Genomic DNA, 71,686 nt, shown 5'->3' with positions numbered 1-71,686 from the left:
ATAAATTATAATTATGTTATAATAGTTCACCTCCACAAAAACATGACATGGGTAGGTAAAGTGTTCTAATTTTAGCTACCTATTCTGCGAACGGTTATTCATAAAAATAACTTGAAAAACATAACACATCCCAGGTTTTCGTAAGACAACCAACCTGTTTAAAGCAATGATAATTTTCAAATATACTGTCAAAGATAAGAAAAAGTACTGCAAAGAAATGTTAAAGGAAAAAGTATTCAAAATTAGATAAAATATTTACAAAAGGCTGATAGACTGTATCAGCCAAAAATCCAAATGTTCATTATAAATTCACTTTTTTATGGCAAGAATTGCACTAAACGGGAAGACTGTATGCAAGAGTTTACAGGATTTATCAGTTCAGCAAAACCCAATCAAGAATATTTTAGATGTAACCCCCTTGTTCTGTGCACAAATATTAAGGACTGTATTTTAACATATTTCTGTTAAAAAAACAACAAAAAACCCCCGACCACTAGAATCATGAGATATCAACTGAATTGCAAAAACATCATCATATTACTTACTACAGTGGACCTCTTGGGAAGACTAAGACCTTGCGCTTTGTGTATTATATCACAGAGGACACCAGGGTCATATTCTAAAATCCTGGAATACTGTGCAGTTATGGTTTGCTAAGATGACAAGAGATATTCAGACTCCAATGCACCTTTGACCAAGGTAAGACTCACCTTCTTTCAGTGCTTTATCCATATTGTGAGAAATAACCACTCTCCTTGATTGGATTGAATCATGGGAGCTTCCAGACCAATTACTCTGAAATTCAAACATAACATTCATCACAAGAGAAAGGAATAAACCAAAAATTTCAGAAGGAATAAAACTGGAATTCAAGGCAATAGTACTGTATCATTTGGTCTTTATACAAACATTGTCACTCCACACAGTTAACACAGAGGAGTGTCAATTATCTCTGAGATTATTATACATAGTTCATTAAGCCCATATTAACACTCACTGTTGTGTACAACTTGCCAAATTATCTTAATAAGGTTTTTTTGGTAGAAGGGAGCTGTATTTAGTTGCAGTTCAATGTACTGACAATAGGACATGCATGTAACAGAACAACTGCAACTCCTCCATTCGGTATTTTCACAGCAGATATAACATAGTCATAGCCTACTGTGACAATAGACTTCATCTAGCCTCACAAACTACTTTTAAACCAAAGAGAAGCCTTCAGATCTCCCACACTAATTTTGGTTCACATCCTTTTGGGTTTCTTCCTTCAAAGATACTTCCAGCTGCTGCATTTTAAGCTGCTGTCCTACACAAACATCTGTCTGTATTGGAGTACTCACTCTTACGGTGTCCAAACAGGTGGGCAGATGGAGAAACATTTTTCAGAGTGTAGACAAAGAGAGTGATTCATGCTGTATTTACATAGAAAGGAGTGTAATTCAGAACAAATAGAAATGGTCCCTGCTGTTGCCCAGCTTACTTTGCTCCCCTTGTTGGGAGCCCAGATTTTCTTTGGTAAGGAGATAACACTTCAGAAGCATCTCCATCTCTCCAACATTCACCAAACAGAGAATAAGAAAGCAGTATAAACTTTAAGTAAAAGCGCTGTTTAATGTTCTTAAAGGTAATACACCATTATTTTAGCCAATTTGCAGGCTAATTCTCAGTGTATTTTGGTAAATATGTTTTTCTCCACTGCAGAACAAAGCTCAGCTAATGGGATCCAAATAAAGGAGTCTCAGCACTACTTTTAATGACAAAACAAAGCTTTTCAGACTCACTCACATTTGACACACAGCATTATGATGGATCCTTTCCAGGCCTTGAGTGCCCTCCTTCTGCCCACAGTTGATTTGTTCCAGCTTTTGAGTGAGTGCAGCAATACTCCCTAGACTTCTTCCAGTCACCATTCTGAGACTACAACTGCGGTCTTTCACCTGATTTCTTCCCTCCTTGGCAACACTATCAGCACACTTGCCTCCATTTGCAGTCCCTCCTTACTACCAAAACTATAGTTAAAGAGGGGTAAGAACAGAGTATTTAGTGAACCATGACAGATTTTCAAGCCCTTTTTTACCTGAATACAACTCTGGTAAAAGCAGAAGCCATATCCATCTAAACAGCTGCAGAAAGTATTTTTGCTCTTTGTAAGAACACCTAACAGTATTTGTAAGGCTCCAAGACATAACCTCTAGCTGCTAATGTTGTCACACTTCCGCAACACAAAGTTGTGTTAATGCCAGTCACACAATTACTTCAGGATTTTTCTGCTTTATTTGCAGCAGGAAATCACATGATTCATAACCACTCCAATTTAAAAAGAGAAGAAACAGACTCACAGAGACATTAAACACCCCAAATAAATTAGGGGAGCGGGAAGGGATTCAGAAAGCCCAATTAAGCAAACTCAGGTTTTTCTGTGAAGAAAGAGTTCCCAAACATGAGGCCACAATTCTGACCGAAGTTCTGTGCTCAACACACTCCATCTTCCTTAGCACTCACGCTAGTTTCGGTATCCCACGAACTAAATCCTTCTGCTAAAATGCATCACACCTGCATAGAGGTCGGTCACCTCAAACAGCTAACTTAGGCATCAACAGTTCTCATTTGTAAATATGTTGCAGGGAGTGGGTTTTTTACAGCCTAAAGCATCAGTAAGTGCTCCGATGAAGCACTTGTCAATTTACTCCTTTCAAAACTAGTTTAAATACAAGCTAAAAAAAAAAAAAAAAGCCCTTCAGAGGGGATCTGGGGATCTATGGTTGCAAGCAGCTTGCTCCACATCCCTACACTATGATCCAATCTACACATTTCCACAAAGCAGGAACTGATCATTTTATGCTTCAAACTTGAACACTCATTTTGAGGACAAGGCAAACTACTACTGCCTCAGCAAAATGCTCACATCTCAGCTTGCAAAAACACATTCCATTGAGAGTGTCCTCTGTGGTTCGTATGTTTGACTTCTAAAAGGCATGGACTATTCATTTAAAAAGAGTTGTTCAAGACATGATCAAAGAGAATGTAAAAGGTAAAAAGTGAATACCACAACTAGCAATGGTGATTTTGCTGCTGCACGAATGTAATTACTGAAGGGCAAAGGGAGATGCATAGTATATCGGACTTTCTGAGAACTTCCCATAGGTATTGCATACAGTCATGAACTGCTGAAGAGAAAAGCACAGAACAATAAAAAAACCCTTTTTTTAAAACAAGGTTTCAGCTTCATTAAAAAATAAATTTTCAAGAAAAAAGAAGAATGTTCAAATACATTGGAGTGATCATAGAATTGTTTAGGTTGGAAAAGACCTATAAGATCATCGAGTCCAACCATTAACCTATGATATTGGTTGGGTTAGTTCAGGCTTAAGAAAAAAAAAACCAGTTCAGGGAGACCTTACCACTGACTCCAATTGCTGAATGAGAGGGTACAGAGATGAGAGAGCCAGAGTCTTCTGGCAGATGCACAGGACATTAGGAAACATTGCAACACAGGAAATTCCCATCACAAGGCAAAACTATTTTAATCATGAGGTTTGTCAAGTATCAGAATGGGTGTGCTGAGGCTGTAGAGTCTCCATCTCTCCATTCTTCTCAACAGGAGAAAATCCTGAGCAACATTACCCAGTTGGACTCGCTCTAAGCAGGAGGGTGGACTGGGTGCCCTCCAGACATTCCTTTCAACCTGAACATATCATGATCCCTGATGGCCCTTCAGAGAACCGTAAATTTAATTTCATGACTGATAACGCATCAGATCTTAAGCTGCCTTGTCTAAAAACAGCTTATCAAACTCATTTTTCCTTCCCATTTTATGAACTTGCATTTAGCAAAACCAAGTCTCAAGTCTTGTTAGTTTAGATTTGGTTTCAAAAAAGTTCTGTTTCTGTGGCAATAATAATGATGAATTAATTAAATAAGCAGGCATCCCTGAGTTAGATAATATGTATGGCAACAAACATCTTAAAACAACCTGGTAACACAGATAATCAACATCCGTGATAACAGAAGGATTCCAGAAAATTCATAGTCCAAACTCAGCTCCAACAGCTGAGAGAATGAAAAACTCAACAGATTTCACTGGAAGACTTTCTTCCCACCCCTGCCTCAAGTCTGATGGAGGGCATATGCAGAGAATAGGTTTAGCTAGAAAACCTGGATGTGAATGTTTTCACATTTTTCTTCACATCACTCATCTAAAGGAAAATGGTGCTAGATTTCATGAAGTAATTGGCATAACCCTGACTGAGCCAAAAATGTTTGTAAATGGATTTAATACAGTCAAAGCTCTAGCTTAGATGCTCTTTTACACTGATTAAAACCTGGCATGTTCCTCTAAGTTCTGCCTTGCATTATCACAGCCTCCAAAAATTAAAAAAAAATATATATTTTTTTTTTTTTTAAAATTTGGGCTCTACTCTGTAGACTTCATTGTTGATTGGCAAAAACCTGGCTGAAACTTAAACAACGTTTAACAAAAGGCTTGCAGGAATAGGGGTGGAGCACATTTGGTACATGCTAAGAATGAGGTTGCTAACAAACATGGAGGCCTATTTCCTGGAGCAGCACAAGTTTCTTTGACTTTGTTTACAGGCTGAAAAAAGGATGTGTGCATTTCCTGTAGACTTCTGAATAACACTCATTGTTTGATACTTTTGAGAATAATTTAAGATGCAGAAAACAACAGTCTCAATGGGCCAAGAATAAAAGCCAAAAACACCAAGGCTGGCATTAATCATGAAATTTTGTCTTAGGTTCAGTCTCCTACTAATGCAAAAATTAAGTTAATATCATAATGTCAATGTTTAAACACTTTAAGTAATTTAAAATTAGTTCTGAGGAAAACAATAAATGTTAAATAATAAAGAATTAAGAAGATATTTCAACAAGTACACTCAATAAATGGCAAAGCACTGAGAGCACAGGAGTACCTTCCACTATCAAGAAATCCATCTGCAACACCTGGTCATCAAATGCAATGTTTAAAACAGAGCAGCAGAAAGCCAGACAGCTGCTACAGGCATGCCACATGCAGCCTTACTCTGCCGTGGAATTAAGGCAAGAAGCAGAGAAAAATTTACAGTTATTTCTACTACATTAACTCAATTACAATAAAACTAGAACAGAGCTCAGGACAGATCCCACAGTACAAATGGGCATTATGCATGAGATTCTCAGTCTAACCACCGATGTAAAAGGCAAAGACTGCGTCTAATTCAGCATATACGAACCATCCAGTTACCCATAGCTACTTGCTCCACCCACTGTTGCCCCACTAACTTCCCTCTTATCTTTGTAAAACATACATTAACATCAGACTGGACCTTGATGACAGTGTCACAGCTTCAAACAATACTTCACTGAACTCTCCACAAATTAGTCTTTAATTGATGTGGATAGACATGTTCTTAGAGTAGCAAATATTACTTCAACTTATGATGAAAAAATAAATTTTCTATTCACAAGACAATATTTTTAATTAATGCTTCCAGTTCTATTTAAGATTACAAGGCAAGTATGTATGTGTCACATTAAGCACTAATCTACATATATTAAGGGATACCATAACTACCAATTTAAAAACCAACATACTTAAAGCATATTAATCCTATTATCTTAAGAATCATTATCTCAATAATCATGTTATGATATCATTGCAACTTATTTCCACTAACAGTAGCTTCTGGAACATGCAGATTGTGGTTATTAGATGGCAATGTTCTATCTCCACTGTACTGTGTTCAAAACTGGTAAAACTGTAGCAGTGTAAAAACTTTATAATTAGGGCAGAACTCTCTTCCTCTGAGATTTCATATAATACCAGACAGATAAGAATAAGAAAATGAAACATTTCTCAGGTAATACTTTCACTCTTATCAGTACAGCTAAGAAATAATTGGTAAGTTAGCATTCAAATTTCTGCTCAGCAAAAAATACAGCATTATTCTTTGCTCGGATCTTTAATATTGCCATCAAAATAAATTCCAACATGAATTCTCAGGGTACATGCATAGCCTCAGTCTGCTGAAGATTTCCACACCCTACTCCTCTGTAAAAGACAACAAGAACCTATGGTCTATACTTCAAGGCCAAAAGAGCCATATGGCATGAAAACTGAATTGCTGGCAAGGCAGAAAAACCTGCACACTCTTGCCTGAGCTCCAGAGTCTCAGCTGACAATCAGAAAGAAACTCCTGCGTTGTCTATTGCTGTACCCTCCCTCCACTTGACTTTTCACCCTACAAAGGTAGGGTGTTCTGCCTTTTCAACAGAGCATCACAAAACCTGCTGAGTGAACCGTCATCATTAATTTTACTAACATTAACTTGTTCTCTTTCACTGTGCATATTTAATAGGGGAAAAAATGGTACAGAATGACTGGTCACAAAAACTTCCCATGGACACAATACAAACATGTTCCCCTTATGACTACATAATTATTTTTTTTTAACCATTTAACAAAGTAACAGCTTGGGAAAAGATACAGAGTTCTACATAACTGGCTCTTTCCTTGGGTAAATTTTGCTGCTCATCTTTACAGAGAACAAGGAACCAAGACTCAGCAGTAAGAGGGAACTTGATCAGATTTTATTTTCAGAATGTTTCTGATATACGTGTCCAGTATTTTCAATGCCAAAACTACCCTGAGTGCAGGACGCTTTCACTCTTGACCTTATTACAGAGGGTTTGTATCCACCTCCCCTACAAGAGACTTGGACAGCAATATCTCAATGAGCCCACCACCTGCCCCTAGTGACTCAGCATGGCTTGGTTAACAGGAGAAATTAACTAACTCCCAAGTTATATTTTCAGTCGTAAAACATCATTCAAGTGAGACGCAGTCCTTACAAAGGTAAAAACAGCCTGATTCACAGAAAAATATGAAATGTCAATCTAACACAACACTGAGAAAATAAAATGTCAAGCATAATACAGCGCAGAGCTGAAGGTGACATGGGATACAGTGACAGGAATCAGAAAGGATTGCATGGCAAGATAAGAAATCTTTAAATATACATGATGAATAAAAGGCTGTGCGGAAAACTAAGTCTGCTCACTGCTAGGGAGTTATGGGACAAACAAGTCAGAGACAGTGTCTGAAAAACATTTATTTCCCAAGGTCAGCCTCCTGTGAAAATAAAGTTATCACTTCAAAGTTATGCCTGCAGCTAATCAATGTATCCTGTCCTGACAAAGCTTCAATTCCGGAAAAGGTTATAAATCCCAAATTATAACAGATATTCCACAGATCCCTAAAAATAAACTACAGGTCCCTCCTGAACTATAACTGCATATTGGCAATTCATGCAACATTTTCTTAACATTTTAAAATATTCATGAAATTGGTAGAAAATGCTACAATACCTTTTCATTATTTTAATTCCAGGACTTTCCTAGTAGTAAATTAACCTGCATCATCAAAGGCTGACTGTTGACCTGCCTTTAAAAGAGATAGAACTAGGAATAAAAGTATGAGACTCTCAGTTTGTTAAAAACACATTGAAATTAAATATATTTTCTCCTTTCAACCCAGAAACAACTGATAGTAGATCAGAATATTTGGTTCCAAGCCCAAGAGGATCTAAAACTAGCATGACAAAAGAGCAGCCAGCAGAGACTATTACTTCTGCCAGGTATCACAAAAATCCTGCAATATCAGAGCACTGAATATTGCCTGTTGGGCCAGAGAACCAGACATACCATAGAACATGCTTGACTTTGGGTTGAGAAAAACTCATAAATACTTTTGAAGACTTACTAGGGCATAAAGATCAAAAGTGAAAGGAGTTAGGAAGTTTCTCTTCTCCCTCATAGCTCTTCCAAACTGCTTACCACATCAAGAACTGCTTTGCATCTCACTTGAAATTGATGCCCACAGATGGCAAACCTTCCCACAGCTGCTGAGGCTCCTGCAAGTTTACCTTTGCAAGCTTCATCTCATGGCAAAAGTCCAAGAGTGAAGGAAAATAAAACATTCTGTGTCCTTTTCCTCTGCTTCCCTTGTGTTCCTCACAAAAAGCAGAATGCTCAGCTTGGATACCATGGCAGATACTCAACCTAGGCTAAGCTGCCATCCCATTAGAATCACTCAGACAACTTCTGGTAATCTCACTGCCCATCCTCCTATGGCTTAAATAAAAAAACAGTACTGTGTTCCAGGATGAAGATATTTCATTGGCTACCTGATCCAATAAGAAAAGATTTACCTGTTAATGCCAGATCCACAAAAAAATTCACGTTCAAGGATGGAACAAGCGTTAAGGAACTTAAAACGTCATCACATATGTCTCCCTCAGGGATAGAATGCAAGAGTAAACTACTTCTGAAAATTAAGAGCTATTAAACACTAGTGAACAAGAGTGACCAAATATGTCAGGAGCAGAGCTTTAAAGGAATACTCAAAATCATTGGTAACTGTTAATTGTAGGAAACTAAAATCAGGGCATTAGAATCAGTGTACCTTTTCACTGGAAAAAATCACATTCATTACCATTCTGTTAGTGCTGCAGACAGACTGGGTGGATCATTCTCTATACAGAATATAATTTATTTAATCTGAATTTAAAATACAGCATTTAAATCTAATAAATAATCTTTAGCATTATTTAAATGAAGCTGATAACCTATTCCTCTATTACTCAGAGCCTTTGCTTTGAATTTGAGTCAAAACACTATGTAGAAAAGAAAAATCTGTCCTGCCAGGTTTTTTTGGCAGAGAAACAACTCATATTGGAAATGTGGGAAAAAGTCTTTTCCTTCCCCTTCCCACTAACTTGGTTAACATGGTTCTTCGCATGAGTCAAAGCCATCTCCTCTACAAACACATAAGTTAAAAGCAGCGTTGGGAGCAACCTTGCATTTAAAAAGGTGACACGTTCTAACCAGGGCTATCTTTGCTATGAGCAAGTCCACTGACACTTGAGAATTAAAAATGCCCTCTGAGACAGATGTTTTTACTAAAAGTGCAACTGGGTCATCATGCCTTTTTGCTGACTAGCATTTTGCTGTTCTCCTCCATCACAAATAATCTGGTCCTACAACAGCTCCTGAGAAGTGTTGAAATATACCTGACAAAAACGTCAAGGAATCCTTCAATTCCCACTATTTAAATATCAACAGAAACTATTTACCAATATTATTAATGCCTGCAAGTACTTAAAGTAGTAAGTAAAACACTCTTATGACTTGCCTGTACACCTCTCTTACCAATGAAATGTGGAAGCCAGGAGACTTGCCCAGACATCCTATGTAAACAGAGATGTCCCACACAGAAAAGCTACATTGAAAGCACACCTTATCATAGGGTTATAAATCACACAGCTTGCTTTGCAGTTCTCAGCAGATTTCAAATGTTCTTGCTGAGATACCTGACTTTAGCAGGAGGTCTTCACTTTTCAAGTCCCAAAGAGGTTACACAAACAATATTTAGGATAAAGCACAGCTTCACTTTCAAAAAGATGGCTTTTCTGGTAGCAAGTTCAAGCAAAATGAAGAAAAGGCATGTACCTTGTTCTTATGAAATCCAAACGTACAACACAGCACTTCCTCACCGAAGTTACTGGCATGAACAGGTCCAAGAAAATCCACTGAGCACTGAACTCACACATAGTAACTGAGAACATACAAAAAGCCTCCCTTTTTTCAGCACAGGATAAGGGAATGATCCAAGTCCCTTTGAAGTTGATCAAGAGTACTCCCACTCACTTTCCAAGAGCTGAGTCTGACTCCCACTAGAGTAAATATTTATTACTGAATATTTAGTGTTTCCTCATCTGTTAACCCCAATGTGAAAATCACTCAAAGAATGAGAAGTGAACCTATCTGCCTAGAGTTCATATATAGAACATATGCAGAGCTAGATGCCAGTCATAATAACGTTTTTTTTTAGCTTTTTCCTAACCATTAGGCCAACAGAGGGTTCTTCCCTATTCTGGAGGAAAAGGCACAAGGCTGAAGAAATTATACCTTTACGGTTATCCTACGACTGGCTCCCAGAAAAGATAACAGGATCATAAGGCTCTACGAAAAACGTGAGAGTAACAACTGAATTATAAGAAAGCAGTGTAAATGCAACAGGATGTAAAATAAAAAGATTAACCCGCAAATTTTTCAAAGATAAATGTATGCAGGAAACTTTGGAAGAAACATTTTAGTGAATGGCCTTCATTTCTACATGTTGCCTATCTACACAATTTTATTTTCTTCACCTACATGTTGCTGAAGCCCCAATTAGGAAATTTGCTACACATAATAAAAAACTGTGTTCAGAAAAAGTCTGCTAAGAAGCTGTGCAGTCCTGAAGCCACTCTGTATCAGAAAGAAATCAACAAAACTCTAAATTGAAGGCACGAAAAACCTAATGAAGATGCCTAGAATTACATCTTCTAAATAGAAAGGGTAAAATACCTCACTCCTTTTTTGGCTGTCCCTTTTAAACAACCAGGTTAAATTCTGAGAATAGTCCAAAGAGGGAGGAAAGAAAAATTTTAACTGAATCAGAGAGAGGGTAAAAAAACAATCCTGGGAAAAGGGTTGTAGCAGGTACTGCTGCTTTAGCAGTGATTTTTAAACGTCAGATTTCAATTCCTTTCTGAAACAACACATACCACAGAGCTATAATAAATCCAAACACAACAGATAAGACTAACAAAGCAACGGTGGATCTGCATTATTTACATATACAAATCCAATGGATGGACACAAGAGAACATCAAGACAAATGCACAGTAACATATCACAAAAAGAAGGTGCAGGTGGTATAGTAACTGAAGTGATTGTATTTGTCTCTGGACAGTTCTAGTTTCACTACTGTTCACTATGCTTATGTATTACATTTTTCACAAAAGGGGAGAGAAAGAACAATAAATCTTTTTTTTTTGTCTTCAAATCTTGGCTTCCCAAATTAAACGGATTTTTATTATTTGGCTGTTCATGAATCTGAAAGTTTCTTCTCATTGTGGCAGCAAGGAGATTTCAATTGCTAAGTTTACATATAGATTTTTTTTGGTACTACGTAAAAGTAAATTAATACACACGCACATGTTCAGATAACTGTACCAGTGCATAAATGTCACTGGAGCGATGGCATTAACACTGAAACATTTAATCTTATAAACCTAAAAGCAACAGGAATTGTTGTTTTGATGATCAACTGATGCATTTTTTTTTCATTTGGTTAAATGTTTTTTTTCATTTTGTTAAATACAAAAGCATATAGTCCTTTACTACAAGGTGTTTATGCACTTAACACACATTTGCTCCATAGCACTCCCATGACAAAAACCAGCCAAACAATCCCTACCTGTACGACATACAGAACAGGTACCTTCTGCTTATCACCTGTTTATTTTGTGCATTACATCTTCTCACTTCCCTATTTCCCACCTTTAATGCTCATACACATTATTTATTCTTCATTCCTTTCAAAAAGCTGACTATGATGTTGAGTCTTTAAAGGAAAAAAGATTCTTTAAAAAGTCAACCAAGTAGAGAAAATGAGTATCACACAGCCACAAATAGATTCTGAATGCACCTTTGCAAGTTATATTATTCACTGAAGTCACTGGTCAAATGATCCCTACTGACAATATCCTGCCAGATATCATTAAATGCAGGTCTGGAAATGCATATTCCTCCCAAACACAGGCTCTTTCTCTCCACAGGTCAAGGAATGAAAGAATAAACCACTACTGCAGGTTGTTAGCTGATTTGATTGAAAAAACAGAAAGACCAACAACCGTATCAGCAAATGATTTCTAACTGCCCTGACAGAACCCTCTGTTTTCTGCAAATTCATCTGCACCAAATGCAGCCCCAGAAACACATAAGTGACAGAATTATTTATTTGCTGATAAAAAGAGTACATGTACTAAATGTAACAAACTGGGTTATCAGAACAGCTAGGCTGTACACCCAGGTGGCATGAATTATGCTCCTCTCCTTTGTAGATTGCTCTCAGATATCCTGTGTGACACTACTGAATGGAAATAGCACTAACACAAGTACTGTCTACTGTGGCAGCATTTCACATGTTAACACACCTAAAACTCACCAATGAAGGGCCAAGGGCACCCTAACATAGTCACCAGCTGTGATATTAAATACCATGTCCCTGTGACCCACGGCAAAGCAGGAGTTGCAGGAGACCCTCATTTCCAGCAGTAATTTTTCAGGCTGTCTAGGATCAGCTCCCGAGCTTTGGATCACTTGATAGGGAACAGAGGCATGGATGGGAAGAAAGTTTCCAAATACTTTGTGCTACCAGTCCCATTCAAAAGAAACCAAAAAGTACTGAGCAATGAGCTACAAAGAGCTCATCAATTAGTACATTTTTATAGCATGTACAGAAAATAAAATTGTTTCCCTTTTGCACAGAGCTCTGCAATGGCTTGAGTATACACTGGCACTATGATAACACTATCTGAGCTGCCCAACTTCAGAGCACGCACTTAAGCAACGCTATGCTGCCTCTTTGAGCAAGTCGCTCTTTTACCAAAGACATTTCGACGGAAGGAGCAGAAAAGGATTTGAGATAGCCTACAGCGAACTGCCGTGCAAGCGTTCCCGCAATCCGGAGGTCTCCCTCAGAGCAAAGTCTAGATTTTTTCCCGTGCTAGCCTCCAGTACAACTTTTGCCATTTGAAGCCCCGTCGAGGGGCAGAATGTGAGCAGGCTCCTGCGGCCGCGGGAGGACAGCAGGACACCAGGTTTGGGTGGCGTGGCGCTCCGCGGTGGAGCGAGGGCCGCGCCACCTCCCTCCCCGCCGGCGGGCAGGGCGGCAGCCGCCTGCTCCGCTCCCCTCCCGCTACTCACCCCCGCGACCCGCCGGACCGGAGCGGCGGCGGCGAAGTCCGGCGGCGGCAGGGGGCGGCGGCCGCGGCACATCAGGACGATGAGGGTGCCCAGCGCGGCGGCCGCGGCGGCGCAGCCCGCGTAGAGGGCGAGGCGGAGCAGCAGCAGCGCCAAGCACGGCGGCCCGCCGCCCGCCGCCTCGGCCCGTTCCTGTCCCAGGTGGACGACAGACACGGCCAGCAGTCCCAGCCCCGCCGCCAGCAAGAAGCGGGACGAGCCGGGGTCCTCGTCCTCCTCGTCTTCCGCCGCCTCCTCTTCGCCGCCGCCGGCCACAGCGGCGGCCGCCGGGGCGCTGCGGCGGCGCGTCTCGCCGCCGGGGCCGTGCGAGCCCAGCGGGCCGGGGGCGGCAGCCCCCGCCGCCTCGGGCTGCCCGGCCGTGCTGCTAGCGCTGTCGGCACCGGGGAACATGCTGCTCCTGGCGCCGCTGGGAGCAAGCGCATCTCCCGCCGCGGCAGCCCCCTGCGAAGGTCGCCGCTCCCCGGGCCCCCACTCTCCTCCGCCGCCGCCGCCGCCTCCTCCGCCGCCCGCCGCCGCCGCCACTGGCACCGCTGCGGCCGCCGGGGGAGCCGGAGCTCATGCCCGGCCGCAGGCGGGTGCGCGGCGGCCGGGCCGCTTCCTGGCGGCAGCGCTGCCCGGCGCTGGGCGGCGGGAGCCGATGTCCGTGGCAGCAGCCCGGGAGGCCCCACCGCGGCGCTCCGAGTCCGGCCGGCGAGGGGGCGGGGGCGAGGGCGGTGCCTACCGGGCGGGCGGGCCGGGCACATGTGCGCTCGCCGCACCCCCTCACGGCCGGGCTGGCTGTTCTGGTGCGTGTCGTGGTGCGTTCTGCGGGGCTCCGCCGTGCTGGGGCTGGAGGCGGTCCCACGCACAGCCCAGGAAACGGGAACGGTCGGACGAACCTAGGAGCGTGAGGGCCTTCCCGCGGGGACCCCCGCCGGCTGCGGTGTGGAGCTGGGCCCCACGGAATGCTGCCGGGCGCCTCTCCGCCACGGGGGCTGCGGCACACAGAGGGCGCCTCGGCCCAGAGGGGCCTGAGTGACCAGACCGCAGCACCGAGGCCTGGCCAGAGCTCATGACGAAGCCGTGACCTGGGACGCCGCTGAGGTCCAGACCCTCTCCTGAGTGAGCGCAGTTCGCACAGCTCTGCCTGCACTCCTCTCATCAGCCAAAGGAGACCATATATAATGGGATTTCAGAAATAAAAGATTGATAGAACAGCGATCAAAATGGTACAACAGTGATTCTGCAGAACCCAGCCCCACTACCCCAACGGAAGCCTGTCACCACGCTCTTTCTGCTGGTCTGATGTTTTACAGGTGCTTGTGGCAGATTCTGAGAACAAATTCCAGGAACAGCATAAGCCTTGCTGTATTTCAGCTGTGCTCAGGACACGTGTACACCTTGCCATAGGCACGGCACAGTTACAGCTCCTTTGAATTCACAGGTTCGTAGCAGCTACCAACCACAGCCCAAGTGGGAGGCCTTGATCTCTTCAGAGGAGGAGTAAAGGACAATGCTTTCCTTACGGAAGCTAGACTGTGCAAAGGAGGATTTACAAGCATTTACTCATGGGCTTTATTTTAAGAGCAGGTACCTGTAAAGTCTGTAGAAGTGTTTACAGTTAAAAATGTTCTGGTAAGCAGTTTTCAGATTGCCACTGCTCTGTCACTTGTGAAGTGTAAAATAGTCCTGAATCTTACCTTTTAAACACAGCTATTGTTGCAGAGGTTGGAGTAGATTTATTTACGCTCTGTAAAAAAGTTGCTTCTGTCAAATGAACAATGCTAGCCTGATGAAGAAAGAAACCAATATGAAGGCTCTGATCTTGGGAATGGTTACATTTCTGTTTAACTTCAAGAGAGCAACTAGCACTGTCTATAACACCAGACTCCAAACTTCCCTGTGCTTCTACAATGCTCAGCAAGCCAAGGGCACTGAGCATGAATAGTGCAGGTGTGTCCAAAAGGCTCAGTTGCAGCCCAAGCATGGCACTTGTAACAGGGAAGTTGGGTATCAGCTCATGGTGCAGAACTATAATGGAAATGGGCACAGAAGAGGCATGCAGCTAGTCAGAATTCTGAGTTACAACTAATGTTTTACTCCATCACAGTATTTTCTAAGCTAGTTCTAACCTAACTCACCTAACTAACCAATGTGTGGTGGTCTGGTCTGGCTCAAAGCAAAATTGTCTCCATATATACCTGCTTGTGTGTAACAGAGGTTTGTATAACAATGTATTTCCTCTCAAAATCCCAAAGTAGTTATGAAGGGATTTTAGCTCCCCTCTTGGTCGCTGATCAAAAGATACACTTCTCCTTACTTTGACCCAAAGTCCTTACAGTAACTTAAATATAATTTTATTACAGTTTGTTCTATTTAGTGGATATTAAATTGCACAAAATCCTTTTAAATACTAGCTCAGACCATTCGTACTGTCCAAAATTGATTATTTAAGTAATATCTCTAATGTGGTTGAAGGTGAAAATCATCATAGCCTAAAAGTGAAAGTACTACTGCAATGGCAGTCCCTTCCCAGGCAAATTACCTTGTGGCAAAACATCCTGATGCTTCACTGAAGAGCTTTGGGAACAGGGTTCTTGCAATACATCTGATCATTAAGACCGACAGAGAGATTCTTGCAGAGTCTGAAAGCTTTTGGATAAGGTCCAACATGCTAGAAGGTTTCCTATAACATTATTTTATTCTCATCAGGTAGACAACAGAAAGCAAAGATCCATCTCCCAGCACATGCTTTATCCATCAAAGATTTCAGAATATACAGGGCTTTGGACTGAGTTCAAGGTCTATTCTGGGATCTTAATAAAGATCCACACAAGGAACTAGACAGAGACCTTCTACTGCAAATGCATTCAGGAAACTGCCAGGGCCTCTGTCAGAGCTACTTAAAGGAATTGAATTTTAAAATTAACCTGAAGCAGAGCATGTAATGTTGTTAGTCCTGTGTAAACAGAGATTATTTTCTTATTACAGTATTAATTCTCAGAAGTGGAGAGGAAAATAACAAAAAAAAAACACCCTACCTGCAATTACGGTTTAGCCCTGCAGTGCTTATGCACAAAACCAGTTCTTGTCTGAGTGAGTAATCCCACCAATTTTAGCTAGGATTTACACATCATACCCTGAATTAGATATGTCTAAATCAATTCAAGTGTGTATCCGTAGAGCTGGAAGAAGATTTGGTTCTTTTTCTTTTAGTTTTTAATAAGATTCTATGACTTTTCAACCTGAGCTACAGTTCCTAATATTTTAGATGACATCCTAGCTCCATTGAAGTTAATGGCAATTTTCAAGTTTACCTCTGTGTTATTTGAACTTCCCCTTTTGTACTTTAAAAATTAGTTTTCTATGCAAGACAGAAGGACTTCAGAGGTCAATTTTCTGAACTGGGGGTTATTGTATTGTCTTTCTGTAACTATTTAACCAGTCATGGAACCAGTTTATGAGAAAAGAGATTCAAACTCTACCTTATTCAAGCATTAGAGCAAATATCTTTCCTACGAAGATAAGGCAATTATAATCTTGTTTTAAAATGGAAATTATGTCTGGTTTGGGGGAAGAGTCAGCATCTTCACCTTTTTCCTCTGAACCAGGAGTATAATTTCTCTTTATAACGTACCCTAGACAAAGCCCCACTAATTTGAAGCCAATTTTACAGCTGCCTTTAGTGACAATTTTTCACCTTGCACCTTCACAATACTGCAAACTTTACACTTCAATAAATTTGCACCTTGAAAATGTTTGGGCAAGCTTAAAGTGACTACTTTCTTATAGACTTTTTCACATTTACTTTCTGTTTTATGAGCCTTTCTGGCTCAGATCCCATTGCTATAAACGTTAGCAAGTTACCACTTCTCAATTTAAATGGAAATTTACATTATAGGCAAAAAAGGTGCATAAAGTGCATACTTGGTTTGTATTTTTAGCATACTTACAACTTTGAATGAATTACATGCTTTTTTAATAACTGCTGTGGTGCTGCATTGCAGTTACAGTCATATTAATAGTGTATAGAAATTTCTAAGATTCTGGGTACAAAACCTACAAGGGCTCATGAACTTTTAAACCTGGTGGTAAAACAGGTAAACCTGGATAACCAACACTGTTAGAAGCAATCATAGGAATCCTAGCTAACAGAGAAAGAGAAATGGAGATGGTATGTTATACTTAGTTTCTTAAATGTACAAAATATGTGAGTTACATTAATATTAACTGATTTTATTTTTTGCTACATCTTTTTGAGACAGTGGTATTGTATTTTGAATATTTGCAGGCAGGGACTTGACACACAGGAAAAAAGGACGAAGGCACCCATATAGTGTCCTATGTGAGGTAACCCAAGACCTCACATGGTAAGATCAGGAAAGGCTCAGCATTTTGTAGCACAGTGTTTTCCAAATACAGCTTCCATTGATTTTAGATGCAGTGTCATTATTAAACATTTCAACAGTAAACTGAGTCAGGTGCCAGAAAAAGAAGAATGAAACACAGGACCAAGTATAAAAATTTAGTCTACATAATTTGCAGAACCTTCATGAAACACCATGTAGCACAAGCAGAACTTGACTCTGGTTAACATAGGCACGTTCAGTTGTTTTACTCAAGAGATTTCTTTCTTCTCTTGTAGTGTTCTGACACATTTGCTACATATATATGTTTAAAAATATGTGTGTATATACACACATACATATGTGCTTCTGTGTGTGTGTGTGTGTGTTCATGTGCCAAGTGAAATAGGGCAATATACATAACAGTTGACTTGCCTGCACAGCCTTGATTTAGCTCAAAATTTAGTATGCTCAGCAAAAAACGTGATTGTGTCATTAAATCTATTTCATGATGAACAACGGGGCCAAAGTAAAGTTGAATTTTGAGTTTTGAATATGTGGATCAATAATCTGGAAATATTTCTTTTCACAGAATTCTCTCCCACTTTGTTTAAAAGTAACATTGCTGTCATTAAAGAAATGCCAAGGTCTGCTATTGCAACTGAACCCTTTGAAAGAGCTGGAAGCATTCCCATCCTTACATAGGATGTTTCTCCTTCCCAGTGGGAGATCACTAGTAGGTACCCACCACTTACCTAGTCAGCGGCAGAAGTAAAGAAACTGCCTGAAGGTTCTATCCATGTTTCTACAACAATTATACTGAAATTCAAGGATGCTGAGATCAGGTTCACTTGGGGAAAGGTCCAGATCCAACGACAAATATTTGGATCAGATGTCCCTAGAAGCCCTTCAGATTAGTTTCCCCTCTCCATTTCCTCAGGATACATTGCCCAGTGCTGCAGCCCTGGCACTATAATGTAGGGCCCCATAACCTCAACCTGTGGTCCTGTTGTCTTAACATGGGGCACCATCACCTTAGGGTGGCTCACCTTAACCTGGGGAACCACCCCCTCAGCCTGGGTCACCATCCCCTCCATACAGGCTGCCAGCACATCAACCAAGAGTGCCATCATCCCAACCTGGGGCACCATCATCTAATCTGGAGCAGCATCACCTCAATATGGGGCACTGTCACCCCAATATGAAAAACTGTCATCTCAGCATGGGGCCTCATTGCCTTAACGTTGGGCACCATATCTCAGACTGTGATTCTGTCACCTCAACCTGCAGCCCCATTACCGCACTCTGTGGGCAATTATCTCAACTAGGGTCATTATCAGCTCTGCTTGGGGCTGGCCCCATTGCCTCAGTATGGGGGCAATCACCTCAACAAGGAGCACTATCACCCCAGCATACCATTGTCTCAGTGCAGAGCCCCATGGCCTCAGCTTGAGGCACAATCACCTCAGCAAGAAGATCTATCACCTCAACCAGGAGCAACACCATGTCAACCTGAGGCAGTGTTACCTCAACCTGTGGACCCATCACTTCAGCCTGAAGCCACACCACCACAACCCAGGGACCATCACCTCAATTTGGGGCACAATCACCTCAGCTTGGGGCCCCATGGCCTCAGCAAGAGTCCCAGCTCTCTGCCCCATTCCCACAAAGCTGAGAAGGGCGGGAAGGGACTGATGTCTGTATCAGAAATAGTGTGGCCAGAGGGACTAGGGAAGTGATTCTTCTGTATTTGACACTGGTGAGGCCACACCTCAAGTACTGCGTCCATTTCTGGACCTCTGAATTCAGGAAGGAGATTGAGGTGCTGGAGAAAGTCCAGGGAAACAAAGCTGATGAAGGATCTGGAACACAAGTGTTATGAGGAGTAGCTGAAGGAGCTGGAGTTGTTTAGCCTGGAGAGAAGGAGACTCAGGGAGACCTTATCGCTCTCTGTAACTACCTGAAGGGAGGGGATTGGCCTCTTCTCCCAGGCAACCAGTGACAAGAGGAGAGGGCATAGTCTTAAGTTGTGTCACGGGAGGTTTAGGTTGGACATTAGGAAGAATTTCTTCACAGAAAGGGTGATTAGACATTGAAATGGGCTGCCCAGGGAGGTGGTGGAGTCACCGTCCCTGAAGGAGTTTAAGAAAAGACTGCACGTGGCACTTAGTGCCATGGGATGGTTGACAAAGGTGGTGCTCGGTCACAGGTTGGACTCGATGATCTCAGAGCTCTCTTCCAACCAAACTGTTTCTGTGGTTCTGTGGGACAGCCCGTGCCTCAGGGGCACCTCCCACCACGAGGTCCCGGCGCCCCGCTCCCTCCCCGCCCCGCTCAGGCACCGCCTGTCCCCGCCCGGCGGGCGGGGCTGCGCAGGAGCCGAGCGGGAGCGCGGCGGCGGTGGCAGAGCTGCGCAGCTCCGGCTTTTCTCCTCCCCTCTATTTCTCCTCCCGTGCCTGTAAGTATCCGCCCCGGCTGCCTGCGCGGTTACCACAACAAAGCCGGGGGAAGGGGAGGGCGAGGGGGGAGACGGCAGTGGCTGCTACTGCTGCTGTTTCGTGCCGGGAGCTGCCGGCCCGGCGGTGGGGCCTCTGGTGCCTCCTCCCCACGGAAGGTGCCGGGAGGGCGGTTGGGGGCGGTTGGGGACGACGGGCGTGTTCCTCCCCCGTCTGCGGCAATTTTTTCCCGAAACAAGGTGGGAGACATGTTTTGTTCGTATGTACATATATATTATTTTAAACCAGTATATGTATATATATATATATATATATGCTTTTCCTTTTAACTTGCCGTCTTTCCACTCGGGCCCCTGCCTGAGTGATGCGCACGTAGGTGTCCCCGAGCGCGTCGTGCGCTCTGTCTTTGCAGAGCTGGGGCTGGCGTTGAGCTGCCAGAGTTGGTCATGCCGCCCTGAGACGTGTGGTACGCCCCACATCAATGCCATGCCTGCCCTCTTTGCTCCTCGGAGGGAATTGGAAAAGAGGTGAGAGATTCTCTTGTGAGGCACCGGCCCTCGCTGGTGTCGTAGCCGTCGGCTTTGACAGTGAGTTACAGTGTCGTGCGCGCCATCCTTCAAGTTACCGAACTGGAAGGGACACGTTGCAGTGATGCTGAAATAGTAGAGTGCTTTGGTTGGGTTTAATTAGTGGTATTTAAGTCAGCTGAAATGGTCATTGTAAACAGCTTGCCTCGAGCCAAGAGTCACTTCTCCACACTTTGCTCAGGACGAAAGTCTTTTAACTCCCCCTGCCCTGCAGAGTTCTACACTAACTGTTCTCCAGGTGAGACTGTAGTTTGGAAAAATAACCACCCACCAAATCTCTTGGCCCCTGTGGATTTGTATGGAAATCACTGAAGAGATAACTGTGAAACCTGGGCCGCTGCAGCAGAGCAGAGTAGGGAATACATTTGAAAGCGACTCAGCGAGATGGTACAACACAGTGGAGTGTATGTTGTGTTTGTTAAACTCCGGCTTTTTTTCTGGAGTTTTCACGGCATGTTATGGAAACTGGCATTTTAAAATATAGTTCAGCATGTCTTATGGCACAGTGTAATTTAAAATCATGTAACCTTTATGCTTGGCTGAAGTTTTTCCTTTACAATTGTGCTGAACAATTTTTCAGAAACTAGTATAATTATAGTATGCAAACACTTATGCTTGTTCATTCTTACTATAAAACATATATTAAAAAAGTGTCTAGTGTTTGCATTTGGACATGTATATATTTAAAAATTGTGTGGTTAAAATTCTTATACAACATTCATAAGAACACCAGGACAACAATGTGGGATGGAATGAATGTAACAGAAATAGCAGCGCTAAATTTATTTTGTATCCCTGCTTTTGTCTGTAGTGAGGTGCTCAATATAGAGCATAGAGTGCATTATGCACATTTTTGCCTCTGTGAAAAAATAGTTAATCTATCTTTGTCGGATAGAAGGTGATTGCTGGAGTTGTCAGTGGAGAGAGAACAAAGTTCCACAAAGTTAAATTCTTCAGAGAAGTTACTTGAAGACTAAAATGAAGTCGTCATTGCTAGAAAATAAGTAGGCATAGGAATGGGTTTGTGAAATAACTGGCATTTAGAAATATAGTTGTCAGAACTTTGGACTCTGCTTTTGAAATGCCTCAAGCTTTCCCACCACTTTTTCCTGGTTTGGTTTTTTTGTTTGTTTGGTTGGTTTTGTTTTGTTTTTGGGTTTTTTTGGGTTTTTTTTGTTTGGTTGGTTGGTTGGTTGGTTGGTTTTTTGTTTTGTTTTGTTTTTGTTTTGTTTTTTGTTGTTGTTGTTTTTTCCCTGCAGTGCATATGTTGTTCCTTTGATTTTTCTCAACCTAGATAATACTTGTAATGGTTTAGAATAGAAACCAAAGGAAAAGACAAGTAATTTAGGGATGTTCTATTCTTTTTCTTGGAACTTAAAACTTTTCTGACCTACTGGGATTTTTGTTTTGGTTTCATGCTTGCCCACGTTCAGTAGGGCATTCAGAGGATCCTGTGTTTCTTCATAAGCCTTATATGGGCTTAGAGGGCCGTCAGGACTGCAGAGCCTGTTGAGGCTTGGAAAGTACAATTGGCCAATACCTTTAAAGATTCAACCCAGGAACACATAAAAGCGCAAAATTTGTAGGGTAGGTGGCGTATGGTTGTGTGTGGCATAGGGGACAGGAGCATCTACAAGCTTTTTGAAATCTGTCCTTTTGAATGACATAATATTGTACCTGAAGCTTTGATGTAAGAGTCTGAAAGTGAGCTGGATCCTAGATGAACCTAGGTATCTCCCTAAATTCTTGGGAGATTGGTAAACTTACTGTGATGGCTGTACCTAATTGATTTCACCATAGCTGTTTCTTAAAGCTGTTTCATTCTTTGCTTCTTGGTGTTATGTTTCGCTAAGACTGGTGACAGTAATGGTCTAAAACATAACCTGTGTTCTTTGACTAAGTTTTTTTCCACTCAGCAATGTCAAGGGATGTTTAAGTCACAATTCAGCTGTGAGTATTTGTCATTCTTAAAGTGTTGCATTGTAATAACATTGGAACTCCAGGAAACTTTTATTATGTTGAATTTAGTAGAGCCCTGTGTTTGAGCATCTTATGTGCTTTTCCGTACTTGATATCTTCTCATCTGAAGAAACAAGTAAGTCACAAAAATATAATGCAAGAGATTATCTCAAGAGCCTTTTACCTCATTTGCCCCATACACACATTTTGAGGAAACAAATATATTTAGACTCTTCCTAAGTGATATTTGTTGAAGCTGCTCTTTGTATACTGATTTAGTGACTGAATTTCTATACTTCCCCCTGCCCATCTGTACCAGACAGTGCTTGTTCCTCACACTGAAAATTGAGAATTGCATCTTATTTTTCAGTGGCTGACGAGAATGTAATTGTTATGTCTGTAAAACTGTGTGTTTAAAACTGTGATAATAGACACATCTTGTGATGGAGGGCCTTATGAACGAAATTCTTCCAGAAACTCAGGTCTGTTTGATGTGTGTGGAAGCACATCTATACAAAACATTGAAGGAAGTGCTGATGACGCCTATTTGTGTAGTCAGGTCACTAAGCATACTAAATCTGTAATATTAGAAGCATGAAAACACTTCTGGTTCCGTGAGCATCTCTGTTGTGGGAGACAGGTCAGGTGTTGTGCCACTTGGTAGGGATGGCCTGATGTTCTGAATTATCTTTGATTTATCTGCTGCTGGACTCCATCAATAGTTTGCAAAGTGGTGTACTTGCTTCCTTTGTGGTCCTGCAGTCTATTTCAGGGCTGGCTCAGAGACAAATCCAGAAAAATCCTAAAGTAGGTGGCACGTGAACAGTGTAGATAGTCAACTCTTGGATAAAAGTTTCAATGCTCTTGAACTGTATTACGGGTTTATTTTTGAGGTCTGGCTTCCCAGCAGTAGCAGATGGACATCCGTAGATTCTAAACGTTTCTGGGCCGTACCTCTACTGCGTGCAGTGAATGAGGTGGAAGCACGAACTGGTCACAACTAGTACTTAAAGGTGAGACTGGGAGAAAGTTACCATACAGATAGGGGTCAAAGAATTGTTGTTTCTCATTTACTTTTGAACTGTGGTGAAAGAGAGGTTTTATGGCTTCGTGTAGTTTCAAATACCTGACTCCCAACATTGCAACAACAGCCTTAGTGAGTCCTGAGGGATCTGATGTTTGAGTGGTATGCTTGGGTCTTAAGGAAAGCACTTGCAGGTAGTCCCATGAGTGATGCGCTGGGACGGTGGCAAATGTAACTCCAGCCTTTATGTGGCAGATATGTTGAAGTTTTGCCTTAATAAGAGGAATAGTTTTCCTTTTTCTTGCATGCAGTTGTGAACTACTCTGCCAGACTGTGGATAGTCTGGTTGGATACATGTTGTCCCAAGATTTAAATCTTGATATTGGGCAAAAATACTCCTCATAGATATGTGCAAGTATAGCAGGAGTGGGAAAACTAAGCTGCCTTTTACTTTGCTCTTCACCCTCAATATCTGGTAGTACAGTCTGTCCTTTTCTCGGCTTTTCGTACCTGTTCTATGTTGTCGGAAAACTGTGGCTATGGGTCACTTTTGGGAAAGGTGAATGCCAGTGACTGGTTTCCCCTTAGCATCTTGCCTCTTAGTGTCTGAGGTAGCTAGAGGTGGGACTGTTCCAGGTGGTGAGAAACTGTGTATGGCAGCAGGCCCGTGAGACTTTGATGTGAGTAGTGTCACTTATGCTTGTAGAGATGGAGGGCCTTATGAAGGAAATCCTCCAGAAGCTGCTGATACTCTTGTCAACAAACAGACTCATTGTCTTTATTTTTGGTTTTGATCGTATGCTACTTCTTTTCCCCCTGGGTTTAGAGGCTTTGCAGTCATTTTTGGGGATTCTCAGCGATGAGTGAGTAACCGTGGTCTGTTTAGACAGGTCTGATGGGCATCATCACTCCCATCCTTTAACCTCAGTATTCTCCAGCCCAGCCTTTCTGCTCAAGAGGTCACAAGGTGACCTTTGCTGAAGAACCCGAAGAACACATATTTAGTGTGTTTGTATGACTGAAGTCCTGGAACTACAGATGCATGCCTCTCAGTGAATGTGTTTCAGCTTTTCACAGTAGGGGAATGGCTTATTTTTGGCTCAAGAGGAACTCTTTTTCTTTTTCCTTTTTTTTCCCCCCTCTGTTTTTTTTTTCCTCTGTTCTCCCTCCCCTCCTCCCCCACTCCATACATTCACTTAAAAGCCTTTGCCCTGCAGTCATCTAGGGCTCTTTGGTGGTCTTGTGCTTTTATTTGCTCTAACCAGTGATGTCACTTGACTGTGTTCCAGGATCCTCTAGTGCCCATTGACTGAACTGAACTCTTACTTGAAATAGCCAGGAGACTCAGAACTTTGTGTTGCAATTCTTTTGAAAGGACTCAAGAGTAGTTTGGAGCATCTTCAGGAAGCCTACCTCTGTTTGAGACAGAACTGCTGTTCTGAGGGCTAATCTGTCATAGGTTTGGGAGTTACTAAACTGTATCTCAGAGCATACAGGGGAAAATTCTTCTATTGTGTCCAGCAGAGAGAACCAGGACTGAAAGTAAACTAAAGCAAACAATGGGACCCTCTCCCCCACACTCCCTCCAAGCAAAGCAGAGGAATAAAGGGCAGCAATGGCTGTTTATACTGACCCCATAGATTTGAAGTAGCAGGTCTTCCCTCCTTCCTCTTCTCTAGCTAGGAGAGAGGAAAAGACAGTGAAAGGTATTAGAAAGTCAGCTGCAAATCAGCCAGATGAGTGGTTTCAGGTGCATTAGAAACAATGGTAGTTCTGATCTGAGCTTGAATTAGGGCCTGTGAGATCTGATCTGTGAGAGACAAACGTTCTGTGGTCTGTTCAGATTACTTAGTTCAGGCACAAGTCTGCTACTGTCTCATGAGCCAACAACAAGAGATTTGTCATTAATCACTAAATACTTATATGTAGGTTGTAATCTGAGCCAAGGGATTCACCTCCGCATAGTTATGTCTGGGTGGTTAATCAGCAGCAACATGGCTACCTGTAATTGGGCAGAGTCAGATTTTTCTTGTAGGTGAACCATGAAAGAATAGAAGCTAATAATAGTTGGAAGATGTGACATTGTAAGATTTCAGGTTCTTCTCATGAGCTCATCAAAGGGGTTTTATGTTAAAAATATACAAGACTGTGTTCTGTAGATTGGTTATGAACTAATCATGGTTTGGATTGGAGGAAATTGGGGGATGTTTGGAGAACTTATGGTGTGCAGGACAGCTGTAGCTGCTCTCAGCTTGGAAAATCTGAATAACTACTGAAGAGGCTGGTTGTTTCATTCACGGGGGGTTTCCGTCAAAGGAAAGGTTTCCCAAGATCTGTATTTCCTTCTTTGCATGCTTAGTTGTTTCTTACTAGCAAATATGAAAACTTTAAATAAAGAGGAGGTAGGTAGGGCTGGATATGAGTGGTTTGTCACATGGCTGGAAGCAGCTGCACTAGCTGATCTTGATGAGTGTTAAGTGTATCTGAGAACAAACCAAGTTTTTGGTTAGTCTGCTGTACAGGTTTTAAGCCTTGTGTTTTCCCTTGTTTCCGCTTTTTTAAACTACACAAACCCCCAGAAGTAGGGCTTTTCTCATCTTAACATTTTTATTGCTCTCTTCTAGATATTTTCAAATTTGTCTTTTTTGTTTGTTTGCTGGGGTTTTTTTAAGCCTCAGCCAAGAATGAGGAAGGGAGGGAGAAGGAGGGGGAGTGTGGTTCATCCAGCATTTTCAACCTCTCCCGAGTTCACCTACAAAGAGGCGATTTAGTGGTCAGCAGGTTTAAGAGGGCAGGATCCCCAGAGGGGAAATAATGAGTATGTAGAATTAGAGGATTTGGGAGTGTCATATAGAACATGTGCCATTGGTAGTACAAATCTTTTAATTAAAACACTTTAACCCTTCCAACCCCTTAGCTCTCAGACACTTGTTTCTGCTCTCTGAGATCAGGAGGTTGGGTCACTGTTCTGAGGGGGTAGAAGTTTCCAGCTGAAAGGATAGATACCAGCTCCAGAAGCACTAATTGTTTGGGCTGGGAGAAGGTTGCCTGCTTGTTATGTCTTTCATTATCAATTATACTTACAAAGCAAAATTAGTAACCCTAAACCAGAAAGTGCCCTATTGGAGCTAAATACAATATTACATTGCTCCTGATACTTTACATATATGTTTGTTAGTACATCCTAAGGTGATATCTGTTCCTTTTTGTTGCTGGAAACATACTATTGGCGTATCTTGTGTGTACTATAGCTGTGCTGTATTATGGCCTTTGTGGTGATGCACTGTATGTACATGGTAACGTTAGACATTTCTGATTCAGGCCCTAGCATGTTAAAGGGCTTGTTTTCCACTTTTATTAAATACCAGAATGTTACAATGTCCTGAAAACATAAGGGCCTTTAGAGGATGCACAGTGTACAAACTCAGAGTGTGCTGTTCTGCATGCTAGGGATTTGCATGTTATAAGATCAGAAGAAGAAACAACTTTCCGCTCTGTATGAACCATCCTCTTCCTCAACTATGAAAGCGAAATGGTTAAAAGAAAAGAAGGTTGATCACTGCCTGTACTTGAATGTTGAGCCTGCTCATTTGAGTTGATTATACTTGTGTTAGAGGGTTTTGTGTTAGAAAGACACAAAATTGTTTTGTATTGTTTTGTAAATAAATACAGTGGTCATTCGAATTAGCAGTTAATGGTAAGTATTTGACTGTAATGAAAGCTTTTGGGATTTTAGAGTATCGCTTGTTGATTCTGTATTTTAAAAATTGACAGTGTAACAGAACTGTGTACTTCCCACGGAAATCAAGTTACACTCTCTGTTGTATATAAATGGGTGTGAGAGTGTACAGGGAACCAGTTTATTAATTTAGGATGGTTTATCAGCAAAGTTGCTTCTTCTGTATTGTGTTTTAGCAAATTCGAGCTCTGTTACAGACACTCTAGATGCATGAGTGGAATAGGATCCAAAAATACATTCTCTTTGTTTATTTCCTCTTGTTTATTTTTAATGGGAACAACAGAATTAATGAAACTTTAGTTTGTGAATGATTGTCAGTGAGAGAAACTGACCACCATGGCATGTATGTTTCCCATTAAGATGAAAGCTGAAGTCCTTAGGGACTAGTGCCGGAAGAGTGGAAGATGCATGTAGCAGTGAAATGACTGGTGAGACTGCTGCTGCTCCTTGGGCGTGGCCAGCCTGCTAAACTGTCTGTCTTCTTTTTTTCTATTGTGCTTCTTTTTATATATTAAAATGCATTATCCTTTTAGGAAGCTGCTCTAGGAAAACTTTCAGGAATTCACATGATAGGTGTGCATTGCAGACTATTCTAGCTGTCTGAAGCCAGGTATCACAAGAAGTGACATGGAGGGTGAAATCAATAGCCCAGCTGAAGTGCATGTACACCAAAGCACACAGAATGGGTAACAAACAGGAGGAGCTGAAAGCCACTGTGCGGCAGGAAAGCTATGAGGAAGTTGCTGTCATGGAAACATGGTGGGATGACTTGCATGATTGGAGTACTGCAGTGGATGGTTATAAGTTCTTCAGAGGGGATACGTGAGGAAGGAGTAGTGGTGGTGTGGCCCTCTACATTAAGGGAGTGTTTTGACTGTATAAAGATCAAGGATAATGATGAAAAGGTTGAGTACCTCTGGGTAAGAATTGGGGGAAAGGCTAACAAGGCCGACATTCTGGTGGGAGTCTGTTACAGACCACCCAGCCAGCATGAAGAGACAGATGAAGTATTCTGTAAGCAGCAGGGTGACATTTCACGATCACTAGCCCTTGTTTTTGTGGGAGACTTTAACTTGCTGGATGTCTGTGTTTTACTCTTTTGTTCTGTTGCTCTTTGAAGAGCTCAGTCCTTTGGAGAGTTAGCTTCGTGGTACCAAAATTTGACCTCTGCTTCTATTGCTTAATAGTGTTTTCAGCATATACAACATCTAACCATATTAAGTCTCTTTTCAGTCCTTTGGCTTTATGGTTCTTAAAACCACAGGATGATCTAGACCACCTGTTTTTAAGGTTTATATTGTGCTTTTTGTATTTGGGGTGCATGTTTCTAGTTCCTCTAAAACAGTATTATTTGAGAAGGGGCAAGATGTCTGAGTGACATAGACTTTCAAAAATTCTGTATTTTGAAGTAATTTTTAGCCCGAACCTTTCTTAGAAATTTCTTTTTTCACCTTTGTTTGCCATGGCAACAAATTATGTGTGGTTTAAAGGAGACCATTCCTCTTGTAAAATATGCTGGTTCTCCAGCCTTGTATAGTTGCTTCCACTGTCTTTGTGTTTGGTTTCCTTGGGCCTAAAGAATTTTACATATTTATTGATTGCAGCTTACAAAATGTATGTAAAATCTATTGTAAAGAGTAGGAGGATAGTGCTGCTGGCAAGATGGGACCCTTAGTCTTTGATACTGGCTAATTTTGTTTGGTTGTGGGGTGTTTAGACTTTTTTTATTTTAACTCTGTATATATACTACTAATAAGTGGAAATTTTCTTATCTGCCTGCCACATGCATAGGATCGAGCACCATATAATTCTGCAACAAATATGACACAATAGGAGCAGATTTGTGGAGCGTAGTCGTTAGGTCCTGATATCCACAATAATATGTATTTGGGCTAGCCACAATCTCGTCCCATGGACTGAAGAGTGACTGCTGGTTTAAATGCATTGGTTTCATGCCTGGAGCACACTTTTTAAAGCCTAGATTCATCTGAAAGAACAAGTTTTGTTACTGTAGTGTGGCGTGTGAGTTACAGAGGACTGTAAAGAAAAGCAGGCTCCGTATCCAAACTAAAACATGAACACGGACACACCATACATCTATCACAATTTAACCTACAGAGCCATTGATCTTTTGATGTAAATTGTAATTGTTCCTACTTTTAACTGCTGAAAGTCTGCAGTTTGAATGGCTTTGTCAGCCAAGATGGTGACCACCATATACTAACAAGGTTTTTAATATAAAATTCAAAGTAATGGTAGCTCATTAGTGGCTCTAGCTTAAAATGGCTCTAGCTTAAAGGGACAAAATAAGACACTTCAATTTCTTGTTTTTAATAGTTAAGACCTTTTAGCCTCTAACCATGTTTGACTAATTTGCTTAGGAGTAATAGTTTTGATATTGTGATGGGTTTTGTTGGCTTAAACCGAAACTTTTTGATCTAACATAAGCTGTGTGCAATAAGGTGGCACTAAATTTCTTTACTGAACTCATTATGGAATTGTCTGTAGCAACATAACAATTAATTGCAGAATTATAAATTACTACAGCTAAAAGAGTAAAGAACAAAACTATTGTACTAGAAGTGTCTTTGAATCTGTTTTTACACTAATCTTCGGAAATGTTTTCTGATGATTGCAGGTAGCACTTCAGATTTCAGTATGGACCATTTTGAAGACATATCAGATGGTGAAGTGGATCATGCTTTCTTTGACAGTGATTTTGAAGAAGAGAAAAAGAAAGCTGAAGACAATGGTGAATGTACAGAGAAAGAAAGTACAAAGGCAGCTCTTGCAGGCATTGATTTAGTTTCTAATTCAAAGGATGCAAAGTGTGGTAAGGAGGAAAGTGAAGAAAAGCAAATAGATTTGCAAAAGCATCAATCCCCAGAAAATAGCACAGATCGTCTTGGAGATGCTTCATCTCTGTCAGTTTCTCCAGTTGCAGAGAATGCAGGTGCATCTGGAGCGACACCTGCAGCAAATAAAGGAACACGGGAGAATGTTCCTGCTGGAATCCCCAAAATAGTTAAAGAAGGTGAAGAAGACTATTATACAGATGAAGAAGATAGTAGCGATGATGGCAAAAAACAGAGGGTCAGACCAAAGTCAACTAAGCAACCAAACAACATAAAAAAGGCTAGCAAAAAATATACTAATATTAGCTCCTCCTCTTCTTCTTCTTCCTCCTCATCCTCCTCCTCATCATCCTCAAGCTCAGATACAGATTGTTCTGATACAGATTCTGATAGCTGTTTATCAGATTCATCTCATTCTTCCCCAAAGAAGAATGTTTGTAGAAATGCTCTTTTGTCTCCAAAACAAAAATTCGAGTCAGCAATGAAATTAGCGGAAGGAAAACCAAAGCTTGGTGAGGACTTGGAGGAGTCTGAAGACACAGTGACTGACGTAACACCTTTGTCGACTCCAGACATCAGTCCTATCCAGTCTTTTGAACTTGTAGCATCAAATGATAAGAAACTAAAAGTAAAGAGACAGGAAAATGTGAACCAAGAATTATATGGTAATTTTGAGAATTTAAGTACAACACAAATTTTTCGAAACATAGGGGGCTGGGAAATCCAATCTTATATCTCTGTTTTTTCCACTAGATTCCGAGTTTGATCGTAGATATAGTCGAAAAGTCTTGCATGATGCCATGGATCTGAATCAGCTTTTGAAAGGTGACTTTTAAATTTTCTTTTTACAAAGTACGACATTGTTGAGAACAGTTGAGTTCTAGTAGAAGAGAATGAGGTTTTAATGTGCCACATGTTTTTAAAACGGGTTGGTGTTTGAGTGGTGTTGATATAATTCTTTGAATTCTTCTCTATGTAATAGTACTAATTCTACAGTAGTAAAAAGAAGCACGTGTATGAGCATGTGTTGGTTTGCATATACCTAGAAGTAAGATATACAAATGGAGTGAATTTCTAAAAAAAATTTAATATATTAACAAATTGAATAATAAAACTGCACATGCATTTCAAGCTGTACTGGACCCTGCCACAATTTACTGTCTAAATTAAAACATCAACCTTTCTGTTGAAATGCTGGATTATCAACCTCCAAAACTGAAAGAGAGCCCAAAATTTTGGTGCACGATAAATAGTATTCATATATTTAAACTTCTAGTACCTTTCTGATAATGAAACAGAAGTATTTGAAATTCCTTTTCTGAGCTAAGTGTGTGCTTTCTAAAATACCATAGGTTGAGTAAAGGTATTTTAAAAGAAAAATAGCAGATAATCTGTACTGAAACCAGAGAGGTTGCTCCTGGCCAACAGACTTAATAAATCTTAGTCATGAAGTCTAAGAGAGAACTTGGAAGCTCTTTCCCTGCGTTCCTTGCAAACCTTCTTTGTATGAGGCGAGAATGCATTGGATCACCTCACGTGCATATTTTAAGGTCTACACAGTCCTTTTACGTTTCTTCTTATGACCCAGAGTTTTCAGTAGTAAAATCTGTAGAATAAAAGAGGCTTGGCTCAAGATATCTGCTGATCTTAGGTGAGGAAAGCCTCTTACAGTTTGAGTCTGGTACATTTCAAGCCAGCTTTGCTGTATTGAAGTAAGCCTGGGTGGCAAAAACTGCATTTGTTTTTTTTCTTCACTTTGGACCTTGCCAAACTGAGCTTCTAGTGAATAAGAATTCAAAATGTATTGTATCCATGATTTAACTTTCTTATGAGTAAAAATGATGATTTTACTTGTATGGAAATTCTCCTGATGCTAAGAAAAGCAACACTAGCCATCAATAAAGGAAGAGCTTGTTCTCATTTCTGACAGTCCTCGTGCTTCAGCCACTCTTTCCTACTAGGAAATACTCCAACTAGTTGTCAGAACATGGTGTCGAAGAGTTGTTGCTAAGCAATTGAAATTATGATGTCCCACATCTTTATTTGTTCCCTGTTAGCAAGAAGCTTTTTAATAACTGGTGATTATAGAAGGACTCATCCCTAAAACAAATGGGTATTATAGCTCAGAGTAGGTGTTCTCAGACGTGAATGTCTGTTGAGGGGAGGAAGTTTTTCCTCAAAACTGAAAACCAATTCCAAATAACAATAATAAAGATAAGAGTAATGAGAAGTAGAATTCATATAGTCTGGCAGCTGATTAACATGCATATTACTCCCAAGCACCTCTCTAAATCAGCAAGCACAACAAAGCTTAATTAGTTTGGGAATTTTGGAGTTTAAATGGAGCAGGATTATTAATGGTGCAAAGTAACTGGTCGGGGAAATATGAGCTAATCTTGTTCTGAGTTATTGCTTCCAGATTTTTTTGTACTTACTAGGAAATAAAAAAGCGCAAATCATTCTCCCCCCACCCCACAATCTGCTTTGTCAGAACTGCATAGACATTGCTTGAAGTGAGAACACTGGAAGCCCAGACCTGAGTGCGTGACAGAATATTTAAATGATGATGATTTTGTTTTAAAGTATAACATTTTTCCAGTAATCTATACTGATGAAGCATTTTGTTTAAAATTTTTGTCAAATATTCTTGTAATATAGCAGGACATAAGCATTTGCAGCAGTTATGCAAGTTTAATTTCCCAAGGTCTCCAGAAACTTGCAAAATTTCCCTGTGATCTGTTACTGTGTTGTTCCTAGGGGCCATTCAGTAGTTTATTTTGTACAGTTATTCACATTACCAGTGCATACTTTTGGGAAGACTAGAATCTCTTGTATTAAAAAAAAAAAGAATTGCAAGAACAAAGTAAGGAAAGAAATCTGTTCAAAGAACAAGAGTCTGGTTATTAGGTAGCAAGGTAGTTTACGTACCTTAAAGCAAAATTAATTTGAAGCATTTAGAAAATGTTGTGGTTATGTTCCCTTAATACATATTTTTGTTCATATTGAAAAATATTCATTTTTAAGGAGTTTTAAAAAATTATGTGTAGATAAAAAAAGAATTATCATGCCTTTACAGCTCCTAAAGCTATGCCTGTCTTTGATAGAAGCCAAATTTTCAGTTATGCTATTCTGAGAAGGTAAAATCTCACAAATAATACAACTGTAGCTGTGCTTGCTCACTGTCTTTAGACAAGTCTCTCAATTTCTGTAGTTCAGAATAGTTGTCTGCTAAAATTGCTGTGTATCTCTGTTTGAATTTGTTTGGTATCAATACAGTGGGATTGCCTGAGGTATATACAGTGCTAAAGAATTTAGCACTTCACGTTTTCTTCTCTGTAAAATGGGGTTGATACCTGCTTATTTTACTGAAGTGTCTGTGAGAATTAGTCTGTAAATCCATGGTATTAGCTATTATTAACTTGAGGAGGTGGTATGATGGGGTAAGTAGGGCAATTGGCCACAGGCTGAAGACCGGTTCTATCCTTGAAGCTCGCACTGACGTCTGTGATAATAAATCTTTTTGCCTCTTCTGTGCCTTAGATTTTTAAAATAGTCAGAGCTCCCCATGTGAAAAGCACTGTGATATAAATATCGTTATTATGAAAGTAAAAGCTCTGTGTTTCTGAATAAAATCTATTGTAGAAAGTTAAATAGCAGCTTCAACTGAACATGTAGCAATTGCTTTCACTTTTTTTTTTTTTTTTTTGCTATGATTTGTCACTCAGGAAATAGAAAAAGTTTTTGATAATTGAAACTTTGTCCTCCTAGGGGTATGTTTTCTGTGTGCTCGTTCATGCTGAACTAGTATATTTGTAGAATAACTGTTAAGCAGTATCTAAATTTAAAGTAGACACTGAAATATATATGTACCCAAACTGTAGAATTGAACTAAACATATATAGCTTTTCCATGGAGTTTCATTTAGTTAGCATTTTCAGAGTTTGAACTAACTCTGTGTGTGCATGTGTATGCATATACTTTGTTCTCACAGATCTAGAAACTCGTGTTGAGGTAGAAGAGCAATTTTCAGCTTATTCTTATATTTAGAATTTGAAAACGGATTGAAAATCTGTAAGGTTATGAAGAGATTTAGACTTTTCCAACATCCATGAGAAAATGTGTATATTATGGGGGAAAAAGCAGTTTAGCACCTGCAAAATATCTGTTGTCTTTCTCATGACATTGAGATAACTAGGAGCCCTATTTAAGTGTATTTAAGTAGGGAAAATTTACACCTGAGAGGACATCCTCCTTGTAACAAGCAATATGCACACAGGTAAACCCAGATGACCAAACCACGGCTAAGGTATTAAGGACAAGTTTATTCTGAAGTCCAAAACCCTAAATACACTGCTAAAAATCATGCAGCAGGCAAAAAAAGCAGCCCTGGGAGGCCCATCCAGGTGCCTTTATGACAACACCTTTTGCATGTGCATGACTTCAAAGTAATAATCTCCTCTGTGCTTTATGGTTTCTGTCTCTCCCCAGAGACCTTCGACAAGTGTGAGAGCGGTCACTGCTTCTTGCAAAAGGGGAGTTAACTTCTCAAAACAGCAAAAAATAGGTAGTACCGTTCATGGGAAAGAATTTTCTCCCACACTGGGTTTTTCCTAGGTCTAGTTTTCTTAGCAGCAAAAACCTCCTTCAGCGAAACTCTTTTTTCCTCCTCGAATAAATCTTACATGTTTACCCTTCTTTCCCTACACTCCTTTTCTTAAAAAAACACTGAATCATGAATTCTTCAAAATCCCTTTTAGAGAGCTCTGTGGCATGAAATAATGGATGTTCTAAGGAGTATTTGTTTAGAGATACCACAGGGAACTAGTTTAAAATTGTAACTACTCGACATTGGTGAAGAACTGTGATTGATTTAATCCTTTAGTATTTTTCAGATGTGTTACAGTTGTGGTAGTGGAGCAGTATAAAACAAAACATCAGGCAAATGTAAACACTGAAGAAATTTGTACTGGAATTGCAACAGATGTACTGAAACATGCCTGCTTTTGATTTTAGCCTTAATGCCATTAGGACAGCTCTATCATCCCATCCTAATGCATTTGACTTGCTAATTATAATTTGTATTTTTTATAAGGTTTGGCCTTTCTCATTCTCTAAGGTCATTTCAATGCTTAGAAATTGAAAGCAATAAACAGCTTGTTTATTGCTTAAAAAAAGAGTCAGGTATCTCTCCATGGAAACCAGCTTTTATAGAAATCCTGTGAACACCAGGGAATTTTCTTCTCCTGCTTACCAGTAAATGAGAAGTAGACTTCACACTGTGAAGTCGTTATGCAAATGCTGCTGCTTATTTATCACCTCCCCCAAATTGTATTTATGGTCTGAAAATGAAAGTAAGTAGGGGTTTAGTTAAATTACTTATTACCCACTGATAGAGTATGGATACAATAGGTAAAGAATATTGAATTTTTTCAAGACTCACAAACTCTTTAGAACCTTAAATCGTAACCTTAAACTGTTGTGTTATCTGATGTTGTCAGTGGCCACTGCAAAAATAGTCAGGTAAACCATTCAAACCCTTACGCATTGTGATTAAAGAATAGTGTGGGTTTTGGTTATTGGTGGTGAATTCTCCCTGGTTTTATGGGCGTGCGCTGACCTTTCTTAGGCACCTACTGTCCTTGCCATGGAAGCGGTGTTCTTGCCAGGTGTTGAATGGTGAAGTGCATTCAGTGCATATTGGACATAAATTTCTAGTGTAGATTACCTAATTTTCTGTCATAGTTAGTGTGTGGAGAATAGGAGTATGATGCTGTATCATCAAAGTGGTGCTTTGCAGGGGCAGGTTGGACAGATTTTCAGCCAGGTAACTTTGGAAGTAGTGGCAGCTATTACTGCTGATTGAGGTTCGGGGATCAGAAGCCTCTTTCTGAACTATGGAAAAAGTGTCACTTCTGCTTCAGAAAGACCTGCGGAAGTTTTTGCTCACTGCCTTCTAGATTGCTTCTATGATATATTTGAGTATCATTTGAGGCGTAATGATTGCAGGGATGTCCCCCGCCTTTTGCTTGTTTTGTTAGGAACGAGCAGTTATGCTGTAGTATTAATGATACTCTTTCAGTAAAATGACACAGCATGCATTTTTTTTCTACGAGTAGTCATTTTCTTCTGTTAGTCTTTTTTTTCTATTGAAGTTTAAACTTTCCTGTCACACAGTTCCTAAGAAAATCAATGTTGCATTTGTGTGGTTTAGGAAAGATCATCTATAGATAGGCTTTAGTAAGTTATGGTTTGCTTTGGAGTAGCTTTTACAGCTTAAATTCTTCGTTAACATAAATCTTAACTAAGTAAAACACAACTTTAATTTATTAATTTACCAACTTGAAGACCAGCAAACCAACTAGTTTTACTATGTTACCTGCTCCGATGCCTTGGTGTATTGCAGCACTTGTTCTGCAGAGAGCTAGTTGTGAAATTTCAAATGTTGTTCTTGGGTCATAGGGAATGCTGATAAGGTACCAAAGAAATTAGCAAGGAACTAAAAAGTTTTAGACTGATCTTTTTACTCCATCCCCCTGAAAAAACTTGCTGCTGCGTGTGTCGTGTTGGTTCTGAACTTCTGGTGCAAAATTAATGAGTCTCCTATAATTCAACAGCATTATCAATGGATTACTTGCTTTTGTCAGTCCTCTGATCAGGCCTCACTGAATAACTTCACAGCAAAACCTTTGCAGTTATCTTAATTCTTTCACTGTATTATATATGGCTTTTGAGTTGTGATAAATTCAGTTATGACTGTTAGCAAGCTCTTAACCTTAAAAGTTGTCAGAAAGCTGTTGGCCATAATAAAGTCAGTGTCTACACTAAAAATAAATAATAAATATTTATGAGTCTAAGAATGAAGAAAGTGAGCTGGAGTCTCTTTCTGCCTGACACAAGTGGGAAAGGCAGTCTTTGTGGTGAGGTGACAAAAAGTGTGGATGAGGCGCTGAAGAAGTGTAATATATTGAAAAGACTTATGAGAGGCTAAGGAAAAGAAGAAGAATGAAAAAAGAAAAGTGTGTGTATTTGGGGGGGATGTGACTGAGGGAGGTCAATGTGACTAGCAGGTGAGAGTAAATTAGTAAAATTTTGTCATGCTTTATTCACATATATATAAGAAGTACCCAGTAGAACAGTGCATGGATATGTACGTAGATTTGTAGTCACACTAATTGCCTGAGAGCTTCTTTCTGGTAAAATACCGTGGTGTTTAATGCTTCTGAAGTTGGAGACCGCTACCCCCTGGGGATCTGAGGGACAAAGTAATGCAGTGCTTGTTGAGCCCTGTATGTAGCAATCGCAGCAGGGTACCTTAAATCATCATTTCTAAAAGCATTTACTGACCAGCAGTAATGGGGAGAAGGGAAAAGGTGTTTGTTCCATGTTCCTGCTCTGGTTTTATTTTTTTCATCACACCTGACAGGGGTTTACCAGAAACTGAGAAAGTCAGAAAATAAGTAATTACCTTGAAGCATTTTTCATCTCTTAACTGGTTATAGTTCACAGCTGCATCATAGGCATATAGAGTCTCTGCCAAAGTATAGCCAGCTTGTATCTTACAGAGAATTAAAAGTCACATACCACTGAAGACATGAAAACTGTATTTCTAATTGAAAATGTCTTCATCCAGAATACCATTGCTTTAAATTGAATTTGACTGGTTCACACCTTTCACAGAAACAAGAGAGTTGCTGTAAATTTTCACTGACAGTTATTCAGAAGCTTAAGTGTCTCTTGTAAGTGACTTCATCACCAATAGCATCAGTGTCACAAAGCTAGGTCAAGGCTTGAGTTCAGCAGCTGTTCTGTGCCACAACCTGATTTCTGCTCTTGCATATGATGTGCAGTCTTTAACCCATGAGATGCTATGGATTTAAGGCAAAAGGTAAAATTACCTTTCATAGCTCCATAATAATACAGTTATCCATTATGTAATATTTTATCTTCTTCAGATGGTTGTTCAAATTACTTTCTTCCACTTATGTTCTGCAGTGCTGGTTTTGCATATTCCCATAAAAAAATATTTAATTATTTTCTACTGAGAGGTATGCTGCAGTTTTATGAATTGTGTGGTTCTAGCTATTTTCTTTGCATTTCTCTTTGTACCTTGTAGGCTTATCCAGATGAGTCTTATTCCAGGTCTGTTTCCTGCAATGGCATCAATGGGTATACTAGTTTTCCCTTGGGAATAACTTACTAAACTGTAAAGATGTTTTTCAAGACATTTATACTTTATTAACCTCTTGGTTGGCACACTCGGTCTGTGCTAGTTTGCATTGTGTCTTGGTTTTGAGGTGATTTGCATCTTCTCTTGACAAATGAAAGCAGTATTTGCTAATGTGGGGAACCTCACAGTTAGAGCTGCCTAGGGGCAGTTCTTGCCTATATTCACTAGCATACTGATGGAGCAAGCTTACTAATTTCCAGAGGAATGTTGAAATTCATGAAGTGTTTGGATTTTGCTTTTTGGATACTGTTCCTAAATTTCTCAAAGACAATAGCAATATTTACTTGCATCAGTTCTGAAATAAACTCAGTTGAGATACTGCAAGAAAGATTTGATTTTGTTTTGAAGTAAGAAAACACTCATAATTCTTTGAAGTTTTTTAGCTGTTATAGGCTGACTCAGACATCCCTTGCCAACAGGTTGCTAATGTGGAAGTGTTTGCTGGGGAAATATTACTGCATGCCTGGTTGTTTTTTTTTCTTTCTGCTTTGGATGCTTGTTTTGCTTGTGTGGAGCTTTTAGGGGTATAAGTGAGGGGTGTCTTCTGAAGGCACTGTGATATTGGAGGAATGTGGGGAATGGCTTGAATAAGGCTTCCTTGTCTGTGTCTCAGCTCCAAAAATCTGTTTAACCTAATGTGGTACTGCCATTCTTGTACCATAGATAATGCAATGGTTTGATAGGATAATACCTGACAGCATAGCTCTTAAAGCAGTTGCCAGAAGATGTACTGCAGAGCTTTAGAAAGCAAAGGCTTAGAAGTAGGTCAACAGCAAAGCTTCAGTGAAACTATAGTAAATATAGCTGTCTTTGGCTAAGAGTGAAGTTTTCCAGTTATCTTATCTTGCAGTTGTGCAAGTCTGACTTGCTGTGTATTCTTAAGTGTGCATTCTTTGCCTTGAAACCTTATAGCATGGTTTAATTTTTATTTGTTTGCTGTTTTAAATTGCCAGGCCCAAATAATTTTTCTTCTATGTTCTCGCTCATTTCCACCCACTGCATTTAATTTTTATAATTCCCTTTCCATTTCCTGCACCAGCGTGATGTAGGATTGCTTCAGGAGCAAAAGATCAACAAAATCACTTCAGGGGGTGCACTTTGTGCCTCTGAGTTCTGCTTCCCCAGTGTCGGTTTTGTGTCTGAAACATCATTTCTATTCTGCCTCTCATCTGAGACAGATACTTTAGATTAACTTTGGAACCAAGTTTAAATCTTTTTCTATGTGCAAGCATCTAAATATTAATTTATGGTTTAACTCTTGGTTCTGTAATTTATTTCAATACTGAAGCTGTGTTTTCTAATCTACATATTTTTTTCACTGTTTGCTATTTTAAAGCTTTCTTACAGCTGGAGAAAAAAGAACAAAAACTAACCATTGATCAGCCACCTAAAGGAATAAGGAAAAATTATTCTTTCACAAATGAAGAAGTAAGACAGATCGATCGGGAAAACCAAAGGTTGCTGAAAGAACTGTCCAGACAGTCTGCAAAGCCAAGAAGAAGTACCACGTTGAAGAAAACATCTGTACCGTCTCCTAGATTGTACCACAGTGCCCTCAACAGGCAAAAAGAGCAGCAAAGAATTGAAAGAGAAAACCTGGTAAGTTTTGAGTATGGATGTGGATCAGTAAATTGGGAAGGACTATCTCTTGCCAGATGAGCTATTGCTAAATATTTAGAAAATTGGTGAAACAGTACTTGGACCTTTACTGCAGTAAGTCTTCAATGAATTTCCATTACTATTCTGTTTGCATAACTGTTCATATGGACAAGTGGGATTTTTCTGGGGGGAAGGTAAGGGCTGTGATGCTTTTTTCAGATGAAAATAGATTTTAGTTTATATGAGTTTGCTCTACTTTGATATAATGTAATTTAAGAGGAATAACTGTTATTGGTAAAACTCTCAAAACATTGGATAGCAGTCTGACTGTTCATCCTGCTTCATGCATCAGGATTACTAGTCTCTCAAGAACAGGCTTGCTGAAGGTAAAACAATCAATATGATAGCATCAAACCCATTATATTTTAAATGCAGAGGATACAATGTCAGTGTCAGTTTTGGTTTTTGTCTCATGGGTCTGTCTCTGAATATTTGTAGTGCTCTGCTTGTCACAGGGTTTGTGATGGCAATCACAATAGCTTACTTTAGTGGAAAACAAAAATTCAGAATCATTTGTAAGGATATTGGCAGAGTACTCAAATAACAAAAGTAACACTGGTTTGAATAAGATACTTTTAGTAATTGAATTGTAATAGATACATGTAATGACATTTTCATATCTCCTACTTGTTAGTGTGCTTGAAAAAGAGATAAAATGTAATTAAAATAATTGTAAAATGTATACTGGAAATAATTTATTACTTTTTTCCCTTCTGTGTAAGTGTAGGTTGCATTTCCTTTTATATACATACAGACTGAGATACAATTCAACATGGAGAAAGTCTGATGGCCCTATTCAGGGGAATCTGTTACGTTTTAATTCTTCCAGTTTTCAGACATCTGGATTGTTAAGACTTTGAAGTAGGAAACTTTCTCCCTAGCTCCACTGCACTGCAGTTGACATTATACTTCACATTATTATACTTGACAGCCTAAAAGAATTTAGCACAAGAATTTGTTACAGTTGTGTGATACTTCTCAGTGGCTGGGCTAGAAATGTGTATTTTGATTGGTGTGTTTAGCCTGGTAGGAGGGCTTTCTTTGTGTGTTGGGGGTAGTGGAGATGTTTATTTAAAACTTTGAAAACAGGACTTGCTGTAACACAAGAACCTTGATAATAGGAGTGTATTCTTAGGCTGTGGGGAGGAAGTGCTGTGTCACAGTCACATAAGATGTAACAGTAATATGCTGTACTGCATAACAACAAATTATTCCAGTAAATTAATGTATAGGATGTTTTACAATACACTTTTGTTTACACAAAGACACAACTCTTTTCTCTTATGATATATTGCAGTATTTGTTCAAGACTGTCTTGCCTTTTCACCCTTTGGATCAAAAAATGCAGCAAACCTAAACACATATAGTCATTTCACACATTGCTGTTTTAGTACATGGTAGATATTTATGGTGGTTGCGTGTAGTCCAAGAAATACTATTCTTCATTTACTTGTCCATTTATACTTTAGTTGTCATCATCAACGTGGGCAGACATGTTTGATACGAGAATAATTCCTAGAATTTATATTAGGACATCGTGCTATTTTAGACTATAAAACTTGGTTTATTCTTTTCCCCAAACTCAGGATGATATATTTTACTCCTCTCTTTGGAACAGTGATTCATCAGTACAGCTCTCACGTTTTGTTTAACACTGCTATTGTTTCTCGGCAATGTATTTTACTTTTTTATTCTTCTTGAAGTGTAGCGCACCGAGAGTATCATAGTTGTAACATATTAATTTTTCTAGCACTACTTTTTGGGATTACAGGTATGACATGCTTTTCTCTGAGACTGTAAATAAAAGAACATCTCTACCCTACCCGTTGATGACTTTTTTTTGCTCTATATAGACAAAAGTATGTGCTTTATGAAGTTGTTTTCTTCTGGTCAGCAGCTTTCTTCACCTTTGTAGATTTGAAGAGGTGGAATTCCATGGAACTTCCTTATTAATCTTCTGTTACTTCTCAGGAGTTCTTTTATACAAGGCCTGAGGGTACTTCATACTGGATATGCTGCTTGATACACCTTAGTGAAATGTTTGTTGGAGAAGGATAAAGAGTTTTGTAAATAATTAAAGAACAGAAATCTACAACAGTAGTCTCTGCAGGGAGTTAGAGTTTTGATGCAGAGATCTTTTTTTTTTCCCCTGTTGATGTACAGCTTTCGTAATTTCTTGCCCTGAGGTTAACAACTTGTCTAGGGAAAACTTTCACTTTTTCCACTAGAACGTTCTTGGAGTAATGTCTATACTTACTGTTATCCGAAAGCTTGATTTCTGGTGCTGGCTTTTGGCATCAGAGGTGATGCAGGGAGAGTAAGTAAAATTTTAGGAAATTACAGGGGAATCTGAATGGTTTAGTGCTCTCTAGGTTTGTGAAAGGGTGCCAGGAAGTACAGGGAATATATGTTCCCATAGACTCTGTTAGAAAGAGCTTGGGTGGAATAAAAGGATGCATTACTCTGAAGAACAGTAGTTTTAAAGTACTGATTAGCAATTTATGGAAAAAGCACAATTAGCAAAATAGATTGCTGCTAAAATTAATGCCAGAATTTTGTACTTGCTGCTTTTGACTGTATGCTTTCATAAATGGAACCTGCTTTTGGTGGCTTATCTCAGCTAGCAAGACCAGAGTGCCGTGCTTGCCAATAGAGGATGCTGCTGATTCAGAAAACATTCTACTGCTGTGTTTGAAGATATTCTCAACTCCATCTCTTCTTCAGTGGAAAGGGACTTAAATGTGACTGATGTATTGCTTTTTTCCCGTGTCTGCAAGTAGTGTGTCTATCTGTATTGACATATTAATCATTATTTTTGCCAGTATAAATAAGATACTCAACTTCATGGACTGGACACTATATGCCATTGAAATATTTAATGGTTTATTGTGTAATACAAAAATGTATACTGGCATATATGGTAAGTGTTTGAGGTCCTTGAAATACAGATTTGCAGCCATCACACCATTCTTCAGTCACTTCATTAGAACTTAGAAGTAATTAATATCTCTCTATTGTTTTCTCTTGCTTTTTTTTTATCATTTTTATAAATTCCAACTGGGATTTAGGTGTTAGATGACCTTGGTGAGCTAAGCTGCTGTGTTCAGGCAGGTTCCTAGGGGACAAGTGACCTTTTCAGTTCACACTGGAATTTCACTGGAAGATCTCAGCAGCCCTGGCCACAGCAGTTCTCAAACCTTAGCTTAAGGGAGATAAGCGTGTTCTTTTTTGTATATATTTGGTCTTTCTATACATCCCTGTGCATTCTTCCTGCCCCATGCTTTTCTGGCTCACTGTACATAACATTCCATGTTCTTCTTTCCCCCACCTCATATTCCCACAAAATGAACCCTAAGCCCCAACAGATCCAACTTTGCTCTCAGTTCCAGTATAGTCACTCTTCTGCACAAATTAAATCACTTCTTGTGTTCCTCTGCAAGGGCAGTCTTTCTGTTTTCACCTACTTGGTTCCCCAAGTCCTCTCTGCTGCAGATTCATTAATGCTTCTCCCCAGTACTTGCTGTAGTCAGTGGCCCCTACCAGCACAAAGATCCTTCAGGGAGGCTATTTCCCTTCTTTTGCAGTCTGAACTGGCTTAGTCGTACTGGAAATCCTGAACCTCCTTTAGAAATACATTTATTGCATTGCTGTGAAGGTAAATAAATATGTATTCATTTGTCTCCATTTAATGGTGTAGATGTGCATGGTAATGGGTGGGAAATAAAGGGCAAAGGAGGGATAGTGCTTCTGGCCATCCCCCTACCTGGCTCCTACCACATACACAAAATATACCTTTGATCCTGTGCTACACAGCACCTGTCCTACCATCTGTGTTGTGCTGCAAACAGGGCAAACTTAGAGGCATGGAAAGAAATAGGAGGGGGAGGGCACTGGTCCATCAGTGTTGCACCTGAGCATCATGTACTTCCCTCCCTAAAAGTATTCTACACTGCTTTTTCTCTGCCTTCCCTTTGTCCTGTCTCCAGGAACCATCCCTGGAGTCAGAAAGCATCAGCAGGCCTTGGATGCTGCACACTTACATGGTTGTAGAAAGAATACCAAGGTTGTTGGCCTTACTGGTCTCACTCTGGAGAAGAAAGCTGTAGAGAATGCAGCTGAGGTCTTAGGAACTCAGAAGTACTCTTCTTAGGTCTTAGGAACTCAGAAGTACTCTTCTTAGGTCTTAGGAACTCAGAAGTACTCGAGTTGGTGGCTCCTCAAAAACACAAACACACAGGGTTGTATATGGTATTTTCACTTAGTAGGTTCAAAGGCACTGTATGCCAAGACTAAAGACAAAACATTGGTATTTCCTGAGATTACAAAGTGCAATGCAAAAAAAAAGTTTCCACAGCCCTCTAATGATGGGGGGGGGAGAGCTGTCAGGATGTGACACAGATGTGCCTGGCTAAAATATACTACAATACAGTGCAAATATAGTGTAGTTCTGTGATGATAGTATTTAGACTGTAGGCTCTTTGTGGTCAAATTTCTTATGGTCTTTAGATTCCTGACCCAGACTTAAGATTCCTGAATACTGCTATGGTAATTATAATAAAGACTGACTTAGTGGCATGTTCAGGAAAAGCTTTGAATATTTTGCAAACTGCTTGAATTTGTGGGGTTTTTCCTTTCTGTACTCTTAGCCTACTTTCCTTGTGGTGATGCCAGCCACACATAATAGCTGCTCATTTAAAAAGACTTTTCTGTAGATTGAAGAACTCTTAATTTTGACATTCAGAGTTTGTCAGGTTAGGGCTAGTTAGTGCAATTGGCAATTAAAGAAAATTACAATACTTGTATTGATAACAACAGAAAACTGTCCTTGAATGCAGTTATCTGTTTCCCCCTCCCCCACCTGGACTCTGCAAAGGGACAGTGTGGTCACTAACATCAGTGACATTAGAGCAGGCATAATATAAATAAATTTGAACAGCTGTCAAGGAACACTAGTCAGCTGGTTAGGATTCAGAGGAGGTGAAACTGAAACCTTCATGCTTTTAAAAAGCTAAGTAACCAAGAAACAGTAACATTTTTTATCTTCTCAGTGAACTCATTTTAAGAGTGCTACATTTTCAGTGATTTTTTTTTCCTTCCTTTTTCAACACAGATGCAGGAAAGTCTGCACTGATTATTTTATATTTCACAGAATCACAGAATATGCTGAGTTGGAAGGGACCCACAAAGATCATAGAGTCCAACTCCTGCACAGGACATCCCCAAGAGTCACACCATGTGCCTGAGAGTGTTGTCCAAATTTTTTCCTTTTTCTGACAGAGAGCATCAGAATTACCTTCAGTGTTCTCCTGATGTGTCCAAAATTGAATTACCAAATTTTAGTTTGGCCTACTGTATAGAAGCAGTTTTTAAATTTTGTTGGGTTTCTTTGTTCTCTGCTTTTTGGCAATCTGACGTTTCCTTCTGTCATTGACAATATGTATTTTAGTGTCTTTATAGATACTTATCTATGTCCAGATGTCTAGATTTATAAAGGATTGTTCTATTCCTAGAAGGTAATCATGCAGGAACACCCACTGTGATTTTTTTTCTTTTTTTTTTGATATTCTACTTTTACTATAAACTCAGTATTAAAGTAAAAGATGGGGAAAATGTAAGCTTGGGAAGTCTTTTGCCAAGCTTGGGAGGTCAGCAGTGGTATGATACTATATATGTATTGAGCTTGAATCAAGAGCTATGAGGAGCTACAATGTGATTTAGAGCAATTAATAACATTCCTGCCATTAGTGTCTGTTATTCATTATTTTCATTCCTTAAAATTTGATTGGGAACATATATTTGGTTCTAAACACTTGGATTGTTTTCTGTGATCTTATTCTCTGATCATTGAGATCAGTGATGAAATTTGTTTACTTTAGTGATGCATGATTAAGGCTCCAGAGATTTAGTACTTCAAAAGAACAAGGAAAGTGGCAGCTGTCTTCAGTCCATTTCTCAAAAGGAGAACATAATGAAAGAATTAGTACATTTATATGTGTAACTGATAAAGAACATCTGTTCAAGGTACTTGTACCTTGCACAAAGTAGTTCCTCACTTAAGAACCTCAAGATTGTAGGGTTGGTAATAAAAACATAACAATTGGATTAGTTCTGGGTTACAGATTTAGTAGGTCAGGGCTGCCATTTCAGCGTGTTGATGAGTTCATGTCTGTATGCAGCACGCTGTTCTCCAAACAGCAAAATTCACGTCTGCAAATAGTGCATAAATTAACATGCCCTTGGTACAATCTGCAGCAGAGGGCAAGGAAACCTCAGGAGCTGTTCTCCCATTCTCTGGAAGAGCTTTCCTTCAGACCCTTCTGCACCACGGAATCTACATCTGCTCTTTCCATAGCTCAGGGCTGAATCAAGTCCAGTGATAACATGTTCAAAAAGTAATATTTTAGTACTGAGAGGTCTCTTTTTCTTTTGCTTTAGTAATGGGAACTTGATACTTGTCGAAATACAGGCATAAAAGCAAAAGCAGACAATTGTATTTATTTATAAAGAATAAGTACATGTAAATATTGTATGTTCAGAATCAAGCTTGAAATTAGTGCACTGTTAAGGTATCCAAATTTTATGACGCTGTTACAATTGAGTGCAGACTTGAAACATGCTTGACTCATTGGAAAGTCACTTCTACAATTTACCTGATCCATTTGTGATGGAACTGAATGTATTGAGAGTTTCCAGTTTTAATACTGAAGGTAAATTGGTGGTCTCTGCAACTCTAAATGTATATAACTGTACTAGGACTTGCAGATGAAGTTGTTAGTAAAATATTGGATGTAACATTTTAGAGACAAGTCTACCATTTCATGTTCTGTAACTGACTTTAGTGAAGAGCTATTTCTAGCTGAAGTCCTTCCTTTGACTTTTGCTTACTTAGGTATTTCCACTTGACTGTGAACTGGCTGGCACTTGTTGCAGGCACTTGTGACATGTTACGTCTGAGCCAAAATCACTTGTCCTTTCTCTCTTGTGCGCTCTGTGCAGGTTTCTAGTGCCCATGCATAAACTACCAGGAGTTTGTAGATTCCTGTTACAGTTAGACAATGACAACTGACATCTTGTGAATCCTATAATATTTCCGAAGTCACTTACTGTAATTTTCTGTATTCTTATTTTTAAAAAAATCAGTCTGTGATTGGGGCTGCAGTTTAATGGTGATACAGACAGCTTCTTGACTTCTACCATATAAGTATGCATCTAGACAATACATCCTATTAGCAGAGTTATTTTTAGTGCTTCGGAGACTTCTGTAAGCACAGTTTGCGTTGTTTGTTGTTCATAGGATGCATGTCGAACCCTGAACAGCAACGGTTGTGTCATTGCCAAATGTTTGTAGGCCATGAAATGAACTGAAATTAGTTAGTAGAAGAAATCTGTACATCTGTGTGAGGCAACCACTGAAGGTGAAATGTATTAAAATTTTGAAGTTGTTAATTGGATATTGCATGTAACTGGGTACTTCCCAATTTGTCCTCTTATCAGATTCTTTTTTTAGATTATCGAAATTTCTTAAACCAATAAATCCTGTTTCAAGTAAAAGTAATTATAGAATAGGAAACTGTATTTTACAGATACTATGTAAGTAGCTATTCCAATTTATCACTTATTGCATGATTGCCAGGGCTAATTTCAACAAGAGGAAATGGTGTCTGTATCAATAATTTCAACTAGAGTCTCTTAAAATTACATTATGGATAAAGCAAAGTGTGTCCTGTGGATGGATGTTTGTGCTTTCCTTTTGAAATTTGTTTCACAGAGTTGGGGTCAGTAATCCCCTCTGGGGATCATATAGGGCAATATAAAATGGTCTAAGTAATTTTTGCAAAGCAAAGATTAAAAAACCAACTCCTAACTTCTCATCCTTCTGGAAGTTTAGAAGTGAAGACTAACCAAAGGTCAGATTAGAAGAGTGCAGGCCACTTCCTTGCTACCTTTACTATCACCAAACAGATGTATTGTTTCAAGTTACCATAAAGTACAAAGAACTTTCAGGTACTAAAGATGTACTCAGTGTAGAATTGATGATGTGCAAGGGATAGTTACAGTTTGTGTCATCTCATAACACTGAGAAGAGAATTGAACATGAGCAGAATAGCTTATGCTGGTCACCAATGGAGGAGTTTGTGTTATGCACTGCTAAAACTTTGGGAGTTTTTTGCAGGTCAAATAAAAATCAGTTTGTGTTTGTTTTGTAGCATCTTGTTCATTCTTTCTCCTTGATGATATTTTTCTTCAATATTAAGGCTTTCCTGAAAAGACTGGAAGCGGTGAAACCAACAGCTGGGATGAGACGTTCTGAACAACTGAGGGACTATCACCGCCAGATGAGTTATCTGAGTTCTTCACCTTCTGTAAGAAGGGCTAAATCTCCTTTCACCCAGCTTAGTCCTCCAAGTAAGTACTTCGAAGTTGCAGATTATTGCATTTCTATGCATGTGTTTATCTTCTTATAATTCAGAATTGTGAAGCACTTACTGTTAAGAATAGCAAATATGTTCCTTTTTCTGTTGTCTTTAGATTGATCATTTATCACACAGAAATCATTAAAGTGATTTTTTTTTAATCATACCAAATATATGATGACTATATGCATTGTTTTGTTGCCCTCCTAGATTTCTAATAAATTATCTTGTCCAAGAAGAAAAAATCCCTGTTGTAGTGTGTTCCTAATTTTGCCAATATTGAAAGGAGAATAGAGGGGGAGGGGGGAAAAACCCAACCAAAACATCCACAAAAACCTCACTGAAGATTCAAATTCTCATTCAGAAAATGTGGATTTATTGATAGTAGCCTTGTTTTTCTCAGAAATTGTGTAAGACTTGGAAGTAGGTAATGTGTCCTTATAGACCCATGTATGTTGGGTTAAAGAACCACAGGCCCGAATTCTTTGTCCTGGTCATTTACAAACAGCTCATAACATTTTGGGTTTGTATTCAATTTACTGTGATTTGTTTGGGGTTTTTTTCTGTAAACTATGGTAATGACCATTGCAGTAGTAACATAGCATGAAGTTTTCTGTTGTTCTGAGCACAAGCATTCTCCCTTTGTGTGTGTGTTAACAGGAGGAACTTCAAGATTATCCACTGTACAAAATACACTGAGCCAGAGAAACGAAAAGCCCATGTCTGATTTAGCCAGTGGGGTATTACAGAGACCTAAACCCACTAATGTCCGTGCTGCTTGGTTGTAAGTGTGTTCTTTGCCTCGCGTTCTGATATGATCCTCAGACTTCTATTTTTAGTGCTTTTGTAAATTCTATGTGCAAAAATATTTCTGCATTGTTCAGTGATTACAATGCATTGCATTTAATATAATTGCTTATAAAATGTTTCTAAGTGAACACTTTCCCTTATTCAGTGTTTTCCATGAGAGGAAGAACTTAGGAAAGAGAGGAAGATATCTAAATGGACAAATTAAATAGAAATTTAACTGTTATTTTATTCTCAGAAGTGGAATTTGTATCTGTAACATGGAAGGACAGAATTACTGCACTATAGGTGCAAGATGTAAATAAAATCTTTAAAATGTTAATAATACTTTAAATACTGCATTAAATGCATAAGTATATGCTTCATTCCTGGATTGTCCTTGCTTTTCATCCTGGCTTTATGTAAGCCTTCTGAAATTTGTGGGTCATGTTCTTGTGACTGAAAGAATCTTTCACAGCAGTGTGAAGGGGTGCAAAGCAGATTGTGTATTCCTGCATGGTGAGCTAGAATACTGAGGCTGCAGAAGATGATGTTTTGCCACTCTTAAACGTTCGACACCTGCAGTATGTTTTGTACGCAAGGCTGTGTCTCTTCCAGAATTAAAAGGATTTGGGAAGTTGTATTGGATCTCGAAAGATGTATTGGGACATTTGTGTAGGAAAGAAGCATCTGATATTACTTGAACAAGGGTGAAGACTGAAGTGAACAGCAGTTTCAGATTCAGTGTAAACAAGAATAAGTTCTAGTTCTCAACCTAAAGAATAATATTAAGCAAGGGAAATACTTCATGGCCCTGCTTTTACAGATGCTTGCTCTTCTCAGTGGGAAGATGCAAACTTGAACTGCAGGAAACATCTTCAATATTTGATTTTGAGAGTGACTACTAACCAGAATTTAGAAACAAAAAAACAGTAGAAAGCAGTCTTGTTATGCTTCTTAACCTGTTTTTAAATGTCACGTTCATACCAAATATTTGTAGTAATGTCAGATAAGCTCCAGTAGCAACATCCATTTACAAGGGGAGTAAAATCTAATGGACTTGGTAATCACAAATAGTAGGTGGTGTGGTTTATTTCTGTACGTAAAGGCAAACTTTCAGTGAGCTTGTTTTGTAGGAATGTAGCCATATAATAGGAGCATAAATTGTGATGCCGCTGTCTGTGGATATTGCTGAAACCTTGCTTGCTTTCCCAGCTTCTTCCCAGGAGAAATACAAGAAATCTCTATATTGTGAATAAAGAATATTTGGTAATGCTGGGTCTTAGCCCTATGACAAGAAAAGTTTATTATTCTTTGCTAGTGCTTGCATGAGGGCTTAGGCTTTTGGGTATTCTGCATTGTAACACACTTTTTACTTGGTCCTGTGTGATAGTTTGGCAGAGCTGCTGCACTTGGTGACCTGCAGATCAAATTTAGCTGTTTGACTATATTTGAACTTCTAACTTTAAGCAACATCGAGGCAAACAGATTTGTATTGCGATTATTTTTCATGGATAGGAACTGTAAGGTTTTGTATAGTACTGCTGTATTTATTTTTATTATTGTGCTAATTAAAATTACTCATACTTTAAGGTTTTTGTCCTTGAATCTGAGTATCAGTCACAGCTTAAATACTTCTGAATATGATAGTTTTTTTGATTACTTTCAATCGCTTCATCTTATTTAACTTTGGTATGAAAAACTGTCAATTTTGTATGTCGTTTGTAAATCATAAGAAATAAAATATTTAACATGAACTGCCGTTGCAGTGGCTTCTTTAAGAATTTTATAAATGGTATTAAGATGCAAAGGATGTTGAATAGCTTGGCACGTAGAAAACCACAAAAAACACAGGTTTCCCAGTGTTCAAGTATTAGATGTAAGGGAATAATGGTTTTGTCACAGGCTTTAGCCTGCATAGTTTGCCTGTGACCAGGTATTGCAAAAGTGTGAAAGGAGTAGTATCAATTGACTGTGAGTTCAAGTAGAAATTAGAGACCATCTGCAAAGTCTTCTAATTTCCAGGCTTTCAGAGCTTAGAGCTGCATTTTAGGTTACACTTCCAACAAGTGTTACACTGAGCGCCTCAGACTCAGGGCAGAGCTGCTTTCAGGGGAATGGTTAATTCCTCGACAGTTTTGAACTGATCACAAGTATCTTTATGGAGACTGCTGCCTGCAATCTGCCACAGCATATGCATTGGCATTCAAGCAGAAATAAACAGCCTTTTACCTTTAAGTGCTTTCTGTATGTTTTCTTTCATGTACGGCCTCTTACCCCAGTGGAATTTTCCTGCATTGATACTCCTCACATTCCTTTTTAATAGTCTTTATTCCTCCCTCTATGTTTGGGGTTTTCTCCCTTTTCTTTTCTGGAATGCAACTTCTTTCATTTATACTTCCAAGTAAGTTTCTTTGTGTCCTCTTAATTGTTTTATTCATTCATAAATACACTTTCCCCCCATTGTTCGGTACCTCTGCCTAGTACAGTCCATCATTGTCTCTGCCATCTTTGTAACCAACTTCGATCTTCTCTAACACATCCAAATGCCATTTGCAACCTCATCAGTGAGCTAAATGTAAAGTGGGTAAAATGGAGAGCTGGAGTGTGTTAGCAGGCTTCTCATAAGGAACCATTAGGAATGTGTAGAGGAAGGAGAAAAGGAAGAGAAGTGAAACTGGCAGCTAAAGCTTTTAAGGAAGACTAAGGCACTTTGAAAACTAATAGAAATATTTTCTTCACAAATTTATGGTTTGATAGATTGTGACCATGGTTATTTACAATGGGAAAGAAAACAGACCAGATAGCTAGAAAAGCAGGTGTTCAAGATAGTGACCATGAAAAAAGGGAGAGGTAACAATCAGGCCAGGTTTTGTCTTGGGACAAATAATTTAAATTTGGTTAATTTAAAAACAGTCTTTTTTTTTTTTTTGGACCAATTTTTTCCCCAAATGCTTCAGTTCTTCAGGTGGATAGATAGTTTCCAGACACTGTTTAGTGGTCTGTACCTGCCTTCAGGGAGAACAGAACTGCTGGTTGAAACCTGTGGCAGACATGCAGAGCCTATCATGCCAAGGGACAGAGAGCCAGAACCACCTGCATCTGACAATAAATGTTTCAAATATAGAAGAGGGATAACTGGGAGGCATACATATGAAGTAGTAAAAGATGAAAGTGAAATAAAAATTTATTTGATGATTACTTGCTTAGTCTTACCCTTTGGCCAGGTTGTCCAGAGAAGTTGTGGATGCCCCAACCCTGGAAGTGTTCAAGGCCAGGTTGGATGGGGCCCTGAGCAACCTGGTCTAGTGGAAGGTGTCCCTGCCTGTGGCAGGGGGTTGGAACTAGGTCATCTTTAAGGTCTCATCCAACCCAAACCACACTGTCATTCTATGATTCTTTTCCTAGGTGGATGCGTACCAAATTTTTGTTTATATATAGCCAAACTTAACAACTGAAATAGCCACAACTCACTTTCTCTTCTTTGCCTGATTGAACAGCCTATTCTTCAGTGAGTTCACAACCATGCAGCATCTAAAGTTTAAAAACTGTATTGAGCATGTTCTGATCTCACTGGTAATTAATGTTCATAATGGTGTAGTTGAAAGTGTAGTTATTTTAATAACTTGGGAGTATCCCACTCTAGAATACTTTTTCAAGTAAAATAAGCAGCAGTGACTTCACTATTCAACAAGGACACACCTCAAAGTTAAGGATAACATAAATTACCAAAGCAGCTAAGACTATATGGAAGCTTATCTCTAAGATAACTGGCTGCAGTACCCTCAAACTCAATCCACTTGGTTTTGCAATTGTAGAATTATCAATAACCACTTCACCTATTCCTAAAGCTCTGTTGAAAAAACTTTGAAGAGACAGTCACTAACAGTGTGCTGATTAGCATATCACCTTAGAAGACACATGCTTGTAATGTGTTCAGTGTACTGAAAACAACAGAAAAAAGTTCATTAATATATTAATTTATTTCATTTCGGTTTTAGTTCAATTGAACCTCAGAGCAGACAACTTTTTGCTTTGTCACAATACAGGGAACTTTTGAAACACTTTATTTCCATATTCTACAAAGAGTGGTTGAAAAATCTGATTATGGTCTCAACCATATAACTGTAATTTGTCAGTGAAGAGGCTGCAGTTAGGAACTCAGCCTGGTGCTTCAATATAGTTTATAGTTCCAGACATTTTCACTTAGTATCATTAAAAAATAGAGCTTTAGAAGAAAACATGATTTTAATTCATGTTATATCATCACACAGTTGGGTACCTAGAGACATTGCTTAATACCATAAATATTTATGACAATCTATTAAGAATTCACATTATTAGATTTCAGACTAGATATAGACCACCCAAGTCTTGTCTCTAGACAAAATCTATTACCTGCAATTTGAAGTATAATATATACACAGGTTCCAATACAAATGCTGGAGGAATTGTCATACAAAATGTAGCTGTGATGTAGTGGACAATTTTTAAATAATTGCATCCTCATCTCTGCCAGATACGTTACTCAAATTTTATTCTGTTTCCCTAGGAAATATTTTATTGTCCATTACATCACAAGAGCACATTTTAAAAAAAAGTTGATTGAGAACAATTGAACTACTACATTATGATGTTCGGTTTTAGACGTACTTCTTGATTTCATCATAAAGTACTAATACAAAAGCTCCACCCATGCCTCTCAACACATTCGACCAGGCACCTTTGAAGAACGCTTTGGATCCTTCATCTTTAGCTATCTTCTTCCAGCAATCAATTGTGCCCTTATACATAATATCAGCTGTGGAAACAAACATAAAGGTCATAAGGCTTGAAGTTATACAGCAAATATGTTTCAACTTCCCCATCTTTAAACCAATAAGGAATAAGCAAAGTATAGCCCAGAATTTAAGTAATCAATTAAGGAAAAGTAATTCCCCACATGGAAATCAAGTAATTTCTCAGTCCTTTAAGTAAACATGACAGAAATAACCAACAATGTGTTTCCCGTAGGTTGTTTTTAAAGGATTCCATTAAGAAGGTCATTAGTTTTCCATAAGAGAAAAAAATACCCAGTATCTCCCATCTTATCTCAATGAAGAGATACTTTCTGCTGCCAGAATACCATAGGAGCATTTATTCTTACCTCCCTTTCGGCCAGACTGCATCATCATCCTACGTCTCACAGTATCAAAAGGGTAAGAAACCAGCCCTGCCACTGCAGTGACACTCTGGGCAATCATCCAGCTCACTACGATATGCACATTCTTTGGATCAGGCAACATACCTGTCATCAAGAACAAATGAGCAGAGTCAGAACAGAGGGAAAGGGTTGTGGGAAAGATGGCTGTGGAAGGAACAATCACCCACCAACCCCAGGAGTCAATCCAAAACCAAGGCGTGTGCTCAGAACAGCAACTTGAGGGAGGCAGGAATGCATGTCAGAAACACCTGTGTGTGTTCTAGCACTGCACTCTGAACTGGTACTGAGCCAAGCCCTGCCTGTCCTTGTACTGCCAAGTGCTCTAGAGTGCCTTTACTGGATGGATCTTCCCTTGCAGTCACTCCTCCATGCACTTCTTACCCTTGGCCGTGTCATACACCCCAAAATAGGCTGCTCTGTAGATGATGATGCCCTGGACAGACACGCTAAATCCTTGATACAGGCCCCTCAAGCCATCAGACTTAAAGATCTTCATAATGCAGTCGCCCAGCCCAGAGAACTCCCTCTCTGTAGCTCCTTTGCCCACATCAGCCGCCAGCCGGGTCCTGGCGAAATCCAGCGGGTAGACGAAGCAGAGGGAGGTGGCTCCCGCGGCACCCCCAGACGCGAGGTTCCCTGCGAAGTAGCGCCAGAACTGCTTGTGCCTGTCCACTCCGCCCAGGAAAATCTGCTTGTACTTGTCCTTGAAGGCGAAGTTGAGGGCCTGGGTGGGGAAGTACCGGATGACATTGGCCAGGTTGCCTCTCCAGAAGGAAGCGATGCCTTGCTCCTTAGGGATGCGGACTATGCAGTCCATGATGCCCTTGTACTGCTTATCGGCCGTGATCTGTTTGCTGGCATGCTGGACCTGCACGGGGGAGAAGGAGAAGGACGGGACGGTAGAAAGAGGGCACGGCAGGAGTGACCCCGCACGCTGAAGGGCACGGACGGGGCCAGCCCAGCTCCCGCCACCCCGAGGCGGTGCTGCAGGTCCCGGGCAGTTCCCGCGTAACCAGAGCCGGCCGAGCTCCTTCCCATATTTAGTCACGCCGGGCAGTGCCCGCCGCGGCGGCACCACCTGTGGCGCGGCCCCACCGCCCGCCCCCCACTGCCCCTCACCTGCAGCAGCAACTTCACTCTCTCGATGGGGGCGACAGCCGTCTTGGAGACGGCGGCGGCAATCCCGCCGGCCAGAAAGTCCTTGAGGAAGCTGAGTGCTTGGTCTCCCATTCCGCGAGCCGGTCCGACACCCCCACCCGGAGAGAGGCAACGACCGCGCACTTCCCCACCCGGCCGGCCAAATGGTCCCCCACCCCGCGCCGCCGCTCTTATACCCCGCGGCCTCTCGCGATAGGAGGAGGCACCCCCCGGAGCGCAGGCATTGGCTGAGCCCCCTGGGCCCGCCCCCGCCGCGTCCCCCCGGGCCGAGGCCGTGAGGGGCGCGCGGCCCGGGACGTTTAAAGGGCAAATTAAAGTTATCTGGGGCTGCCGGGGAACGCGGCGTCGGAGCATGTGCCCACTGTATTAATAGCACAGGAGGGGACACGGGCAGCTGGCAGGAGCGCTCCAGGCCGAGTTAACCGTTCCGTGCAGGCAGAAGGCAGTGGCTGGGGGCTGGTAAGAGCAAAGGGGCTTTAAGCCTTGGCTCGTGTGCGTGGAGTCACACAGAGAGGGGTGAGGGGCACACGGATGTCGTGCCCCACAGCAAGGCTCACCAGGGTTGCACTGTCAGCTTGGAAGGTGGTGCCGTGTTTGTGAGCATCAGTGACCAGGAATGGGCTTGGGCCTCTCAAGTCAAGGCCAGAGAGCGACTTCGTGTTTTATGCACTATGTGAAGTTGCAGGCATCGAGGTTTTTAAATACCCAACATGGTCCAGGATGGCTTTCCCAAGGAGGAGACAACCTGTCCTCCTGCACTGTACCCCCATTTCAACCCTGCAAGGTCAGACCCTCACAAAAGTCTCACTCAGTCCCCTCTGAAGGAGGGAAGGAGGGGAAAGGGCTCTGGGAAGCACAAACGTGCTTAAGTTGCTTGACTCACACCACGTGTGAAAGAATAAAGGCTGTAGCAAAATGCTACCTTCATGCACAGTCTGGTTCTTAAGGAAACAATTGAGTCTCAAATGAAGATTACATGGCTTATTCATTAGTTTCACTGTTTCACAGAGTCATCAAGGTTGGAAGAGACCTTTGAGATGATCAAGTCCAACCATCAACCCAACATCTCTCATCTGTTCTTTCTGGCTGACCCCCTTAAGAAAGCAAGAGCTTATGACTGGTTGGGTGACTTGGTTGTGTGGAATAATTACATGAAAGGCAATGCAGCAAGCTGTAGATGCATACCTAGAACTTTGCCTTAAAAAGCCATTAAGATGTGCCCCCAGGATAATGTTACACTGAGGAATTCATAAAGTAATGGGTCAGCTTTGATTTGGTAATATGGTATCAATAATGAAGATAGGATTCATCTTAATGTAGGTATGAAAAGATTGGCTGTCCCACTAGGTGACATTCTCTCCAGGACAGCAGATGTCTTCTCACTGATGTGTTTGTTAGCATAAGTCAATGAGACAGTAAATTTGATCCCTTATCTCTCTCGCCCTCTGCCACTCTTATGTCTGTTGAGGTAGAGGTCTCCTCATGAACCACAGCTCTGAGAAGTAGATAACAGCTGTAACTTCCTTTGTACCTTGGCCATCCTGAGAAGATGGAACCTGTCCCAGCTTCTAAGAAAGGAGAAGAGAGCCCCCCTGAAGAGACGTTTCCCCAAGCAAGGTCCGACATAGGGGATCCCTAGAATTAGACTGTGAGTTGAGGGGAGTTTTGTTTAACACATGTGGCTGTCTCCTACCTTTGACCTTTCCTTTCTCTTCGTCATACTTCACTCACCAAGTCTCCTCTTTCCACGGGAAAGTAAATATCCCTTTAACATCTTGGGGTTTCTACTGCTGGTTTCACACCCACATGGACCCATGGGACAGTGATGCTCGCAGCTGCTGCCTGACTATCCAGACTGATAGGGTTTCCCCAGTGTGTGCACTCAGGTGTCAGCCAGTGCCCCACTGACTGGTGTATGGTGAGTGAGAGGTGGGAGAGTGGCAGTGGGAAGGTGCTGGGGAGGGAGGGGAGTCGGGGGCCTGGAATGAGACTGGAGTGGGTCTGTGCTGAAAGGATCATTTGCCTGCCTCTCCTCCACTATCTTTGGTTTAGCGCATTCTAATATTTTTTAAAATTATTATTTTATATCATTACATTGCTTTTTTTAAACGGCATTTTAATGAAGTCTTTATCATAAGAATTCCAGTCATGTTTTGAAGTTATTGTTGTGTATCATCATCACACTCCATAGAGGTTCTTTGATTTAATAGATATTTCTGTACTATTTACCCATGACTGCCAGTACTTATAGAAAGTAGTGCATAGCAAGTGAGTTGCCACTTTTTCTCCTTTTGCTTTCACTTTTCTGAGCCCAGATGTCTATTTTCAGGAGAGACATGGCTTCCAAACAGTTTTAACAAAAGCAGGGCTGGACCCAGGACTTGTGTTGACTACGTTGAGGCTTATTCTTCATTTGTTTGATTTTTGTTCCAACTGCCTGTTTTGGATCTTTCCTATATATGATAATGAGGGCTTTTATGCTACCTCTTGTAGAAGTTCATATATATCCTGTGAGGAACTTACTGCTAACTCCACCAGTAACACCAGCTTGAGCATGAGCATAAGCATTTCCACTAGCTGGAAATGTCGTTAAAAAAAAAGCTAAAGGACCTTTGGCTTTTCATACAGTTAGTTGGTGTTTGTTATTCAATAATCAGAATAGTTACTGATACTTTTGTAGAGAACTGGTTGAAAAAGTTCTGCAAGCTTTCTGAAATGCAAGCTTTTCGAAATATTGAAAGCCGGATTTTAAGCCTCATCTTCCTTAGATTTTTGCATTTTTGGATGAATTATCTGGCTTTCTGGGCTGAGTTTGTGGGTGCTTTGCACTGCTGGCATAGCATAGCATAAAGACACTGGAATTTGTTGTTAAAAATTCTGAGCTAAAAATAATAACCTAGATCTACATTTTCAAGAGAGATTAGTGACTGACTGCATTGTGCTTTGGTGTCTGAATAGGCAGCTACAGGAGATCAACTTTTCCAAAGTAGTGCATACCCTTGTTTAATTACATTTTCAAGACAGTGGGAACTCTAGCATTGAGGCTAGACCAGACACAAAATAAAAAAGCTTTTCCTCAAAAGTCAGCAGTCAAAGCCTGACAGCAGGTACAACAGGGAGTACAAGGAATCAGTCACACCATCCTGACTCCCAGCATAGACAGTGATGGGTATATTGACAAGATGCCAAGAAAAAGTATGTGAGTATTTTCAGGAAAGATTTGTAGGATTATAGTAACTTCTTGTGCAAGATTGATTTAGGTTTATGGTCAGGAGGGGGAGAGTAAGAGAACCCAAACAGACTAAATGAGGATAAGAGTTGAGAGAAATAACGAGGTTGCCGGTGACAAAGATAATCCAGAAGAATAAAATCATGTGGGCTCTGAGTTTTGTTTTGGGCAGATATTAGTGTGGGTAATTTTAGTTGGGTGTTGGTGTTATCTGTCTTAGGGGCCAACATTGATCCAGAGAGGGATCTAGACAGTAAGTGTAAGCAGCATATTGAGAAGGGAAGTGATAGTGCTGGAAATAGCAATGGGATTCAGCATAGGGTGTGTTTGTTTATTAGAGCATGTCTGTAATGTGAGGACAAGGAGTTGGAGGAAGGTCAAAACTTCAGAAGAAAACTGAGGCAGTGAATGAAAATTAGTATGAAACAGATCAGAAGTTATGTTGTAACAGGACAAGCATAGGGTGTAAAAGTAGGAAGGAAAAAACACTCAACATGTGACAAGGAACTTGTAGGAAGAGAGCATATTAAGATTTCCTTTGGCAAGGATTTGTGCAGAAGATATTCAGGAAAAGAGCATTTGAAAAGTGCATTAAAAATGGTGAAAGGCAGCCAGGTCTTCATTTAACTTGGAAAAGTAGGAGGAAAAATTAGAAGGATGTCATAACTGGAAGGGGAGACAATCAAATGGTTGTGGATGAAGTAAACCTGATCACAGGTCAGCCAGGAGGAAATTGAAGCTGAAGGCAGAGTGAGGTATGTGTTTGGCAACCAGACTTCATGAGATAGGAGTGGAGAGTAAGAAACAGAGAACCTACAATCAATCTGTGCTAGAGAAGAAAGGTAAAGCAGGAGGAAGAGGGCTGAGATTAGATGGGATTTTATCAATATGATGAGATTAAAATAATGGAAAGAGCAAATGAGAGGACATGAGGAAGGACATGGCAAGAGACAAAAAAGATCAGAGAGAACGGGTGGGACAACAGAGGTCGGGGAAAGCAATGGTTGCTGCAGACACCATCAAACGAATAGCTTTATAAGTTGTTTCCTGTATGGTTTGATGTGTAGTTGTTTGTGATGATCTCAATCCAACAGAAAAGATTTGGCATAAAGTTGTAGAATTCAGCTGCCAAGTACCGTTCTACACAACTATAAGTGCACAACTGCGTAATGTTACACACACTCTACTTCACTGTTATTACAAAATTAATTTATTCACACTGAACTGTGCCTTCACTCAATCCTTATTCATGGGCAAGACTGCTGAAGACAATAGAAAAGGGTCTGAAAAGAAAATAAGTAAGGTTGTCAGCATTGGGCTAATGGTTGATTGGCTTTCTCAAAATTGTAAGCTGGCAACATAAATTACTACAATAATATGAAAAGTCCAGATTATGTTTACTCCTGTAATACCAGTAAAACTTATTCAGAACAACCATAAAGTAAAATTTGAAAACCTACTTAGCAAGGAATATTGTACTTTTTCTTTTGGTGTAGATCTCTACAGAAAATAATTTCTTTAGTCATTGGCAAACACACATCATTATGTGTTGGAGCATATATCCCTTCTTGGATTCAGTGATTTTTCAGTTTTGTGTTTCCAGGGAAAAAATACATGCTGAGAGGATCTCTGATGTTTATATAAAAATATGTATATATATATATATATATATATGGGGGGTTTATAATTCTAGTTGAAACTTATTTTGCATGGAAAAAAATGAGATCTGGAGATTGTTGTGTTCTCTAACAGCTATGCAAAAACTATGACCTTCAGGGCAAAGGGAAGGTCAAGGTTTGCCTCTCAAGAAAAGCTTATATTTCCACGGTCCTAACTGTTATGTTTCATCAATACTCAAAGCTTCATTTTCCTATTTACTATCTTAAAATATTCTATTTTCTATCATTTTTTGTCTTATTCTTCCTAAGGGATTGTGCTAAGAGATATTTAACATGTACTTTGCTTTTCTGCATGTTCCGGTTTATTCCCAGAGATATGCTTGTCATGGTGTTGACCAGATTTCTTGGAAGGTGTGAGAGCTGCAAACAGAATCAACAACGTCTTGGCAGGTGTGTGGTCAGAGCAAAGCTCAGTTATGGGCTGAAGCCCTCTGTATTTTCCATAATATACAATAAAATTTTCTCCTGCAGCTAGAAGTAACACTTCTTCACAGTGGCATTCTGAATGTGTATTACGTCCTGATTAAGAAATTCAGTTCTTCACTGAGTTCTCCTACTTACTTAATGGGGTTCTGTTAATGTTTGTTTATTTCCGAACTGAAGAAATACTGGGTAGGTAAGTGCAGAATTCAGATGCACCTGCCTGAGTTCCATGACCAAGAAAATAGGTCTGATTTGTTTTCAAAGTTTAGCAAAGCAAAGCTATTAAAAAGTGAAAGTATTAATATAGACTTTTCTGACAATGTTTGCAACATGCCCTTCTTCAGAAAACCTTTTGTGTTGGAAGAATGTCTCGTAGGTCACGTAGCCCTCTTTTCGTAGTGCAGCATTCTTTTCACCATTCGTGCAATTCGTGCATCATCGTATGATGACTGTTGTGTTCAGCTTTCCATAGCTCTGGGGACCCTTGCATACTTTTCAATTGCCTGCCTCTTCTTAGAGTTGTAAGGACTTGTTCTTTGCTCAAGCTTACCCTTCTAAATATTATTTTAATAAAAATCTTAATGGGATAATGCAAGTACTTGGTCTTTGCTCAATTCATTATTTTTATTGTTCTTTGTGTTGCAGTAATTTTTGAGTATAAAAAAGTTATTTAAGTTGATCTTTATGTTATGTTTATGTTTTTAGGTTAATCTTCTGGTTTCTAGTTGCTAAGTTGCTTCTCTGTGTGGTTTTACTGCTCTAGATATTTTAAAAATCAGTTGTTTCAAGCAGACAGATTGGAATTAAGTTAAATTATTTCAGTGACTTATTTGGTTTCCATCTGCTATTTCTGACAATACATCTGGTTATAATATAATAATTTTCTTTTTAATAACAGTGTCAATATTGTTAGTTCCTGCTCAAATTGCTACCTCTCCTCGCCTTCAGATATTCTGTAGAGTTTCTCATTCTGTGATTTTACTTTAGACTAGTCTTTCTTCTGTGAAATAGTTCATAATTTTCTTGCTGACAATAACTTTATTTTCATATATTGTAGGACAAACTGAAATTATTTCTGACAACAGTATATTTAACTGAATCACAGCTTTGTGCTCAGATAACATGCACTGCAGTAGCAAAACAAGGTAATCATGTTTTTATAATACAGAAACAATTTTATGCATTAAGTGTAGATGTCACTGTTACACGTACTTCCAAGAGCTATTACCACAACAATTCTAATAGAAATTCAAGCTTATTTTCAATAAAGTGAGAAATGAACAAATTATATTACTCAATGACTGAATCATCAATTTTTTTATCACCCTACATGCTGATTGAAAAGGCCACAAATACATTGTTGCCACAATTCAAAATGTAATAACTATAATGCCAGAGATGTTTTTATAATAAATTGAGGTATTAATCTTTCTATATATTGCAAGAAAATGGCAATTTAAGACCAGCTCCATACCGCACATTATTAAAATGCATGAAGGGAAAAAAGGTCTGCAGAACAGCCAAAATCTCAGCAACTGGGATACCAATGTTGAAGATGATAACCATACTGCTGAAGAGTGAGAAAACTGTGTGAGAAAGTTTTTAGATGTGAGAGTTTATGGTTTTTATGGCATCAAAACTTGTGTCCCTTGATGGAGTATTTAATGCTTCAGAACTCAGTGTAGAAAAGACTGAGTTTGAGTCCCAGGTCCAAAAATTCCTTTGGATTTGAATTTTCCCAGCTGAGCTGATATATAGGATATTAAAAGGGACAAGTTATGGGAACAGAAGCAAAAGACAGGAAATAATAAGATTATGTGGTATGTTACCTCAGCTTGATGACAAAACACAATTTGTCTTCCATTCATTCCTAGGGAATAACTGCTGGTTTCTGCTTCAATGGGAATTCAGTTTAATACTTTCCTATAAATCATAAGAAATAAATGAAGATACTGTACTAATATACATTCTTAAAAATTGCTGTATTATTTGAAATTGCTATATATGTATGTAGAGTTGTATTATAGGTAAGTATGAATTAATATATGCTGTAAAAGTGTCTTGCAGGTTAACACAGTAAAAGGAATTGTCCTTTTGCTCCATTTAATTTTTTCTCCTTTATAATAGGATAGAGTAATAGAAGAAATTGAACTATTTTCTATTTTCCAGACAGCTATAGTGGGAGAAAAAGAGAGGGAATATTCTGAGTACATATAGTGGGGAAAACTGAGATCATAGGAACAATCATCCAGACATGAAACAGTCTTGAAATGATCAGCCAGGGATAAATTATCTGGACCTCTTAAGTTACTTCCAGGATCATAGTGATAGAGGGGTCATCCACAAGCTGCGTGAGTCTGCTGCTTGTTTATGATTTGCCTTCCCTTTCAGATGTCACAGTGTTGTAGGCTGGCAACCTTTTTTTCTACATAGAACTGGACCTACATACTTTTTCTTCTGCATAGAACTAGTTCAGGTCAGAAGTGACAGTTCAAATAAAACAGATAGATCTTTATGTAATTTAAAATAATCTCCGTGGCTTCCATGCATTTCTATCAATGCCATGATTCATTTTTGCAAGGCATTTTTTAAGTTGCAGATTTTCTTGTTCACTGGTAATAATCCACCAACAGGAAGAGCTAAAAGAATGAAAAATTGAGACAGCAGTGTTGCTGGTATGCAGCAGCTTACTATTATACACTTTTGTCTTCTGTTCAGCAGCTCACCTCTGCAGAATAAGATTTTTAAAAAGCCACCTTAAGCAGAGTACTCCTCTTCCTCTTTTTCCTCCACTTCTGAAACATCCTCAGTTTGAGAGAAGAAGAGATCCCATTGACATAGCTTTTGGGAAAACTACCCTGGAGCTGTGCACTTTCTCCTACTGGGCACTGCTCAGCAGGGGAGGTTGTTCTCAGTCTTGAGCAGCAGTGATGTGGATGGGAGGAGATTGATTATAGCAAGGGATGAGAAGCATGCATTTACATAGGCTCTTTTTCCCTGCCACCTCTCCACTCTCCAGCAAGCATGGGTTTATTTTAGCATTGGCCTTCTGAAGCAGGATTAATTTTCCCCTGAATAGGTCAGGCTGGGACAGAGCCAGGATCCATGGCCTTTCATAGCTTGGGTGACTCAGGAAGCCAGAGATACCTACTAAGTAGACAAGGCCTCTAACTGCTGGGCCTGTGCCCTGTGCAAGAGAAGTATCCTGGAATAACCTTTCTGATAAACAGCAGAAGAGTCCGTATGGGGTCTTTTTCCAAAGGCTGGTGCCAGGCTGAACCAGGCTGTAGGGCTGCCCTCTGCTGTTGGGATTCGGGAAAAACGTAAAAGTCAGTGACAAAATCCAGGAAAACGGTAACGAAGTATAACCAGGAAAGCAGTAGTAGGTGAATACGTGCTGTCAAACTCTCATTTCATACAGTGCTTCAGCCAGCTGAAATGTGCCCTCATCTTCACAAGCGGTTCCATTCGTAGCAACAGAACATAGCTAATAGTTTTCTTGGGTTTTAGCAGTGGTAGAGTTCTTGTGGCTCTGCAAAGCAACTTGTGACCCAGAAATCATGCTTTCTGACATGCTTGTTTGTGTTTCAGTGTGCACAGGAGATGCAGAGGAAGGAATTTCCATCAGTAATTCAGATTTTAAAACCTTTTTTCATATTTCCTCTTATTATGTAGACTTATTAAATTCCCTACTTAAAAGTATTTGATACAAAGTTGTGTAGAAAGCTACAGCCATCTTGTATAAGCACATGATGTCTGGAGGGGTGTAGGACCTCTTTTCCTGTAGCTAATTTGCGAGCCAGTGTGGAAGCATAATGGAAATAATCTGATATTTCTATCAGAACTAGAGGGAAGTGCCATCAAGTGGTATTTCCTAGCCCTGCTAGACTTGCAGCTACTTGTGTAGCCCTGAACACTTGAACATCTGCGGATATCCCAGCAGCTGTAAGAACTGTGTTTAGGGTTCTATTCTGGAACATAACAGCTGTATCTGGGCTGATTTCATAGCCCTACTGAAGTAAATGAGCTTATGGTATATGATTGAGGGAACTCGCTGCTTCCCTTCGCAAAACAGGTTTTAATGTTAAGGCTTGATTCTCATCTTAATGTTTATATCTTTAATGTGATATGCATGTGCAGTGGGTTGACCCTGGCCAGATACTAGGTACCCACTAAAGCCGCTCTCTCGCTCTCCCTCTGCAACTGCACAGAGAAGAGAGAAAAAAACAGCTAAGAATTCATGCGTAGAATGATAAGAGATAAGAGCTGGGAGAAGTTGCTTATTGATTACCTTCACAGGCAAAACAGACTCAAAGTGGGGATAGTACTTATATTTATTACTAATAGGATAAGAGCCAAAGAGTGAGAAATAAAACAGTCTTAAAAACACCTTCCCTCCACTCCTCCTTCCTTCCATGTTCTCCCTCCTCCCCCCCCAGCAGTGCAGGGGGACGGGGAATGGGGGTTGCGGTCAGTTGTTGTTTCTGCCTCTGCTCAGGGAGAGGAGTCCTTCCCCTGCTCCCGTGGGGTCCCTCCCATGGGAGACAGTCCTTGATGGACCTCTCCGGCATGAGTCCATCCCTCGGGCAGCAGTTCTTCCCAAACTGCTGTCCCATGGGTCAGTCCTCCACGGGGTGCAGTTCTTCATGAATGAGCTGTAGTGATGTGGGTCCCCCACAGGGGCCACAATTCCTACTTGGGAAAAACCTACCCCAGCCTGGGCTTCCCTCTCCACGGGCTGCAGATCTCCAGCAGGACCCTGCTCCAACCTGGGCCTCCCACGGAGTCACAGCCTCCTTCATGCATCCACCTGCTCCACCATGGTCTGCACCACAGGCTGCAGGGGCCTCAGCTCCGGCGCCTGGAGCACCTTCTGCCCCTCCTTCTGCACTGACCTTGGTGTCTATGTTGTTATTCCCATGTTCTCACTCTGCTCTTCCCTGGCTGGAATTTTTTCTGCGCAACAATCTTCTGTTCTTAAATATGTTATCACAGAAGCGTTACTATTACTCCTGATTGGCTCAGCCTTGGCCAGCAGCAGGAAGCCTGTCCTGGAGCCGGCTGGCATTGGCTCCATGGGACAGGGGAAGCTTCTAGCAGCTTCTAACAGAAACCACCCCTGTAGCCCCCCCCGCTACCAAAACCCAGCCACAGAAACCCACTACAGCATGTTTCACTTTTTGATACTGATTTTAAAATCCTTGCCTTCAATTTCTTTGTCACAAGCATCCTGTCCCAACTGTGTGGGGTTTTGAGTTAGCTATCAATGTGGCTGTAACAGGGGAGCTGTGAGGCTGTTTATTAGCTTCCCCTGCCTTCAGAAGTGAATACTTTTTAATTCTCTTAGAGAAAACCTTTTCTAACATTCAGGCCTGCAACCTCAAACTGAACTTTAAAGGTGAAGACTTTTCTGCTTGTGTTGTAAACAATAATCAGGCCATAACAATGTGTCTGTTTGGGGGAAAACAGGGAAGCAATATAAGTACCTTCTTTTCCACTTGGTTTACTCTTCAGTTTTGGGATCATTTGGCTTGATTTCCCAGGCTCTTGATAGCAGAAGAGAGAGACTATACCACTGTCTGGCTGAGATGCTGATTTATACAAGCAATATTCGCAACTTAGCCAAGGTGGCAAAAGGACCCAGTTGACTAAAAGTGATCATATTGCTCTCTACAGAGCCCAGGTGTTCGGTTGGCTAGTATTTGATTCTACCACGTCAGCATTTACAGCAGACAACAATCCTAATGGAAGATAAAAGCAGATCAGTTTTGCTTCAGTCTCAGAACTTGAGGATATGGGCTGAAAAAAGTGGGAATGGGTAAAATCTGATTGTGTCTTTTCTTTCATAGATTTCACAGAGAAATGGGAGAAGGGAGAATCAGTCCAGCATCTGGTGTGACTTCAATTGAAGCAAAGCTGACAAATTTAGTTCAGTCTGGTTTCATTTCACACTTGGCCACATTCTAGTAAGCATCTGTCCTTGTCACATTTATTTTGGTTAATTTGTGACCTCTTTGTGAGTGTAAACTGCAGAAGTCACAGAAGTCTGTGAAATTTGAAAGACTGAAAAATCACCTGTGATAGAAGAGAGGGATCCACAATTTGATGCTACCACATGGGCACCTTCTGAGATGTGTCAAGAAATCATGCATTAGAAATGTCTGTATCTTTCCTTTACAGTTAGCTAGTTGACCTGTAGATAAAGTCTCTGTGAATGTCTGCATTGGGACAGGTGAATTGCCCACCCATTTCCTGCCTGCACCAATCCTGCAGTGTGAAATAGTTGCTGAGAATTTGTGGGCTCCATTGTGTGGAAAGTGGCAGCATCACCAAGTTCATTTCAGGAAGGAACATTTGCACACACTTGCAAAGACAATGATTCTCCTTTCATTAGGTAGCTTTTAAAGATCCTAGGTATTTGGATACTAGGACGGATCTTTTTTTTTGATTACTTTCAGTAGCTGTGCAGTGTCTCTTCCATCAGTGTGCTCTCAGCCCCTTACAGAGGCAAACCACAAGCAGTGATCAGTGGAGAAATCCTCAGTCTTTATCACCTTTGCATTCCTCCTGAAGCTGATGGATAAATGGTTTAAGGAACATCCCTTGCGGAAGAGAATCCATGGTAGCTTAGAAACTTTGCATCTGACTGTCAGCTGGTGGCTGTCTGGCACATTCCATTCACTACTGCCCCTCAGTCAGCAGAAGTGCTGGCCCCTGGACCTCAGAATGATACCTGCTCTCATCTTTGCAGAATGCTGTGTCCACCCTGCAGTTGGGGTTTGACAGTGTTAGCAAAAATTGAGTATGGATCTTAGGCTATACTTTTTTTGTCAGTGCTTCTTAACTGGAGACTGGAGGTGTTTCTCAGTGCAGTAGCCTTTATTCTGGAGGAGTTCTGGTCACAGAGGACCAGTTTGGAATTAAATGTTTAGTTTGAACCATGCCAGCAGACTGTTCTGAATGATTCATTACTGTGTTTAGTTGGTTGTTTGAGATCTCTGATGTGCTGTTTATATAAGGTAGTATTTTTGTAAACTCCATGGAGTCTTATGCCATTTCTGAACAGTGTGGGCTGGAGCTGTATGCTGGGAGGGGGAAGGGAGACAATTTTTCACTTACCATATAGGGTGGGCAGTGTACTTGAAATGGAATTGGACACTTTCTCCAAGTGATGGAATCTCCGGTTAAAGTAGTTCAATCTTTTCACTAACCTAGGCCTCATTTGTTTTCAATGTGTATGAAATTATGCTTTCTTCTTATTGTTTTGTCTTTTTTACATTTTTTCTTGCAAAAAAGTGGACAAACTTAAGGGAAAGGTGATTAATAATCAGGAATTTCAGAAATCAATTGAATGCAGGTAAGAATGATTATCCAGAACCATCTTTCTGTGGGGAGATAAAATTTTAACTTTCTGGGAGTGTTTCCTTAAGGACCTTTTTTTGCAGTGCCTACAGCTGAGTACATTCAGGACGCTTGTGTTTCTGTATAAGGGAAACTATGTGAAGTAACTGGATTATTTAAGAGGCAGGGAAATAATGGATTTTTCAGTTGATTTTTCATTTTCAAGCCACAACTGGACAATCCTCTGCCATCCTCAGTGTGCCCAAAATACTGATGATCTGAAGACTAAAAATCTGAAAAGTTTTTCATTATTCTTAGGTCAGTTATGTTTCAGAGGTTCATGGACAGAGATTCTTGTCTTTTGTTCAGGGGTGTGTCATAGCTGTAGCTTAAAATATCCTACATCTTTAAGGGGAATATTGCATTACCAGGTTTTATTTGTACTTTATTCTGAATAGTTACAGAGAGCAGTTCCGGCCACCTGTCTCTAAGAGGGAGATCTCAACACTCCAGGAATGAGTTTGACAGCTCCTGATAGTGCTTTGATTGCAGTCTCTCTGAATGCACAGAAGCATCTACTTCATGGTGGTGATTAGTCACCAACTGACATTATTTCAGCACAAATTTTCTTCTTCAGCACTTTTCTGTGCCAGACTTATTTCAGATATGGAGGTTTTTTATTGCTGTCAGCAACAGATACCTTTACATCAGAGTGCTCTTAATCCTTTCAGTTGGAAGCCCAGCTGCACCCTGCTTCTGTTTTTTTTCTGGCCATGGTATGCCTGTGGATGGCTTGCACTAGGTATCTGGGATTCTTCAGGTATTTCACCCATTTCACTAGTGGGCATTTCTGAGTGTTGTCCTGGATAGAGGGGAGTCACTCTGAGCTGGAAAGTAATAGATAATGATTGGAAGACATCCCACTTCCTGCTCCCACAGATATAACTGAAGTTTCTTCATGATTATGGGGGATGTGAAGGTGTCTTGGCAAATAGCTTAGAAACTGGTGTTCACAGAGTGCTTTCTTCTGTGTTCACCTCTGCAAACAGATTCCTTTTTTGCATTGCTTATTCCAGGCTGGGGACATGAGGCTCCGCTACACTTGCTACAGTCCCCTTTCAACAAGGAAATAAGAGCTGTCTTGGTTATATAGCTTGGTAGCTGTAATTCTTCATTTCTTTCTACCTCACTTTTCCTTTGGGTATATTTAAAGACCTCCTTGTCCTGGAGATGCCTTTTCAGTACATTGTTGCATTATCAATGGAGCAAAAGAGTGGTGTTGGACTGTCTGTTCTGAAATGCCTGACTGTGGTATCTGCTATGATAAGCTAGTTGGATGGATGTGATGGGTTGGCTAAGTACCCACACAGCCACTCACTCAGTCACCCCCAGGCAGGGCAGGGGAGAGAATAGAAAGAGCAAAAGTTAGAAAACACTTGAGGTGAAGTAAGGATGCTTAATAAGTGAAGGAAAAAGTGCAAAGTGATGCAATCACTCACCTCCCACAAGCAGACTGATACCCAGCCTGTCTCCGAGCAACAGCTACAATGACTGCCTTGGAAGACAACCTCACTCCCAATTTTTATTCCTGAGCATGATATTATATGGTGTGGAATAACCCTTTGACCGGTTTGATTCAGCTGTTTTGGCACTGTCCCCTCCCATCTTCGTGATAGGACAAGGGGTAATTGCTTTAAACTGAAAGAGGGTATGTTCATAATAGATATTAGGAAGAAATTCTTTACTGTGAGTGCGATGAGGCACTGGAACAAGTTGCCCAGAGAAGTTGTGGATGCCCATCCCTGGAATTGTTCAAGGCCAAGCTGTATGCATCTTCAAGCCACCTTGACTAGTAGAAGGTGTCCCTACCCATGGCAGAGGGGTTGGAACTAAATGATCTTTGAGCCCCTTCCAATCCAAACCATTCTGTGATTCTTGTGCCCACCCTCGCCAGCCTACTCACTGGTCAGTGTGAGGAAAAGAGAAAACCTTGATGCTGTGCAAACACTGTTCAGCAATAACCAAAAGACTGGTGTGTTATCAGCAACACTATTTTAGTCACAAATCCAAAACACAGCAACATACGGGCTTCCATGAAGTTAACTCAATTCCAACCAGACCTGGTACAACAGAGCTTCTTTACACTAATTCATAATAGATCAGAAATTGAGGGTAGTTTCATAGATGGCATAAGGATCCTGATGACTCAGTGGCAGCTCAAGTTCTTCTCCCTTCCCATCACGTGTTCCCCATTTCCTCTCATGTCAGCACTAGCAATCACGTAGTCTTAAAAAACTGAGTTTTCAGCACATCCTCAATAGTGACTCAAAGCTATTATATAGGCAGGGGGCTGGGAATGGCTGGCTGGGGAAAAAGACAGAAGTGACCTTTCTGGAATAGATATGTGTCTATTGGTGACATAGCTGGAGGGTTGTTATACTGTGGTTGTACTTCTTCTTTGTTATATACTCCTAATTAATCTCCTCCACCTCCACTTGCTTCCTTCTACATGATTGCTATCACATGGTATTTTTGTTAAATCTGAAACGTACAACAATGTGGGAGGGTTTCCACATGAAGTTCTCCTGTAGAAAAAGCGGAGTGGTATTTTTGGAATGTCCTTGCCACTAGATGGCAGAGTGCCCTTTGGATAAAGAAAGCACTAGCCTGTGTTCAACACTAATTTGCTCTCAGTTTGGCAAACTTCTCATTGAGCTTATTGAGAGATTTGCTGGAGTGAGGAGCGTGTGTAGTGCTGGAGAGAACTCTAATTATATTATGACCCTTTGACAGCACTGACATGCAGTTTTAAATTTTCTCCAGTACAATAGATACTTTAATTGAATTCAGCAGAGCTTGACATAAGATAAGAAAGAAAAGCTGTGGTTTTTAACCACAATTAAACCATAAGTTAGTGAATATGTTGGAGAAATCTCTGCGTCTTGTGCACGTGCTGCATTTGCTGTGCCAAGTTCTGAAGTACTCAGTCCTTGAAGTGAATTGAAAAGTGGTGACAGGCCCAAGTTGTGACCTTGGAATCTGGCTTTAAATAGTTTAGACTGACAGTTTGTTGCAGTTGAAAGATCCAGTTAGCATTTAGAAGAGTTAAGAGCTCTAATTTCACTCTTTCATACCAATTTGATCTTGGTGTAATCCTAATAAATTCAACTGAATGAAACTTGCGTAATGGTGCTAAGAAACCATAAGGATGCTTATGTTTAGACTGCAGTTATTATAGTATTCATAATATTAAGAGGAAGAATTTTTGCACACTTACTATCCCAAATATAAGTCTGCATCTGGGGAAGGCAGGTGTAACATCCCTCTATTCTCAAATGAAGCATTAAGCATTGGCAAATGGAAATGACCACACTAAGATCAGGTCCATGTCACTGAGTCTGTGAGCTAATAAGGGATAAGGGTAAAAGATGTACCAAATTGCATGCTTTGTCAGGGGTTTTGTAACACTACACTTCTTTACAAACTCATCTAGAAATCTTGTGAAATTCTCAGAATTTTGAACTCTTATCTTTTTAGTTGATAGAAAGCTATTTCTTAAATTAGTTGACTCATTTGATAAGTTAACATTGACTTTATCAGGGTATGTGATCGTCTTAATGCAATTGCTCAAAACACAACAAACTAATTAAAATCACAGCATTTTCAAGTTTATATGTTGTGGTGTTTGAAATTGATTAATTTCTCTTTTTCTGGAATAATTTTTTATACTTCATTCAAAAAAATTGACTGAA

General features: G+C 40.2%; 3 protein-coding genes across 5 annotated transcripts in view; 1 reads left to right on the top strand and 2 right to left on the bottom strand.

The window, feature by feature from the left end:
* The window catches only part of SNX25 (sorting nexin 25), a 74,326-nt gene extending 61,420 nt beyond the window's left edge, over window positions 1-12,906 (bottom strand). Inside the window, 2 exon segments of the mRNA XM_017836668.1 lie at window positions 711-795; window positions 12,814-12,906. Of these exon segments, the coding sequence (XP_017692157.1) occupies window positions 711-795; window positions 12,814-12,885 (157 nt within the window). The 5' untranslated portion in view covers window positions 12,886-12,906.
* A 6,647-nt stretch (window positions 12,907-19,553) lies between these two features.
* CFAP97 (cilia and flagella associated protein 97) lies at window positions 19,554-49,595 on the top strand. Of its 3 annotated transcripts, none has more exons than XM_017832792.1 (6): window positions 19,554-19,653; window positions 29,599-30,480; window positions 30,569-30,640; window positions 39,379-39,641; window positions 47,957-48,107; window positions 48,776-49,595. In XM_017832792.1, the coding sequence occupies exons 2-6, from the start codon at window positions 29,619-29,621 to the stop codon at window positions 48,901-48,903; spliced, it is 1,476 nt and encodes a 491-aa protein (XP_017688281.1). In that variant the 5' UTR covers window positions 19,554-19,653; window positions 29,599-29,618; the 3' UTR covers window positions 48,904-49,595. The 3 variants fall into 3 exon arrangements, with proteins under 3 accessions (XP_017688281.1, XP_017688358.1, XP_017688205.1); XM_017832869.1 differs by lacking the exon at window positions 19,554-19,653 and adding an exon at window positions 19,784-19,890; XM_017832716.1 differs by lacking the exon at window positions 19,554-19,653 and adding an exon at window positions 20,023-20,178.
* Window positions 49,596-52,865: 3,270 nt separating this feature from the next.
* On the bottom strand, window positions 52,866-55,420 carry SLC25A4 (solute carrier family 25 member 4). The gene is made up of 4 exons (XM_017832998.1): window positions 55,224-55,420; window positions 54,486-54,972; window positions 54,048-54,188; window positions 52,866-53,702 (listed from the first exon to the last, which is right to left on the bottom strand). Exons 1-4 carry the CDS (start codon window positions 55,332-55,334, stop codon window positions 53,545-53,547), a joined length of 897 nt encoding a protein of 298 aa, XP_017688487.1. The 5' UTR covers window positions 55,335-55,420; the 3' UTR covers window positions 52,866-53,544.
* Window positions 55,421-71,686: the final 16,266 nt, after the last annotated feature.

The sequence above is a fragment of the Lepidothrix coronata genome, unplaced genomic scaffold, assembly GCF_001604755.1.
Source record: "Lepidothrix coronata isolate B3197 unplaced genomic scaffold, Lepidothrix_coronata-1.0 Scaffold0, whole genome shotgun sequence".
Taxonomy (NCBI): domain Eukaryota; kingdom Metazoa; phylum Chordata; class Aves; order Passeriformes; family Pipridae; genus Lepidothrix; species Lepidothrix coronata.
This window is presented reverse-complemented; position numbering and strand designations above follow the sequence as displayed.

What these genes read in the sequence shown, in the direction of transcription:
- CFAP97 (XM_017832716.1), top strand. Translation starts at nt 20,133, where the DNA reads ATGCCATGCCTGCCCTCTTTGCTCCTCGGAGGGAATTGGAAAAGAG. An exon ending in CGGAGGGAATTGGAAAAGAG is followed by an intron (nt 20,179 to 29,598) that starts GTGAGAGATTCT and finishes TGATGATTGCAG; the next exon opens with GTAGCACTTCAGATTTCAGT. An exon ending in GAATTGAAAGAGAAAACCTG is followed by an intron (nt 39,642 to 47,956) that starts GTAAGTTTTGAG and finishes TTCAATATTAAG; the next exon opens with GCTTTCCTGAAAAGACTGGA.
- SLC25A4 (XM_017832998.1), bottom strand. Translation starts at nt 55,334, where the DNA reads ATGGGAGACCAAGCACTCAGCTTCCTCAAGGACTTTCTGGCCGGCGGG. An exon ending in GAGTGAAGTTGCTGCTGCAG is followed by an intron (nt 54,973 to 55,223) that starts GTGAGGGGCAGT and finishes TCCCCCGTGCAG; the next exon opens with GTCCAGCATGCCAGCAAACA. An exon ending in GCAGTCTGGCCGAAAGGGAG is followed by an intron (nt 53,703 to 54,047) that starts GTAAGAATAAAT and finishes TTGTTTCCACAG; the next exon opens with CTGATATTATGTATAAGGGC.